Here is a 72,089-nt window from a genome sequence, read left to right as displayed (position 1 = left end):
GGAAAAGATTAGCAAAGACCAATGTGGGTCCATTCCAGGCAGAGACAGGAGAGTTTATAATGGGGAATAAGGAAATGGCAGAGAAACTAAACAATGTGTGTCTGTCTTCACTGAGGAAGATACAGAAATCGTCCCAAAACACTGGAGAACCGAGGAGCTCGTGATCACGAGGAACTGAAAGGAATTAGTCTGAGTGAAAAAGCAGTGCTGGAGAATTTAACAGGACTGGAAGTCAATAAATCCCCAAAACCTGATGCTCTACATCCCAGAGTGTTGAAAGAGGCGGCTGGAGAGATAGTGGACACATTGGTGATCACCTTTCAATATTCTGGACTTCCAGTGATGGTAATGTGCTGAGCGGACGCACATCAGGTGGCTCTCCTCCAAACCAGAACCAAACAGGCACCTTTAGGCATATTTTGCCCAGAAATCTGAAGGCAAATTAACCTCAACAGAGAAAAGAAAATCTGTCAAAATTCTCTAGATTCTGAATGGAGTAGGCCATTCAGCCCCTCCAGCCTGCTCCACTATTCAATAAGTTCCCAGCTGATCTAATTGTAACCTCAACTTCACACAGGCCCCTTAGAAAATAAATCTGGGAGATAGTTATGGGAATAAGGAGATGGCAAAGGAGTTAAATAGATATTTTACATCAGTGTTGATTATTCAATTAATGCTAAAAAATATGGGGGAGGAATTAAATATCACTACCAGAGATGTAATAAGAACAAAGAACACAAAAAAGTACAGCACAAGAACAGACCCTTCGGCCCTCCAACCCTCAGCACAGATCATGATGCCCTAACTTTAAAACAAACCTTCTGTCCTTACTCGGTCCGTATCCCTCTACTTCCTCCCTATTCATGGACCCATCCAGATGCCTCTTAAATGTTGCTAATGTGCTGCTTCCACCACATCCTCTGGCAGCGCGTTCCAGGCACCCACCAGTCTCTGTGTGAGAAACTTACTGCGCACATCTTCCTTAAACTTTCCCCCTCTCACCTTGAACCGGAGCCCCCTTGTAATTGACACTTCACCATTGGAAAAAGCCTCTGACTATCCAACCTGTCTATGCCTCTCATAATTTTGTCGACTGATGAAGGCAAGCATGCCATATGCCTTCTGAATCACCTTGGCCACCTGTGTTGCCACATTTAGGGAACTGTGGACCTGCACGCCCAGATCCCTCTATCTGTTAATGTTCTATTGATTCTGCCATTTACAGTATAATTCATACCTAGATTTGAACCTCCAAAATGCAGCACCTTGCATTATCCAGATTAAACTCCATCTGTCATTGCTGTGCCCAAGTCTCCAATCTATCTACATCCTGTTGTGTCCCTCGGCAATCCTCAGCACTATCAGCAACTCTGCCAATCTTCAATTCCTCAAACTTACTGATCAGACTACCCACATTTTCTCCAGAGCATTTATATATGCTACAAACAACAGAGATCCCAGCACTGATCCATGCAGAACACCACTAGCTACAGATCTCCATTCTGAAAGACACCCTTCCATCGCGATGCTCTGTTACTATAACCAAGCCAGTTCTGTATCCATCTAGCCAGCCCACCCCGAATCCCATGTGAATTTAGTTTAGTACCAGTCTGCCAAGAGGGGACCTTGTCAAATGCCTACTAAAGTCCATATAAACTGGATTCACAACCATCCCCGCATCAAATTACTTTGTCACCTCTTCAAAAAACTCAATTAAGTTGTTTTTTAAGACATGACTTTCCCCCGTACAAAACATGCTGCCTGTCACTAACTAGTCCATTTTCTTCCAAATGTGCATATATTCTATCCCTCAGTATCTTTTCCAAAAGCTTCCCCACCACTGATGGCAGGCTCACCGGTCTATAATTTTCTTAAAGAAGGGAACAGCATTGGCTATTCTCCAGTCATCTGGAACCTCCCCTGCAGTCAAAGAGGATGTGAAGATATCTGTTAAGGCCCCAAGCATTTCTCCCCTTGCCTCCCGCAGTAACCTGGGATAGATCCTACCCGGCCCTGGGGACTTGTCTACCTTAATGCAATTTAGGATACTCAAGAATTTCTCCTTTGATGTATTGACGTTCTCAAGAGCTGTCACACACCGATCCCTGACCTCAACATCCACCATGCCCTTCTCCCTGGTGAATACCAATACAAAATACTCCTTAAGGATTTCACCCACTTCCTGGGGGTCCACGCATAACTTTCCTCCATTGTCCTTGAGTGGGCCTACTCTTTCTCATGCTAACATCTTGCTCCTAATATATGCATAAAAAGTAATGGGATTCTCCTTAACCAGGTTTGCTAAAGACATTCCATGGCCCCTTTTAGCTCTCCTAATTCCACGTTTAAGTTCCTTCCAACTTTCACTGTACTTCAAGTGCTTTGTCAGTTTTTAGATGACTAGACCTATCGTATGCTTCTTTTTCCCTTTTGACTAAGCCACAATTTCCCTTGCCATCCATGGTTCCCAAATCCTGCCATTTCTATCCTTTATTTTTGTGGTGACATGCCTCTCCTGCACTTCAGTCAACTGGCCTGTCAAAGCCTTCCACATGTCAGATGTGGATGACCCTCAAATAGCTGCTCCCAATCCACATTCCCCAGTTCCTGTCTAATTTGGATGTAATTGGTCCTTGCTCAATGAAGCACCACTCGCTCCTTCGTAAAGTTGTTCTTTACATCACCCCAACCATCTCTAATCAAGCAATACAATTCTGTACCATACACACATTTGTAGTCCAGTAATATCGACATATACATGGCTCGCAGCTGCATTAAGATTTTCAGGTCCCTGTTCTCAGGACGGGACACAGCGAACATGAATTTGTTGACCAGGATGCATTCAGAAAATTAGGGGGTGTATATTAGGTAGAACAGAGTGAGAATGGAAGGAGAGTGTGTGGGATGGAGATTTGCAGCTTTTGGGGAATGAGAGAGGAAAGAATGTTCAATACAAACGAGAATTGTCTGTTGTGAATTTCTATTCTGTGCTGACACTGCCTTCAAAATATTCAAAGACTCTGCTTCCACTGCCCTTTGAGGAAGAGAGTTCCAAAGACTCACGACCTTCTGAGAGAAAAATGTTCTCCGCCTTAAATGAGCAAGTTATTACTTTTAAAGTGACTCCAATTTCTAGATTCTCCCACAAGAGGAAACATCCTTTCCACATCCACCCTGTCGAGGCCCCTCAGGATCTTATACGGTTCAATCAAGTCACCTAAACTCCATCGGACACAAGCCCAGCCTGTCCAATCATTCCTCATAAGACCAGCCTCCAATTCCAGGTATGAGTCCAGTAAACCTTCTCTGAACTGCTTCCAACACATTGACTTCATTCCTTAAATGAGAGCAATACTGTACACAGTGCTCCAGATGTGGTCTCACCAATGTCCTGTATAACTGAAGCATAACCTCCCGACTTTTGTATTCAATTCCCCTCACAACAAAAATAATATTCTATTAGCTTTCCTAATTATTTGCTGTACCTGTATACTCACCTTTTGTGATTCATGCTCTTGGGCACCCAGATCCTTCTGAGTCTCAGAGCTCTGCAATCTCTCACCATTTAGATTTATTTATTTATTTATTTTTATAAATTTAGAGTACCCAATTAATTTTTACCAATTAAGGGGCAACATAGCGTGGCCAATCCACCTAGCCTGCACATCTTTGGGTTGTGGGGGCAATACTCACGCAGACACGGGGAGAATGTGCAAACTCCACACGGACAGTGACCCAGAGCCGAGATCGAACCTGGGAGCTCGGCTCCGTGAGGCAGCAGGGCTAACCCACTGCGCCACCGTGCTGCCCCTCTCACCATTTAGATAATAAACTTTTGTATTCTTCTGGCCAACATGGACAGTTACACATTTTCCCACATTATTCTCCATTTGGCAGATCTTATTCCACTCATTTAACATGTAAACGTTTTAACCTCCTTATGTTCGCTTCACAATTTGCTTTCCTGACTATCTTTGATCATTGGAACATAGGAGCAGGAGTTGTCCATTCATCCCATCGAGCCTGCTCCACCATTCAATATGATCATGGCTGATCATCCACTTCAAGGTCTTTTTCCCCACACTATCCCCATATCCCTTTGTTATTGGGATTTAGAAATCTGTCAGTCTCTGTTTTAGACACACTCAATGAGTGAGCTCCCACAGCCCTCTGGGATGGAAAATTCCAAAGATTCACAACTTGTGGATCTCTGTAGATCAAACCATTGCCCTGTTCTATCCCCATATCCCTGTCAGTTTATTTCCCTCAAAAGCCCATCCAATTTCCTTTTGGAAACATTCCATCATCTCTGCTTCTAGCCCCCTCGTAGGAAGTGGCTTCCAGGTTTTTCACACTTTCTTCAAATGCAAACGAGTCTCAGAAAGAGGCCATCCTGCCCATCGTTCCCATGCTAGCTCTTTGAGTGAACTATCTGACTAGTTCCATCGGCCTGGTAAGTTTCTTTTCCCACAGAATCTGTCCAGTTCCCTTTTGAAAGTTGCTGTTGAATTGACTTCCTGCACCTTTGCCAGGCAGTGAATCCCAACAGCTTGTTCTGTTTTAAATCTAATAATTTCACAATACGCTGTGTTTGGATTTTCACTGGGGATTTGAAATGGAGAGAAAGACATGGTTGTTGCACAAAATCAAGACTCAGTCTTTATGAGTGATCTTCATGAATGGGCAGAGTGTGAAATACCCAGGTTTTTGGTGCCAAGGTGCCAGTCTGGCAGTGCCAAGATGCACATGTTCCAGGAGCTGGGCCGGGCGGGCGGGGGGGGGGGGGGGGCACCCTGCCCTATCCCTGACCACTCAGGGGCCTCCAATGGCCCGGGAACCCCTCAGGTACCATGACGCCAGGCCCATGTCTGTGTGGGCTAATACTAATCTGCATCCATGTGACCTACTGGGGAGTCGCTTCAATCAAGGGAGGCCTTTAGATAGGGGGTCCTTCCCGTTAATGGGCTGGAGATTGGCCTTAATCCAGCCAATGGGAATAGGCCGGTTAGATTGGAAACCGATTGGCGCTTGGTGCAGTGCCTGATTTCAGACTCTCCTGCGATCCAACTGCCGCACTTGGATTCACCATTTGTGCATCGTGGCCATTAGATCGTGCCCTGATTTTCATTTGCTGTAAAAATGTAAAAGCTTAATTGCTGTGTCTGTAAAGAATGCAATGAGGATAAATGTACTGGCAAGAGAGACCTTCAAGCTCTGATTAGCCTCAACATTTGAAACTGTCTGAATAAGGGATTGTATAGAATCAGATAAAGGGATAGTCTGAAACAGTTGTCTTGTATTTCTGTCTGAGATAATGAGAGAAGGTGGTGTCAGTAATTGGGGATCAAATTAAATTAATCCAATGATCAAACTGATAATTGTCATGTGACAACAGGCCCAACTCTGACGTGAGGTAATGGTCACTTTGGGGATAAAAGTAGAGATTCCAAAGGTCTTCCTTGCTGGCCAAGTACTGAAGATTCCCGAGGCCGAGTTCCAAGGAAATTACTGTCAAAGAAGGAGCCAGACTCCCGAGGCTGAATTCCACATAAATTACTGTCAAAGAAGGAGCCAGAGAGGGTTACACTTCCACAGACTGATCACCCACATGAAGTTGTAAAAGTCAATGTCTCAAAGTTGTTCAATAAACCTTTTTCATTTAATAAACGTATTTGTAAATTTACTATCCCGAAAATTCTGCCTTTGCGTTAATTGGTTAAAGTCTTGTCTGAACCAAAGTGAATTTATTGAATGGTAAATTGGGGGTGGCTGAAATCAATAAAGTTCCACATAACAAGATCAGATAACAGAAGTCTTCAATTTAAAAACTCTGCCCATCGTGCCCCTGCTAGCTCTTTGAAAGGTCTCTCTGATTCATTCAACTCCTCTGCTCTTTCCCACAGCCCTGCAAATTCTTCCCTTTCAAGTATTTACCCTTTGGAAAGATTCAATTGAATCAGCTTTCAGGCAGATCAGAATAACTCACTGTGTCAAAAAATAAAATAAAATCACATCTCCTTCTTTGGCTCCTTTTGCAATAACCTCAGAGGGACTCACTTTCTGTTAATGAGCCTGTCAACCCCCCTCACCCACTTTCCCTGAAGTGCATCAATCTAATCATGAAAAATCCAGCAAAATCAAATATTTTCACTGATAAAAGTTTATTAATGAAACAAAACATGGTTAAAAAAACACAAAATGACTTGACGATCAAAGACAACCAGAGTAAAAAGATGTTCACAATATTCTGGCTTGCTGCCATTAGAATTCACCACCCTGCTCTCAGGCTCACATTTTTGTCCTTGGCCTGCTGCAATGTTCCGGAGAAGCCCAACACAAGCTGGACAAACAGCCCCTCATCTTCCCATGAGGCACTTTACAGCCTTCTGGGCTCAATATTGAGTTCAGAAACTTCACACCCCGAACTCTCTCCATTTTGATTTGCTTTTTTGCCGAGTGTCAGTCTGCATCTTGTTTTCATGTTTTTTTGCTTCCAGACAGAGCTGTCCTTTATTCTGCCATTAACACTTACCTGAGTCTGGACCAATGCTTTGTTTCTTTACTACAACCATTACCTCTCCCTTTGCCTTTTGTTCCAGGACATTTTTGTCATTTAATCTCACTCACCCTCTAACTTTCTCTTTTGTTCTTTCTGACCCTCCCCCTTTCTCGCCAGCATCAAACCCATCACATTTCTCCCTCTCTTTAGTTCTGAAGTAGAGTTACATTGGACGTTAAATGTCTGTTTCTCTCACCACAGATGCTGCCAGACCTTTTTCCAATTCTGTCTGTATTTTAGATCTGCCTGAAATCAAGAAAAGACACTACTTATTTTGAAAGTTAGAATAAATGTACTTTTATCAGTTTTGTGGATCATATCAGGGGAAATGTGCTCTCCCAGGCTCAAAGAGCATCAGCCCACTGGAAGCAAAGTGGTGAGACCGGCCAGTCCAGCAGAAAGAAACCCTCCAATTCTCCCACTTCACCAAGTGGCAGAATGAACATGTTTCAGTCCTGGATGTGATTAACAGCAGCTAAAGGAATAGAATCCAAACTCTGTCATCATGAGTTAACTCGCTGGTGTCTCAGCAGATGGGATAACCGAGAGAATCCCTTTCCACACACTGTGCAGGTGAACGGCCTCGCCCCCATGTGAACTCGCTGGTGTTCCCGCAGGTTGGAGGACCTTTTAAACTTTTTTGTGTACTGAGAGCAGCTGAACGGTCTCTCCTCGGTGTGAATGTGCTGGTGGTACATCAGTTCTCGAGAGCTTTTGAAGCTGCTCCCACAGTCAGAGCATTTAAAGGGACTCTGATTGGTGTGAGTGACTTTGTGTCTCCGCTGGCTGGATAAATGAGTGAATCCCTTCCCACACACGGTGCAGGTGAATGGTTTCTCTCCAGTGTGAACTCGCTGGTGTGTCAGCAGTTGGGAAGAATTACTGAATCCATTCCCACACGTGGAACAGGTAAATGGTCCTTCCCCAGTGTGAATTCGCTGGTGTGCCTGCAGATGGTGTAACTGAGTTAATCTCTTTCCACACTGAAAGCCTCTCCCCAGTGTGAACTCGCTGGTGTGTCCGCAGGTTGGATGAATCACTGAATCCCTTCCCACACACAGAGCAGGTAAATGGCCTCTCTCCGGTGTGACAGCGTCGATGAATTTCCAGCTCAGATGGTGACCTGAATCCCTTCCTACAGTCCCCACATTTCCACCGTTTCTCCATGGTGCGGGTGTGCTTGTGAGGCTCCAGGTTTGACAAAAGTTGAAACCTCGTCCACACATAGAACACGTTTACGATCTCTCACCGCTGTGAGTGCTGCAATGTTGTTTTCAGGCTTGTAACTGGTTAAAGCTCTTTCCACAGTCAGTGCTCTGGAACACTCTGACTCGGGTGTGTGTGTCTCAGTGCTTTTCCAGTCACAGCGATGTTCAAAATCTTTTCCCACAGACTAAAAATTCTCTTTCTAGATTCACATCTCGATGATATTCAGATTCTGATGAATAGAGACTCTGTTAAATCTTGATGTGAAGTCTGATTTGCGTTTCCCATCTGTAAATCCTCCCTTTGTAATATCCTGGAAAATTAGTTTACAAAAATCATTGCTGTCAGTGACAGATATAAATTCAGATGAGCCAATTCTCGTTTCTATAGAATATTCTTTTCCTCCTTTTCCCTTAAAGTTGTAAATCTCCGTCTCGCACACTCGCCCTCCTCCCTGGGCTGAAATGCAAACCCATCTCACCATCTGCACCATTTCTTTCCTCCACTTAGTTTTCACCTTCCCTCTCCCTGGATTCAGTTTTCCAGCTCCTGTCTGCAGACTGACAATAAAATCAATGAGTCTAATTGAGAGGTTGGCGCCTCCAGCAAGTGTTTGTGAATCCTCCCCGCCCACCTCCCAGGATTTCCTTCCTTCCCAGAAATCAGAATCCTCATTGAGTTGAGTCCAGAGTGGAACCTCTGATTTATTTTCCTCCCCTCCCCCACCCGGAACAATGGGGACAGGGGGCGGGACTGGAGGACTGAGACAGGCATTTGGTCCTCCAACCAATCACAGTAAATAGGGGCGGGGCCTATTCTCGCTGTTTGATCACCTCCCCATCCTCCACTCACTTAACCAAGATGGCGGCCGTTAACCTGGGCCAAGTTTCAGGAGGGAGAAATTCCGAAGGTGCGAACCAGGGAGCTGACAATTTTCAATAGGGCTTTGCCGACCATAAAGTTTTTTCCAAACCTTCCCACCACCTTCTTAGTTTCCTCGTCTTCTGTAGGACGAACAGGCAAACAGTTCGACAACTGCGCTTGCTTGCTGGTGTCCCAGCCCGGGGAAACTGCGCATGTGCAGTGTCCCCCTCCCGCGCTTCATGCTGAAGACTTGACCAATGGGAATACTTGGCGGACCGGAAGGAGTCTGCACCTCCAGCCAATCAGAACACGGGCTTGTGTGGATAAGGATTGAGTTTAACGAAGACTGAAACCTCCTATCTCCAACATCTCTGAGTAAAACACTTTCTTTTCCCCCCTTTCCATTTCTTTTCTCATTCTCACCTTCAATTGGTCACTTGCAGCAACTGAAGGGAAAGGAAGTGAATCCAGGGAGGGTGCAGACTCTAGAAAGCTTGGCCCAGGTCTCTCTCTCTCTCTTAAAGACATTGACATCCTTTGCTCCCTCAGCTTGACACATTTATTTGTCTGGCTTAAAGGATCGTCTCTTTCCTAATGTTCACATTAAAAGGCTGGTTTGAGATGGCTGACATTTAAGGGGACACTAAATTAATATTGAACGGAGAAATATCTAGTGTTGTCATATGGTACAGATTAGATATATAATTTATGGTTATGTAAAGTACATTTATTATTATTTCTAGTTGTATATTGTATTTCCAGTCAGAGTCAAGATGGCACAGAAGCTGTCCATTGGACAACTTGAATCCATGCCGACTCTCTGTCAAGCAATTCTGTAATTCTCAGCATGCCTTCCTGTAACCCAGCAGTATCCATCCAATTTCCTTCACAAATTATCGTACTCGATTAACCTCATAGGCAACAAGTTCAATATTCTGATCAATCTACTCCGTCCATGAAACACGTTTCAGTCCCAGCCTGCATGTGTGTCCAGGACAGGAAGGAGTGAGCATAGATCTGTCAACCAGCCTCAATCAGCACCTTCAGGAGAATTGGGAGGGTGAATATTAGATACAGCAGAGTGAGAATGGAGTGAGAGTTTATGGGATGGAGATTTACAGATTTTGGGGAGTAAAAGAGGAACGAATGTTCCATAGAAACTAGAATTGTCCGTTCTGAATTTCTATCCTGTACTGACAGTGGTGTATTTTGTAAATTCCTTTTCCAGGATATTCGAAGATGTGGAATTATAGACGGAAATTTCAAACCTAACATTATATCAAAATCTGATAGTCACTCGATTCCACGGGTCTGGAATATTGCCAGTCTTTGAAACTAGAAGGAGAAATGTTTCTCTATTCTGTCTGTTTCAAAAGATTGTAAATACAAGTATGACTGGAAAAGCACCGAGATAATTGATATTTTTGACAAATAAAATCATAGCTTTAGTCAGAATGGAGTGGGGAACTTGGCCTTTAATCCAGGCTGAAAAAAAATCCACCTTTATCCACTGCAAAGGAGATTTACCAGGATGTTGCCTGGAATGGGGAGTAGGTCTTATGAGGAAAGGTTGAGGGTGCTCGGCCTTTACTCATTAGGACGGAGAAGGATGAGGGGCGACTTGATAGACGTTTATAAGATGATCAGAGGAATAGATAGAGTAGACAGTCAGAGACTTTGTCCCTGGGTGGAACAAACCATTACAAGGGGACATAAATTTAAGGTGAATGGTGGAAGATATAGGGGGATGTCAGAGGTAAGTTCTTTACCCAGAGACTAGTGGGAGCATGGAATGCACTGCCTGTGGAAGTAGTTGAGTCGGAAACATTGGGGACCTTCAAGCGGCTATTGGATAGGTACGTGGATTATTATAGAATGAGGGGGTGTAGATTAATTTGTTCTTAATCTAGGACAAAAGTTCGGCACAACATCGTGGGCTGAAGGGCCTGTTCTGTGCTGTATTTTTCTATGTTCTATATACACACACCCGAGTGAGAGTGTTCCAGAGCAGTGACTGTGGAAAGAGCTTTAACCAGTTACACAGCCTGAAAAAAACATCACACCATTCACAGCGGGGGGAGGCTGTACATGTCCTGTGTGAGAGTTCAACAGACAGCAGAACATCCAGCACCTTAGCAAAATGGTGGAAATGTGGAGACTGTGGGAAGAGATTCAGGTACCCATCTCATCTGGAAATTCGACACATTCACACTCGGAGTGAGACCATTCACTTGCTCTGTATGTGGGAAGGGCTTCAGTGGATCACCCACCTACAGAAACACCAGCGAATCCACATTAGGGAGAGACCATTCACCTGCTCTGACTGTGGGAATGGATTTAGTACTTCATTCATTCCAAATGATGAAACACCAACAAGTTCACACCGTGGAGACACCGCTGAACTGCTCTGCAGATGGGAAGGGATTTACTGAGTTACCCAACCTGCTGAGCCACGTCACAAACACTTAGGAGAGACCCTTTAAATGCTCTGACTGGGAGTGGCTTCAAGTGGTTTTAGGGACTGATGGAGCACCAGCGCATTCACACTGAGGAGAGACCGTTCAGCTGCTCTCACTGCACAAAGAGGTTTAGAATGTCATTCGCCCTGCAGAGACACCAGCGAGTTCACACTGGGGAGAGCCATTCACCTGCACTGTGTGTGCGAAGGGATTCAGCTAGTTAGGCCATCTGGGGAGACACCAGCGAGTTCATACGCAGTGCGGCGCATTTTTTTATATGGTAAAAAGGCTGCTCAGGGGCTTTGAGTCCCTCCACATTAATAAAATCCATCTCCGGGCTACTAGGGAGGCAAAGGCCAAGGCGTCGGCCTCTTTCGCCCCCTGAACTCCCGGGTCTTCTGCCACTCCAAAGATCGCTACCTCCGCACTCGGCACCACCCGGTGTTAAGCACCTTGGACATTGCCCTCGCGAACCCCTGCCAGAACTCTCTCAGCTCTGGGCATGCCCAAAACATGTGGACATGGTTTGCTGAGCTGCCCTTGCCTTTAATTCCAAAAACGTGCTCATTCTCGCTGCCGTCATGTGTGCCCGGTGGACCACCTTAAATTGAATTAGACTGAGCCAGGCACATGATGAGGAGGAATTAACCCTGTCCAGGACCTCTGTCCACAGACCCGCTTCCAACTCCTCACCTAGCTCCTCCTCCCACTTGCCCTTTGAGCTCCTCCACCGGGGTTTCCTGTAGTTCCTGGTAGATATCCGACAACCTCCCTTCCTCTACCCAGGTGCCTGAGACCACCCTGACCCGTATCCTCAGTGACGGCAGCGTCGGAAAGGCCACCACCTGTTTTTTCAGGAAGGATCGTACTTGCAGATATTTAAAGGCATTTCCTGGCGGCAGATTAAATTTGTCCTCTCGCGCCTTCAAACTGGGAAAGCTTCCTTTCATGAACAGATACCCCATCCTTCTCATGCCTGCCCTCTGCCGGCTCTGGAACCCACCATCCATCTTACCCGGGACAAACCTGTGATTGTTACATATCAAGGTCCAGACCGATGCGCCCTTCACCTTCTTGTACCTCCTCCACTGTCCCCAGATCCTCAGTGTCACCACCACCACCGGACTTGTGAAGTAACGGGTCGGCGAGAACAGCCGTTATCAAAGCGGCCCACCCCACCTACTCACCCACTTAAAAAAGGCCTTAGGGCTGTTGTGAAGACCCAGAGCTTTGTTTTAGGCCCCACAAGGCTGAAGAATGCTGTCCGCCTGCCTTTCACCACCTGTGGCGGGTGTGGGGCAGCCTGGGACATTGTTTTAGGCCCCTCCTGGGCTGAAGAACGCTGCCCCGCTCTTCTGTTGCCCTGCAGCACCTTCCCTTGTGGCACCTGCTGTTGTGATGCCACATCCATCCCCCCCTCCCCCCACCCTTTCCCTGCTTTCCCTGCTACCCTGGTCTTACATACACGACCGGACCGTACCAGGGGTGGACATGGCCAATACCCCAGGGGCATCCTCCACTCTGCCGGGGGCAGGGCTGCCAAGAACCTATGCGGGGCGGCAGCCCCTAGACCCTCCGCTGCCCCCTCACCTTTCTGCCTACTACCATGGCAACTTGGGGTCAAATGTTATGCCCATCCCCACCATGACCATCAAGGTGTGCACACGTGCAATGGCCGGGATCTTCGGCCCCTTGGCCATCATAGCTGCCTCCAGGGTGTACGGCAAGGTTGTGTTTTTCCTGCGGGCCGAGCAGGCAGTACCATGTCTACCATGTCCTGGAAATGGGGCTCACGGTGGGCAGGACACACATGGTGGTGGACCCGCTGGAGGCCACTGCGGAACGTGTGGTTCTTTCAAACGTGCCGCCCTACCTCCCCACTGGGCTCCTCCTTCCTCATTTCAACCTACTGGGGGAGGTCAGGTCATAGAACATAGAACATAGAACATAGAACAGTACAGCACAGAACAGGCCCTTCGGCCCTCAATGTTGTGCCGAGCCATGATCACCCTACTCAATCCCACGTATCCACCCTATACCCGTAACCCAACAACCCCCCTTAACCTTACTTTTATTAGGACACTACGGGCAATTTAGCAGGGCCAATCCACCTAACCCGCACATCTTTGGACTGTGGGAGGAAACCGGAGCACCCGGAGGAAACCCACGCACACAGGGGGAGGACGTGCAGACTCCGCACAGGCAGTGACCCAGCCGGGAATCGAACCTGGGACCCTGGAGCTGTGAAGCATTTATGCTAACCACCATGCTACCCTGCTGCCCCAAAGGTCAGGGGTGGCACCGCTGACACGTGGCCTGCGGGACCTCTCCCTCCGCCATGTATACCCCTTCCGGTGTCAGGTTTTTGGCTGCCTGACCCGGGAGGAGGTCACGGAGGGAGGTTTCGTGGTCTCCCACCAAGGGGAGGACTATAAAGTGTTTTGGTCTGCGGATGGCATGTGGTGCCATGCCCACAGAGGGCTGGGGCATATTCGCCGGAATTGCCCCACCCTAACGGCCGCCACCAACACCACCTCAGGGTCTCGGACAATAATAGTGGAGCTGGGGCCCAGAGGATAAACAGCAAAGGATTCACTCACTTTGAGAGTGGCAAACACAGTGTCTGTTGCAATAATAAGTCAGGCTGCAGTGAAGAAGTGAACACATCATTGAATCCAATGAAGGGCAGGATCTGCAGTTCCATATGATCCCACTCCCACCTCAGGCACAGGGGTGGGAGGTCAGAGGGCAGCAGATGTGGGGACCGGGAGGGGAAGAGACAGGAACAATCAGCCAGTCAGCCTGAGCCAATGACCTCTCTCACCATCTGTAACCGTCACAATGTCCGGGTGATTGACGGCAGGTCCTGACCAATAGGAAGAAAAGGCGGGACTGGAGGACCAGGTGAGGGCGGCTGGTCCTCCAACCAATCGGAGTGAATGAGGGGCGGGGCCTGCTGTGATTGAAACATGCGCAGTGTGGATAATAGCGAAGGAGAAGGCCGTTTTTTCAGATCGGAAATTGGTAAGAGGCGTTTAACAAAATGAGGGAGCGAGAGATCGCGGGGATGGGCGGAAACGTTGTGTAAAGCTGTTGTGAGCCGCAAACCGCGACAAAAATTCCGGGACCCAGTTTGTACCGAGCAGAACTGCAACTCCTCATGTTCGGCTCGGGTTAACGGCCGCCATCTTTATTGGTAGCCATGATGTGGAGATGCCGGCGTTGGACTGGGGTGAGCACAGTAAGAAGTCTTACAACACCAGGTTAAAGTCCAACAGGTTTGTTTCAAACACGAGCTTTCGGAGCACGGCTCCTTCTTCAGGTGAATGGAAAGGCTTGTTCCAGAAATGTTTATATAGACACAGTCAGAGATGCCCCGGAATGCAAGCACCTGCAGGCAATCAAATCATCAAAGATGCAGAGAGAGAGGTAACTCCAGGTTAAAGAGGTGTGAATTGTCCCAAGCCAGTTCAGTCGGTAGGCCTCTGCAAGTCCAGGCTTGTTGGTGGGGGCCGAATGTAATGCGACATGAATCCCAGATCCCGGTTGAGTCCGCATTCATGCGTGTGGAACTTAGCTATAAGTTTTTGCTCAGCAATTTTGCGTTGTCGCGTCTCCTGAAGGCCTCCTTGTAGAATGCTGACCCGGAGATCAGAGGCTGAATGTCCTTGACTGCTGAAGTGTTCCCCAACTGGAAGGGAACGGTCCTGCCTGTTGATAGTCGCACGATGCCCGTTTATTCGTTGTCGAATTCGTTGTCGGGCATCGTGCGACTATCAACAGGCAGGACTGTTCCCTTCCAGTTGGGGAACACTTCAGCAGTCAAGGACATTCAGCCTCTGATCTCCGGGTCAGCATTCTACAAGGAGGCCTTCAGGAGACGCGACAACGCAAAATTGCTGAGCAAAAACTTATAGCTAAGTTCCACACGCATGAATGCGGACTCAAACGGGATCTGGGATTCATGTCGCATTACATTCGGCCCCCACCAACAAGCCTGGACTTGCAGAGGCCTACCGACTGAACTGGCTTGGGACAATTCACACCTCTTTAACCTGGAGTTACCTCTCTCTCTGCATCTTTGATGATTTGATTGCCTGCAGGTGCTCGCATTCCGGGGCATCTCTGACTGTGTCTATATAAACATTTCTGGAACAAGCCTTTCCATTCACCTGAAGAAGGAGCCGTGCTCCGAAAGCTCGTGTTTGAAACAAACCTGTTGGACTTTAACCTGGTGTTGTAAGACTTCTTACTGTGCCATCTTTATTGGATGTGCATCAGGGCGCATGCGCGTTTGCCTCTCGGGGGCGATGTTTCAATGAGTGGGAGGAGCTTGTTCCCCATTGTTCAGAATGGAGACAACTTGTCCATCAAACTGGATTAGTCTCTGAGACCCAATGTCTTATTGATGATGCAAAGCGGTGGCAGAGATGGAAAGAAAAGGAAACAAATCCTGCTCTCCGGATTTCACTGCCTCATTGGACATCTTGCCCCATGTGTCGAAAGCTCTGCGGCTCTGTTCAGTCACATGAAGACCCAGAGCAGAAACTTGCAACCCTAAATCAACATCACCCTCAAATCAGGGGACTGCTGATGACAACGAGGGTCAGTGTGCAGAGGGGAGCATGAGTGGTCATCGTGGACCCGGGAGCAGGAGGAGAGAATGTAGTGGATTTCTTTTCTGGTCTGACAGTGATTGTGGGCAGCACGGTAGCAAAGTGGATAGCACAATTGCTTCACAGCTTCAGGGTCCCAGGTTCGATTCCAGCTTGGGTCACTGTCTGAGTCTGCACACCCTCCCCGTGTGTGTGTGGGTTTCCTCCCACAGTTCAATGATGTGCAGGTTAGGTGGATTGGCCATGCTAAATTGCCCTTCGTGTCCAAAATTGCCCTTAGTGTTGGGTGGCGTTACTGGGTTATGGGGTTAGGGTGGAGGTGTGGACCTTGGGTAGGGTGCTGTTTCCAAGAGCCGGTGCAGACTCGATGGGTCGAATGGCCTCCTTCTGCACTGTAAATTCTATGATCTATGATTAATTTTGGAAACTTCTTTTATAGGGGATCAGTAGGGGAGGATTTACACACACAGCAAATTCAAACCAGGAGAAATATTTATCTTTCCTGAATTACATTTCTGGACTGACAGTGATGCCTGTGTAAACTTCTTTCACGGGGGATTAGAAAGGGATTCGCAGACGGGAAACTTACAACCAAACATCACATTAAATTCTGACACCACCATTCGAGTTATCAGGACTTTGAGATTATCAACCTTTGTGTGTAAGCATTGAGTTCCAGATCTGTATAAAATGACTGCCTCCTATCTCCCCTGTAGATCTTGTTCACAACCTTAAATCTGTGTCCCATAATCCTTTTATAATCTGCTGATGGGAACAGTTTTTAAAAATCTTTTGCTGGGTTTGCCATTGTCGTTTCTGGTGCCTGGGTCGATGTTGGATGGTCTGGAATGGATCCCAACAATTTTTTCACAAATGCCACATAATTGCCACATTCTTTATTATTAACACTGCAATTAAGGTATTGTGAAAATCCCCAGGTCACTTATTCCAGCGCCTGTTCAGGTACACTGAGGGAGAATTCAGAATGTTCAAATTACCTAACAGCACGTCTTTTGGAACTGCGGGAGGAAACCGGGACACCCGGAAGAAACCCACGCTGACACGGAGAGAACGTGTAAACTCCGCACAGACTGTGACCCAAGCCGGGAATTGAACCTGGGTCCCTGGCGCTGTGAAGCAACAGTGCTAACCACTGGGCTACCGTGCCACCCATCATCCCAGTTAGGGGCATAGACATTCACCAGCACCACCAATGTACCTGCCAACGACTCACTGATAACCATGTATCTCCCATTAGTGTCTGCAACGAGCCCAGTGACCGAAAGAGGAATCTGTTTATTGATTAGAATTGCAGCAGCTCGAGCCCTTCGTCAAAGCCCGAGTGAAACACTTGGCTCACCCCTCCACAGTCTGGTCTGATCTCCATTCTTTTTTCTATATGTTTAGAGTACCCGATTATTTTTTTTCCAATTAAGGGGCAAATTCACGTGGCCAATCCACTAACCTGCACAGCTTTGGGTTGTGGGGCAAAGCCCATGCAGACATGGGGAGAATGAGCACATTCCAAGCAGCCAATGACGCAGGGCCAGGATCGAACCTGGGACCTTGGTGCCGTGAGGCAGCAGTGCTAGCCACTGCGCCACCATGCCACCCTGGTCTGATCTCCTTGATTGCAAGTGAGTCTCCTGCAAGAGCACCACACCAGCATTTAGATTCTTTCAGTGAGCGAAAACACTCGACCTCTTCACTGTTCGACCCAATCCCCTTACATTCTAGATGACCAGCCAAATACGGGGTCTCCCACCCCCACTTCCCCATCATGGAATCAGCCATTTCCACCGTGAGGGATGATCGAGTAAATCTTCAAAAAGTACAGGACAAGGGTCCACACAAGATGGCTGCCACAGGCACCCTGAGAGTAAAACAAAAACAATTCTATAATCATCACCAGCAAGCTAACCCCTCTGTCCCACCCCCATTTCCTGCCAATGCCCCACCCAGATATACATAGTCATCACCAGCAAGTTAACCCCTCTGTCCCACCCCCATTTCCTGCCAACGCCCCACCCAGATACACAAATTGAAACCAAACCCCGCCCCGCCCCCCCATCTCTGACCCAGACAAAACAAGCCAAAACTGGTTCAACAACTGCAGCTTCCATATCACTCATTCACTAGCTTACTTCTGGCGGGGCAACCCCTCTCAGAACAAAAAGGAAAAGAACAATGATATTGCCCATCTCGAGGATAAATCCTCACTGGGATAACTGAGTGAATCCCTTTCCACATTCAGAACAGGTGAATGGTTTGTCGCTGGTATGATTATGGTGATCAGTCTCCAGCTCACATGGGGATCTGAATCCCTTCCCACAGTCCCCATATTTCCATAGTTTCAGCATGCTGCTGGTGCCCTTGTCGCTTTCCACGTTTGACGATTAGTTGAAGTCTTGTCCCCATAGAGAGCACATGTACGGCCTCTCCCCGCTGTGAATGGTGTGATGTTTTTTCAGACTGTGTAACTGGTGAAAGTTCTTTCCACAGTCAGTTCACTGGAACACTCTCACTCGAGTCATGTGTGTGTGTATAGGGGTTTTTCTCAGTCACACTGATCTTGAAAATCTTTTCCTGCAGACAGAACAGACAAACATTTCTTCTTCCACATTCACAGGCCAATGATATTCAAGTCCTGATGAATGGAGTGACTCTGTTAAGTCTTGATGTGAAGTTTAATTTGAGTTTCTATCTGTAAATCCTCCCCTTGTAATATCCAGTAAAAGGAGTTCACAAAAGTCAACACTATAGGGGCAGGTACGGTGGCACAGTGGTTAACCGAGGACCTGGGTTTGATACCGGGCCACTGTCATATGGAGTTTGCATGTTCTCCCCGTGTCTGTGTGGGTCTGGCCCCCACAATCCAATAAGATGTGCGGGTAGGTAAATTGGCCATGTTAAAATTACTCCTTAATCGGGGGGAAAAAAGAATTGGGTAGTCTAAATTTAATTTTTTTTGTAATTTAAAAAAAAAGTCATCACTGTCAATCCACGATAGAAATTCTGAACAGACAATTCTGGTTTCTCTGGGGAGGTGCGTGGCACAGTTGTTAGCACGGCTGCCTGTGACGCTGAAGACCCGAGTTCGAATCCCAGCCCTGGGTCACTGTCTGTGTGGAGTTTTCACATTCTCCCCGTGTCTGCGTGGGTCTCACCCCAAAGATGTGCAGGGTAGGTGGATTGGTCACGCTAAATTGCCCCTTAATTGAAAAAAAAAATTGGTTACTCGAAATTTATTTCAAAAAAGGATTGCCTCTTTCCTAATGTTCACAATTAAAGGAGTGAGTTCCCCAGGAGATGGCTGACATTTCAGGGCAATTAAATTATTAATGGATAGAGATATGTCCAGTGTTGTTACATGGTACAGGTTAGATATATTATTTACCATTCTGTAATAAAGTAAATGTATTATTATTTCTCGTAATTTAAGACTGTAGCTACGTTATATATTTCCAGTCATCTCTTCCCTCAGAGGGTTGTTAGTCTTTGGATTTCTCTTCCACAGGGACCAGTTGTATCTGGGAGCCATTGAATATATTGAAGCACAAGTTTAACATATTTTATTGACAATGGAGTTAAGGGTTATGGGGAACAGGCAGGAAAATAGAGTGAAAGCTGAGATGAGGAGGGATCTCGTCACTCGAGGATGTGGTGAAGCTTTGGAATTCTCTACCCCAGAGGAATGTGGAGCCTCAGTCATCAAGTATGTTCAAGACAGATATTGATGCTGTTTCGTGCAGGGGCACTGGCTTAGCAGCCCTGGCCATGGTGCCTCTGCCGCCTCCGCCAGCACGGTACTCCACAAGCCGATAGTGGTGGCGGCTCTTTGGTCTGGGGCCAGTGGAGGAGGCATTGAGGGGAGGTAAGAGCATCAGTGTGGACCCCAATCTGCGACAACCACCGATTTGCCCCGGGGAACATGGACGGGGGTATCGACTGTGGTGGAGGGCAGGGATTGTGAGGATGGGGATCTGTGAGGATGGGGATTGTGAGGATCTGTTCCTGGAAGGGAGCTTTCCGGGCATGAGGATGCTGGAGGAGAAGTTTGGGCTGGCGAGAGGGAACGACTTATGTTCCCTGGCGAGAGGGAACGAGGGATACTTCCAGGTGCGAGGTTTCGTACGCAGACTGGTGCCGTCCTTCCAACGTCTCCCACCAAAGGGGAGGCAGGACAGGGTAGTTTCTAGGGGAGAGGTGGGAGAGGGTAGAGTCTCGGACGTCTTCAAGGAACTAATGGGAGAGTAGAGTAGGGGGATATTGAGGGATGTCCTTTCGTGAACAGAGCCATGGTTTGCACTATGTTTAATTTGTGTCTTTACTTCTTTTTTTGTACTATACAATGTCACTTTTTCTATATGCCTAAAATACCTCAATAAAATTGTTTGTTAAAAAATAAGACAGATATTGATAGGTTTCTAGATATAGAATATATCAAGGGATATTGGGATCGTGTGGGAAATTGGGGCTGAGGTAGATCGGTCAAGGATCTCATTGAATGGTTGAGCAGACTCGGTAGGCCAAATGGCCGACTCTTACTCCTGTTCTAATGGCTCTGCTGGTCAGGAAGCAGTGAGCTGAGCTTGGATCTGTCAATTAACATGAACCAGCACCATCAGGAGAATTGGGAGGGTGAATATTAGATACAGCAGAGTGAGAATGGAGGGAGATTGTGTGGGATGGAGATTTACAGCATTTAGAGAACAAGAGAGGAAAGAATGGTCCAGAGGAACTAGAACTGTCTGTTCTGAATTTCTATCCTGTACTAACAATAGTGACTTTTGTCAATTGTTTTTAAAGAATATTGGAAGAGGAGGAATTATAGACAGAAATCTCAAACATCACGTCTCGATGTGACATACTCACTTGATTCCTTCTGATCTGAATATCACCGGGCTCTGAATATCGTCGGCGAGAAGGAGAAATGTTTGTCCGATCTGCCGGTTTGAAAAGATTTTAAACGTGAGTGTGACTGTTAAAGCACCGAGACCCACACATCACACACCCGAGTGAGTGTTCCAGTGAACGGACTGTGGAAAGAGCTTTAACCAGTTACACGGTCTGAAAAAACATCGCACCATTCACAGTGAGGAGAGAGAGTGCACATGTTCTGTGTGTAGACAAGGCTTCCACTGATTGTCCAATCTGGAGAGACAAGAGGAGACACAAAACATGGAGAAACCGTGGAAATGTGGGGACTGTGGAAAGAGATACAGAGTCCCATCTCAGCTGGAGATTCATCGCCGCATTCACACTGGGGAGAAGCCATTCACCTGCTCTCAGTGTGAGAAGGAATTTGCTCAGTTATCCCACCTGCAGACACACCAGCGAGTTCACACTGGGGAGAAGCCATTCACCTGCTCTCAGTGTGAGAAGGAATTTGCTCAGTTATCCCACCTGCAGACACACCAGCGAGTTCACACTGGGGAGAGGCCATTCACCTGCTCTCAGTGTGGGAAAGGATTCATTAATTCATCCGCCCTGCGGAGACACCAGCGAGTTCACACTGGGGAGAGGCCATTTATCTGCTCTCAGTGTGGGAAGGGATTCACTTGGTTATCCAACCTGCAGACACACCAGCGAGTTCACTCTGGGGAGAGGCCATTCAGCTGCTCTCAGTGTAGGAAGGGATTTATTGATTTATCCACCCTGCTGAGACACCAGCGAGTTCACACTGGGGAGAAGCCATTCACCTGCTCTCAGTGTGGGAAGGGATTCAGTCAGTTATCCAGCTTGCAGACACACCTGCGAATTCACACAGAGGAGAGGCCATTCACCTGCTCTCAGTGTGGGAAGGGATTCAAAGATTCATCTACACTGCGGGTACACCAGCGAGTTCACACTGGGGAGAGGCCGTTCACCTGCTCTCAGTGTGGGAAGGGATTCAAAGATTCATCCAACCTGCGGACACATCAGCGAGTTCACACAGGGGAGAGGCCATTCACCTGCTCTCAGTGTGGGAAGGGATTCGCTCAGTTATCCAACCTGCAGAGTCACCAGCGAGTTCACACTGGGGAGAGACCATTCACCTGCTCTTAGTGTGGGAAGGGATTACATGGAACCATCGAAAATAGGAGCAGGAAGAGGCCATTCGGCCTTCGCACCTGCTCTGCCATTCATTATGATCATGGCTTATCATCCAACTCCGTAGCTTAATCCCGCTTTCCCCTCCATATCCTTTGATCCCCTTCACCCTAAGTGCTATATCTAACTGTTTCTTGAAAGCATACAATGTATTAGCCTCAACTATTTCCTGTGGTAACAAATTCCACAGACTCACCACTCTCTGTTTGAAGAAATTACTACTGTACTCTCTGTCCTAAATGGTCTACCCCATATCGTCAGATTGCGACCTCTGGTTCTTTACACCCCCACCATCGGGAAAATCTTTCCCACATCTACCCTGTCAGGTCTAGTTACAATATTTTAGGTTTTTATGAGATCCCCTATTCTTCTGAACTCCAGCGAATACAATCCTAACTGATTCAATCTCTCATACTTCAGTCCCACCATCCCAGGAATCAGTCTGGTAAACCTTCGCCGCACTCCCTCTAGAGCAAGAACATCCTTCCTCAGATAAGGAGACCAAAACTGCACACAACATTCCAGGTCTAGTCTCGCCAAGGCCCTGTATAATTGCAGCAAGATATCCCTGCTCCTGTACTCGAATCCGCTCGCAATGAAGGCTAACATACCATTTACTTTCTTTACCGCCTGCTGTATCTGAATACATACCTTCAGTGACTAGTGTACAAGGATACCCAGGTCTCGTTGCACATTCTCTTCTCCTAATTTATGGCCATTCAGCTAATAGTCTGCCTTCTCGTTTTGAGTCCGTGTGGAGACAAGTTCTCCCCGTGTCTGAGTGAGTCTCACCCCCATAACCCAAAGATGTGCAGGGTAGGTGAATTGGCCACGATAAATTGCCAGTTAATTGGAAAAAAATTGGGTAATTTAAATTTAAAAAAAAATCATTAATACATCTTGTGAATATCTGGGGTCCTAGCACCGATCCCTGCGGTACCCCATTAGTCACTGCCTGCTAATTTGAAAAAGACCTATTGATCCCTACTCTTTGTTTCCTGTCTGCCAACCAATTTTCTACCTATCTCAACACACCACCCCAATCTCATGTGCTTTAATTTTGCATGCTAATCTCTTATGTGGGACTTTGTCAAAAGCCATCTGAAAGTCCAAATATACTACATCCACTGGCTCGCCCTCGTCAACTCTACCAGTTACACCCTCGAAGAATTCCAGTAGATTTGTCAAGCATGATTTCTCCTTCATAAATCCATGCTGACTGCCCGATGTTGCCACTGTTTTCTTAGTGCTTTGCTTTAAGATCTTTGATAATGGATTCTAGAATTTTGCCGATGTCAGGCTTACTGGTCTATAATTCCCTTTTTTCTCTGTCTCGCTTTTTAAATAGTGGAGTTACATAAGCCACCCTCCAATTTGCAGGAACTGTTCCAGAGTCTATAGAATCCTGGAAGATGACCACCAATGCATCCACTATTTCTAGAGCCATTTGTTTAAGCCCTTTGGGATGCAGAGTATCAGGCCCTGGGGATTTATCACCCTTCAATCCCATCAATTTCCCCAACACCATTTCTCTACTAATATTGATCTCCTTCAGTTCCTCCCTCTCACTAAATCCCGCGTTCCCCAACATTTCTGGTGTCTGATTTGTGCCCTCGTTTGTGAAGACAGAACCAAAATATGTATTTATTTGCTCAGCCATTTCTTTGTCCCCAATTATCCATTCTCCTGTTTCTGACTGTAAGGAACCTACATTTATCTTCACCAACCTTTTTCTCTTCACATCCCTATAGAAACTTTTGCAGTCAGCCGAATTTCCTGTTTTAGGCCATTCCCAACATCACCACTCCAGTTTGGGCATCTATATACGATGCCCATGAATTTCCGTGCCCCTTGGTGTTTCTCAGCTGTACCCAGACAGATTCCACATTGTTGGAGCTAATATCCTTCCCCACTATTGCATTAATTTCCTCTGCCACTCCACTGCCTTTTCCTTTTTGTCTGTCCTTCCTGAATACTGAATATATTCAGTTCCAATCCCTGGTCACCCTTGGGCCATGTCTCCACAATCCCGATTATCTCACACCCGTTTATGTCTGTTTGCGTGATTCACTCGGTTATGCCGTCTGCAGTCACAACAGGGAGTTTATACCGGGGAGAGGCCATTCACCTGCCCTCAATGTGTGAAGGGGTTTTGTAATTCATCGCACTTTTTTAAATATAGAAATTTAGAGAACGCAATTCATTTTTTCCAATTAAGGGGCAATTTAGCGTGGCCAATCCACCTACCCTGCACATCTTTAGGTAGTGGGGGCAAAACCCACGCAAACACAGGGAGAAGTTGTCTCCACACGGAGACAATGTGCAAACTCCAGAGTCGGGATCGAACCTGGGACATCGGTGCCGTGTGGCAGCAATGCTAACCACTGCGCCACCATGCTGCCCACTTCAGTGCACTTTCTGAGACACCAACAAGTTCACAACTGATTACAGGGATTGGATTCTGCTGTTATTGTTTCTGTTGTCAATTATATCCAGGACTGCATTTGTTTCATTCTGTTGGTCAATGGGGATGGTCAGAGGGTTTCCTTCTGCTGGACTGACCAGTCTTACGACTTTGCCTCCAGTGGGCTGATTCTCTCTGAGCCTTCTTGTGAATATCTGGTTTTGCATTTCACAAGGATCAAAGAGTGAAAGGGTGTTTGGAGATTAGAAGATGTTGCATTACTATTTCTGTTTGGAAACCCCAAAAATCATGCCACATTGCCTTGAAGATGGGCTATGGTGGTTTCATGGTTCTTTTGTTTAATTTATCTTGGTGCTTCTCACAGAAGGAAACTATCCGGGTATGAGGGGCATGTTGTCTGAGGGGCACTGGGAAACTACATTAAATAGTATGGTGTGAGACAGACAATCAGAAATATTTAAGCAATTATTACAGATTTACACAGGGATGGGTTAGCTCAGTTGGCTGGAAGGCTGGTTTGTGCTGAGTGACACCAACAGCACAAGTTAAATTCCCATACTGGCTGAGGTTAGCCATGGTCTGTGTCAGTATTTATGCTCCACATGATCCTCCACCTACCCCTCTACATCTCCCCCATCAGCATGTCCTTCCATTCCTTTCTCCCTCATGTATGTATCTGGCTTCCTCTTCAATGGATTCATGCTGTTCACCTGAACCACTCGCTGTGGTAGCAAGTTGCACATTCTCACCACTCGCTTTGTAAAGCGGTTTCCGATGAAATTCCTGTTGAATTATTGAATCCCTTCACAATCTGAAAGATTTCCATCAGGTCACCCATCAGTCTTCTCTTTTCCAGAAAAAAGCAGCCCCAGCCTCTCCTGAGTGTTAAGTGCTCTCAGTTCTGTATATTATGAATCTTTGTTGCACCTTCTCCAGTGCCTCTATTTCCTTTTCCTAAATGGAGATGACAAATGTTGACAGTGCTCCCAGTGTAGTCTAACCCTGGCTCTAAACAAGTTGAACATAACCTCCCTGCTTTTCAATTCTATCCCTCTGGAATGGAACCTTATATATGGGGCCCACGCTTTAGGAAAGATGTGAAGTTCTTAGATTGTAGAGGACATTTACAATAATGATCTTTATTACTGTCACAAGTAGGCTTACATTAACACTGCAGTGAAGTTACTGTGGAAATTTACAAGAATGGCACCAGGGATAAGGGACTCCAGTTAGTTGGAGTGACTGGAGCAGCTGAATTTCTCTCCTGAGATCACAGCATCTGGACGGTGGGGAATGGGCCATTCAGCCCTTTGAGACCATGTTGGTTCTCTGTGGAGCAAATCAGTTTGTCCATTGCCTCGTTCTGTCCTGAATCCCTGTAGGTTTATTTCTCTCAGTGCCCATCCAATGTTCTGTTGAAATCCTTCCCTCATTTCTGCATCTCCCACCTTTGTAGGCAGTAGGTTCCAGGTCATTACCACTCGTTTTACATGTACACAAGGCTCCTTCAGCACAGAGGAGTCTATTTGGCCCATTTTCCCTATGCCAGCTCTTTGTGTAGCGATCCATTTAATCCCATTATTCAACTTTTTTTTCAGAATGCATCAAATTCCCTTTTGGAAGTTACAGTGCAATGGGATTTCAGCACTATTTATAAACAGTGCATTCCAAGTCACAACAACACGTTGTGTATATGATGTGTCTGGGGTTTCACAGAGTATCAAAATGGTGTCAATGATGTTATTACACAAAATTAAGACTCAATCTTTATCAATGATTTTGGTGAGGACACCGAGTGTAATATATCCTGGATTGCGGACAATTGGAACAAGTGTACATTTCTATAAAACCTCTCACTACCACTGGACCTCCAAAAGTGTTTTAAAGCCAATGGCGTACTTTTGAAATATATTCACTGTTGTAATGCAAGAAGCTGTAAGTGCGCATGTATAATCGCATTTAGTTTCAAAATTGTTATTTTTATAGTGTATTCACTGTCATTAGTAACAAGGTCAAGGCAGCCCTTTTATACCTCTAACACGTGGCTTCCTGCAGCCATTTCACCTTCTGTACCTTTTCTATATTTATTGATTTCATAGCAAAAAGCAATAAATAAATTAATGATTATTCAGCAGTGAACATTGATTATTATTAGTGAATTGGTGTATTAGTTAATTATTTTGTAGAGACTTTATTTTAGAAAATAACACCATCGACAAAAATGTTTCCAGAAACTGTAGAGCTATCAGAATTTATTTGAAAAAATAAATTACTTTATAATTTTGAGAATTTACAAGACATCATATTCTGCCAAGACTATGTGGGCTAGGCAGTGGTGAAATGGTATTGTTACTGGCCGAGTAATCCAGAGACCCAGGTTAATGCTCTGGGGATCTGAAATCGAATCTGGCTACGACAGATATTGAAATTGAATAAAAGCCTCAAATTAAGTCTAATGTTGACATTGGCGATTGTTGTAAAAAGCCGTCTGGTTCATTCATGTTCTTTAGGAAATCGGCTCTCCTTATGTGGCCTGGCCTACACGTGACTCCAGATCCACAGCAATGTTGTGGTTGACATGTAAGTGCCTTCTGAATTAGCCTCACAAGACACGCAGTTCAAGGGCAATTGGAATGAGCAGTAAACGCTGGCCCAGCCAGTGATGCCCACCTCTCATGAATGAATCATTTTTAAGAAGGCTCATTGTTCAATTTGAAGACTAGTAAGAAACTGGCTCTTTGATTGGATTTGATTTATTGTCACGTGTATTGAGGTACAGCGAAAAGTATTGTACTGCGTGCAGTCCAGACAGATTGCTCCATACATGATAAAACAGGACATTCGATAAATACACAATGTAAATACATAGACACAGACACCGGCTGAAGCATACGGAGTGTAGTACTACTCAGTAGAGAACCAGTGTATCTTCCATTAATCAAATGTATTAATTAAATATGATATTAATTAGCTATAAGTCTGTAACAGATGATGAAATACCTGGTGATCCTTAATTAAGTTACAATTAATGAAACAGTAATGAATCAGTAATTATAGTAAAAGCCTGAGTTTTATTTGTTGTAAAAATGTAAAAGCTTAATTGTATGTATAAAGAATGTGCAATGAGGATAAATGTACTGGCAAGAGAGACCTTCAAGCTCTGATTAGCCTCAACATTTGAAACTAAGAATAAGGAATTACAGTAACTGTATGAAACAGTTAAATTGTATTCCTGCCTAAGATGTGGAGATGCCGACGTTGGACTGAGGTGAGCACAGTAAGAAGTCTTACAACACCAGGTTAAAGTCCAACAGGTTTGTTTCAAACACGAGCTTTTGGATCACTGCTCCTTCCTCAGGTGAATCTGAGGAAGCACAACCTCTTCACCAAGGAAAACTGGGAAGACTGTGTGAGGTGGGCAAGGAGATACCTTGGGAAGGTTCAAAGAAAGTGAATCTACCAATAGTAAAATGGACTCTTGTTGACAAGAGCACTGGGACTCTCGAGCAAGCTGAACTTTCAAACCTCATTGTCACATTGGGTTAGTTTTGTTCAGGGTTAAGCTTCTAGTATTGCCAAGGTGATATGTTTCATTGTAAAATGGGACAAAGAGAAACCATTATCTGAACAATGTGTAATAAGGTCCTTGTTACAGTGTTTATAATGTTGACATGTGTTGTCGCATGAAAGGATTCTGAAAACATGCTTACTTCAGAAGCTTTATTCCTTGGGGATGGGAGGGCATGTGATGACCCAGGTACTTTGGGAAAATACCTTTAATAATTTAATAGTAAGATTAATAATTATTATTAGTATTGTTTTATTATTATTTTGGGAAAATACTTTTTTGTGCAATGAACCCTTTAAGACCCAAAGTGAAACTGGAGATTCTTCTGAAGGAGAGAATTGATTTCCTGGTTCTGAGGTCATCAGTTCCAAGAAATGACCATGTGACCTGAGGTTGCTCTGGGAACGTAAAGGTGAAGAAGCCAAGACTGAATAGACAGATAATCGTATATTCAATTACACTTTCCGTCCCACTGAAGCAGGTGCGGTTGCTGGGGGTAAAGAACAGACACAATTAATAAGGAAACCTGCAGTTCAAAACAGAGCGTGGAGCTTCCAACCGCTCTGGGTGTTGAAGCAGTGCACTGAGAATACAGCAGGGACTGTGTTACATCGTGTGTTACACAGTCGGAAAGGACAGCTTGCTGAAGGCTAGGAGAGCAGGGGGTTGTGGATCGGAAAACACCACTTGCTTCTATTTCAGTTATGCGAAATCCAACCATACAGTTTAAAGAGACCCAAATATTGAGTCTCTGAGGACATAAGAGCGTCACAACCCGAAAGAGAGAGCATTTACAGACGTGCACTTTGTTGGTGTTCACAATCTTCACGGACCTTGGCTAGAATTTGGCTGTTGGTGGAAGTGACTCAAAGGCCAAGTCCATTGGGTTGGAAGTGAGGGATCCGACATTGCAGAGGGAGATTGGGAAGACTGAGATCGTCCATGGTGCAACATTTCCACAGGAAGTAATGTGAGGGCTCAGAACAATGTGGGATATATCTCTGTTGTACTGACTATTAAAGTGAAATTTATCTTGTTCTGTGAAATATCCAGTCCCTGTTAATTCAGGTTTGTGTCGATTTTAGTTGGTTTGTTGAGTGAAAGTTTGAAAATGTGAAATTTTGTCCATTGGTTTTCTTTCCATTGGAGATTCCTTTCATTTAATAAGTTATCAATCTCTACAGAGATGGTAACAATAGACAGAGAGGCATTAGGGCAGTGGAGGAATCCATTCTACTCATCGGGTCCAAGCTAACCCCTGTGTAAATTATCCATTCAGTCCCATTCGCGCCTTCAATCCCCTTACCCCTGTGAGTCTATTGCCCTCAAGTCCTCATCCAATTTCCTTTTGATATCTGGGAAAGATGGGAGGAACTAAAGGAAATCCAGTTTAATCTGGCACATCCGCTGTTTATTATTAAGACCTGGAAGATAATAAGGTGTTTAGTTAATAAACAAGTCGAACCTGGATCAGGTCAATAAAATGGGGACATCCAATAGGGTTGATGTGTATCTGAGATGCTGAAGCTCTATGTTAACACGTTAAAATATTTGAGATAGACAGACAAACATTAGAACTGGTCCCAATCCCCATTAAAACACATTTACTGGAAGTTTAGTAAGGGGATCTCCTCTGCCACTCATTCAGCTCCTGGCTGATCTACACCTCGACTCCATGCTCCCGTCTTTGCTGCTCTTTGCACAGGGTTGGGTTGATGAAGGACGGAAGCTGGCGAGGTGAGACTAGGGAAGGGGACCCTGGGCAGACTCGTTCACTGGAGCTCCACAGTGAATCTATCCAACAGCCACAGCGACCTCTAACGTTGGAACATGGATGCTGCCGTTAAAGGATGCTGTGAAAATTCCCTTGTTGCCACACACCGGTGCCTGTTCAGGTACACTGAGGGAGAATTCAGAGTGTCCAATTCACCTAACAGCACAACTTTCAGGACTTGCGAGAGGAAACTGGAGCACCCGAAGGAAACCCACGCAGACAGAGGGAGAATGTGCAGACTCCTCACAGACAGTGACCCAAGCCGGGAATCAAACCTTGGTCCCTGGCGATGTGAAGCAAAGGTGCTAACCACTGTGTTACTGTGTCGCTTGTAGATGCGACACACTGCTGCCACTGGGTATCAGTGGTGGAGATGGTGAATGGGGTGCTGATCATGTGCCTGCTTTGTCCTGTATAAAACAAACTCTCCGATTTGAATAAGACTGTCTGATAATTAAGCACTTTAAAGAATTGATTAAAACCTGATACATTTAAATAATCCAGTCCATTTGAAAGGAAAGAGCTGCTCTTCAAAGACATATTGGTACAAATCACATGAGATCTTTGTAGTTGAATTGAATGTCTTGACTCCTCACACAGACACCTGGCTGACAAGAGGCACTGATTGGACAATAGCTGGAAACAATGAGCTGAAATGTTTTTCTGGGAGTGAAACTGTTTCTCTTTAACCCGGAATCGACTGTGTGAGAGTTAAAGGCAATACCAGGCTAAATTACATTGAATATACAGCACAGAAACAGCCCAACCAATCCAAGCCAGTGTTTATACTTCACTTGAGCTTCCTCTCATGCTTTCCCATCTGACTCGATCAGTGTATCCATCTGTTCATTTTACCCTCATGTGTTCATCCAGCCTCCCCATAAATATATCGATGTTATTCACCTCCACCAATCACTGGTAGCGAGTTCCACATTCCCACCACTCTCTGGGGAAGAAGCTTCTGAATTCCTGATTAGATTATCTCACATTCATAGCTTCTAGTTTTTGTCTTGCCATTACAAGTGAAAACATTCTTCATATGTATCAAAACCTTTCATAATTTACAGCCCTCCATTAGCCCCTCGGCCTTGTATTTTGATGAGAGCAGTGACCCGGCCTATTCACCGTCTCCTGATTGGTTTAACCTCTCACACTAAAAATCTGCAGACAAAAATGCTTCGTTCACACTTGAGCTCAGCACAGTGAGGGCAGTGATGGAGTTACAAGGGAGCCTGAGAACAGCAGATTCACTGAGATTGGGTGGGCTGGTCGGATCTGTGTGAATAAACTGGTTAATCAGACTGTCCATGATCAGGGACTTAGTGTTCTGGGTAGTGGAGGAGCCCAAGTGACAGCCTTCAGTAACAGATTAATTTGCATTTATACAGCACATTTAATGTAATTAAACATCCCAAGGTGTTTCACAGGGACATTGTAAATCCAGGTTTCACAAATGATTTGATAAAATTATCCAAGCTCATGATCATGTGACAGAAAATACTGCTGCTTTCTGTCTCTGCCTCCACACACTCATTCCCTATTGATTGTAACACTAATTCATCTCACTATCCTTCTGCTTTTCCCCCAATTCTCCTCCCCTGAAGGTGCTGACTCTCGGGTTCAGCTTCACACTCAGCTGTTGATCTCCCCAATATGTCACCCAGGTGTCTCAAGTTAACAAACTGTTTTCTACGGGGGATGTCAGAATCAAACCCAGTGACACATGTACTTTGTGTCTGGAATGGGGTCACTTCCCCCCACTCCCACTTTCATCCCAGTCCCAGGGGTTTGGTGACTGGTTTGGAGATGGTTAATGGCGGCTGAATCTCCCATACTCCCCATCGCCGGGGAAATCGCTCTATCCACCGGGCGCGGGGCTATCCAGGACTGCGCATGTCCAAATGAGAGGAAACCATGCGCAGTGGTGGATATTTCTGTTGGAGTCAAAAGGGCATCCATAACCACGTGACATCCGTTGCCCATTTTTTTCTTTCGGCCAGCAACCAATGGGAAGAGTGGGACGACCGGAATACTCTGGTCCTCCAGCCAGTCCAAAGCGCGCTGGCTTTGCGTTAATGACGTTTCAGCTTCATATAGACTGAAAAATTCTGCTGTCTCCAACATCTGTGAGTAAAACACTTACTTTTCTCCCCCTTTCCATTTCTTTTCTCATTCTGACCTTCAATTGGTCACTTGCAGCAACTGAAGGGAAAGGAAGCGAATCCAGGGAGGGAGCAGACTCTGGAAAGCTTGGCCCAGGTCTCTCTCTCTCTCTTAAAGACATTGACATCCTTTGCTCCCTCACCTTGACACATTTATTTGGCTAAAAGGATTCATAGAATTTACAGTGCAGAAGGAGGCCAATTGGCCCATTGATCTGCACCGGCCTTTGGAAAGAGCACTCTACTTAAGCCCACCTCATCGCCGTAACCCAGTAATCTCACCTAAACTTTTTGCACACAAAGGGCAATTTATCATGGCCAATCCACCCAACTTGCACATTTTTGCACTGTAGGAGGAAACCGGAGCACCCGGAGGAAACCCATGCAGACATGGGGAGAACATGCTGACTCCGCGCAGGCAGTGAACCAAGCCGGGAATCGAAACTGGGACCCTGGAGCTGTGAAGCAACTGGGCTAACAACTGTGCTACCTTGCTGCCCCTGATGGTCTCTTTTCTAGCCCAGCAGGTTTGTTTCAAACACGAGCTTTCGGAGCACTGCTCCTTCCTCAGGTGAATTCATCTGAGGAAGGAGCAGTGCTCCGAAAGCTCGTGTTTGAAACAAACCTGTTGGACTTTAACCTGGTGTTGTAAGACTTCTTACTGTGCTCACCACAGTGCAACGCCGGCATCTCCACATCATGACTCTTTTCTAGCGTTCACAATTAAAGGGCTGGTTTCCCCAGGAGATGGCTGACATGTAAGGGGACAGTAAATTAATGGAGGATTGAAATAAGTGTAGTGTTGTTATATTGGACAGATTAGATATATTATTGGCTCTGTAATAAAGCACATGTATTATTATTTCTAGTTGTGTAATATCGTACTGTAGCTACATTATATATTTCCAGAAGAGAAAATGCTGGAAAATCTCAGCTGGTCTGGCAGTACCTGTGAGGAGAGAAAAGAGCTATTGTTTTTGAGTCCAGATGACCCTTTGTCAAAGCTAAAAATGATAGAAAGTGGGAGACATTTATACCATAGGGCAAGGGAAAGAAAGATCAGTCATAACTACAGAAACAAAGGAGAAAGAAGGGCAACACAGGGTAGCACAATGGTTAGCATTGTGGTTTCACAGCGCAGGGTCCCGGGTTCAATTCCCGGCTTGGGTCACTGTGTGGAGTCTGCACGTGTTCCCCGTGTCTGTGTGGATTTTCTCCGGTTCCTTCCCAAAAGTCCTGAAAGATGTGCTATTAGGTAATTTGGACATTCTGAATTCTCCCTCTGTGTACCCGAACACGTGCCGGAATGTGGCGACGAGGGGCTTTTCAAAGTAACTTAATTGCAGTGTTAATGTAATTCTACCTGTGACAATAAAGATTATTTAAAAAATAAAGATTATAATGGCAGTCCCTAGAGAGAATAAAAGGTGAGAAAGACCAAACAGCAGTGAAACTAAAATCAGAGGGTAAGGTGTGACAGATGAAGATGTGGGGGGAGGGGGCCATGATGGGAGAGAGGTACAATGAGAAAAAGGAGGAATGCGGGAAGCAAAGGGTAAAGAAAGGGGGGATAAGATGGGAAAGAGTGAGGGGCAAATATACATATATATGAAGAAAGACAAGAAAGAAATAACAGGTAATAGACAGTTAAAATGAAATGGAAAGAAAACAAAGAGGTTGAGGTGGGGTAGAGCTAATCATCTGAAGTTGTTGAATCCGATATTGAGACCGGAAGGCTGTAGCGTGCCTAACTGGAAGATGATATGCTGTTCCTCCCATTTGCGTTGAGCGTCACTGGGACATTGCAACAAGCCAAGGACAGGCAAGGGAGCAAGGTCTTGTGTTAAAATGGCAAGCAGGGACAGGACGGTGGCACAGTGGTTAATCACTGCTGCCTCACGGCGCCGAGGTCCCAGGTTCGATCCCGGCTCTGGGTCACTGTCCATGTGGTGTATGCACATTTTTCCCGTGTCTGCTTGGAGATGTCCCCTACAACCCAAAGATGTGCAGTGTAGGAAGATCGGCACGGTAAAACTGTCCCTTAATTGGAAAAAATTAATTCTGTACTCCAAATAAATAAATAAAATGGCAAGCAACGGGAAGGTCAGGGTCCTGAATGCGCACAGACCGAAGGTGCTCAGCAAAGCGACCATTGCCATCTAGAAGGACAAGAGCAGCAGATACCTGGGAACCCCACCACCTGGAGGTTCCCTTCCAAGTCACTCACCAGACTGACTTGGAAATATATCGCCGTTCCTTCACTGTCGCTGGGGCAACATCCTGGAACTCCCTCGCTAACAGCACAGTGGGTGTGCAAGGAGGCCACTTAACACCACTTTCTGAAGGGGAACTCGGGATGGGCAACAAATACTGGCCTAACCAGCGACGCCCAAATCCCGTAAATTAATTTTTTATTTTTTTTAATAAATGTTTTTTATTGAGCTTTCATATTTTATATATCACAAATTACAAATTATTAGAGAGAAAAAAAGAAAAAACAAAAAATTAACATGTATATTTACAGGTAAGCATCTTCATAACAACAATTGTGGCTGCCCCCTTTAGCCAGCATACATATTTTACATTCCCCAATATGGCCGAGGCACATGTTTATAGGCATTTATTTATAGTTTGGTTTTGGGCCTTAGCTTGCCATCAAACCCCCATAACGAACCCGTAACCCCCCCCCCCCCCCCCCCCCTCCGATTCCCGTCCATTTTCCCCTGATTCTTGGCCACCCGACTATTCTTCCTCTTGTATGTTGGCCACAAACAGGTCCCGGAACAATTGCATGAATCGCTCCCACGTTCTATGGAAGCCGTCATCTGACCCTCGGATGGCGAATTTGATTTTCTCCATTTGGAGAGATTCCGAGAGGTCGGACAGCCAGTCTGCAGCTCTGGGCGATGCTGCTGACCGCCAGCCAAACAGGATTCTACGGCGGGCGATCAGGGAGGCAAAGGCAAGGGCGTCCGCCCTCCTCCCCAGGAATAGATCTGGCTGGTCTGAAACCCCGAAGACCGCCACTATCGGGCATGGCTCCACCCTCACCCCCACCACTTTGGACATAGCCTCGAAGAAGGCTGTCCAGTACTCCACAAGTCTGGGGCAAGACCAGAACATGTGGGCGTGGTTGGCCGGGCCTCTTTGGCACCGTTCACATCTGTCCTCCACCTCCAGGAAGAACCTACTCATACGGTTTCTCGTTAAGTGGGCTCTATGTACCACTTTTAGTTGCGTCAGGCTGAGCCTTGCGCACGTGGAGGTGGAGTTGACCCTATGCAGTGCTTCGCTCCAGAGTCCCCACCCTATCTCCATCCCCAGGTCGTCCTCCCATTTCCTTCTTGTTGCGTCCAGTACGGTGTCGTCCCTTTCTACCATTCGGTCATACATGTCGCTACAGTTCCCTTTCTCTAGGATACTTGCGTCCAGTAGGTCTTCCAGTAGTGTCTGTCGTGGCGGTTGTGGGTATGTCCTTGTCTCCTTTCGTAGGAAGTTTTTGAGCTGCAGGTACCGTAGCTCGTTCCCCCCAGCTAGCTGAAATTTCTCTGTCAATTCGTCCAGTGTTGCGATCCTGTCGTCCGTGTATAGGTCCCTGACTGTCAGTGTCCCCCCGTCCTGCCTCCACCTTTTGAAGGTGGCGTCAGTCAGTGCTGGTGTGAACCTATGGTTGTTGCAGATGGGAGCCTTGTCCGACATTTTGGTCAGGCCAAATTGCTGCCGCAGTTGGTTCCAGGATTGGAGGGTGGCTGTCACCACTGGGCTGCTGGAGTGTATTTTGGGTGGGGATGGGAGTGCTGCCGTGGCGAGGGCCCGGAGGGAGGTCCCCATGCAGGAGGCCTCCTCCGCATGCACCCACTCGGCTTCTGGCTCCTGGATCCATCCCCTTACTCGCTCGGCTGTTGCCGCCCAGTGGTAGAATTGTAGATTCGGGAGGGCTAGCCCCCCACTGGATTTTGTTTTTTGTAGGACCTTCTTTGGGATCCTAGCATTTTTACCCCCCCATACGAACACCATGATAAGTTTGTCCAGCGCTTTGAAAAAGGCCTTGGGTATGTAGATCGGAATGGATCTAAACAGGAAGAGGAACCTGGGCAGTACGTTCATTTTGATCGTCTGGACTCTCCCCGTGAGGGAGAGCGGGAGTGTGTTCCATCTTTGCAGGTCCTTTTTAACTTCCTCCGTCAGGCTGGTGAGGTTCCATTTGTGGATCCCTTTCCAGTCATGAGCTATTTGGATCCCCAGGTAGCGGATTTTGTGTCGGGCTTGTTTGAACGGCAGCCCCTTTAGTGCTGCCCCCCCCGCGGGTGTACTGGGAAGATCTCACTTTTGCTCATGTTGAGTTTGTAGCCCGAGAAGGCTCCAAACTCTTTCAGGAGCACGATGATTCCGTCCATGCTGCTTTGTGGGTCCGAGATATAGAGGAGCAGATCATCCGCATAGAGTGAGACTCTGTGCTCTCTACCTCCCCTTCGGATCCCCGTCCAATTTTTTGCTGCCCTGAGCGCGATTGCTAGCGGTTCGATTGCTAGTGCGAACAGCAGCGGGGACAGTGGGCATCCTTGAATCAATTTATTTTAAAAAAAAATTTAGAAGACTCAATTCTTCTTTCCAATTAAGAGGCAATTTAGCATGGTCAATTCATCAACCCTGCACATCGTTTTACGTTGTGGCGGTGAGACCCATACGGACATGGGGAGAATGTGCAGACTCCTCATGGACAGTGACAAGGGGCCGGGATCTTCAATGAATTTAAAGACAATGTGGTGAAGCTTTGGAATTCTCTACCCCTGAGGATTGTGGAGCCTCAGTCATCAAGTATTTTCAAGACAGAGATTGACATGTTTCTAGATATTGAAGATAGTGAGGGAGATGGGGGATAGTGTGGGAAAGTGGTGCTGAGGTAGATCGGCCAATGATCCCGTTGAATGGTTGGGCAGGCTCGATGGGCTGAATGGCTGACTGCAGCTCCTATTTATTATGATCTCTGTGTCCAGGACAGGAAGCAGTAAGCCGGGATCTGTCAATCAGCCTGAATCAGCACCTTCAGGAGAATTGGGAGGGTGAATATTAGATACAGCAGAGTGAGAATGGAGGGAGAGTGTGTGGGATGGAGATTTAAGCTTTTGGGGAACAAGAGAGGAAAGAATGTTCCAGAGAATTTAAAATAATCTGTTCTGAATTTCTATCCTGTACTGACTGTCATATCTTTTGTAAACTCCTTTTACAGGATGTTAAAAGGGTGGGATTTACAGACAGAAATCTCAACTGTCACGTCTCGTTCTGACAGTCACTCAATTCATCGGCCATTATCTAGAAGGAGTAATGTTTGCCCAACGTGTTGGCTTCAAAAGATTTTAACCATCAGTGTGACTGGAAAAGCACCGAGACACACACACCCGAATGAGAGTGTTCCAGAGCACTGACTGTGGAAAGAACTTTAACCAGTTACACAGCCTGAAAACACATCACACCATTCACAGCGGGGAGAGACCGTACACGTGTTCTGTGTGTGGTCAAGGCTTCAACTGATTGTCCAACCTGGAGAGACACGAGGAAACCCAAAACATGGAGAAACGATGGAAATGTGGGGACTGTGGGAAGGGATGCAGATCTCCATCAGAGCTGGAAGCTCATCGACGCAGTCACACTGGGGAGAGGCCATTCACCTGCTCTCAGTGTGGGAAGGGATTCACTGAGTTATCCAGCCTGAAGAAACACCGGCGAATTCACACTGGGGAGAAGCCATTTACCTGCTCTCAGTGTGGTAAGGGATTCCCTTCCTTATTCCACCTGCAGACACACCAGCGAGTTCACACTGGGGAGAGGCTGTTCACCTGCTCTCAGTGTGAGAAGGAATTCACTGAGTTATCCAGCCTGAAGAAACACCAGCGAGTTCACACTGGGGAGAGGCCGTTTACCTGCTCTCAGTGTGGGAAGGGATTCTGTGTTTCCTCTTCACTGCTGAGACACCAACAAGTTCACAATTGATCACAGTGATGGATTCTGCGGTTATTGTTTCTGCTTCAATTACGTCCAGGGCTGCATTTCGTTCTCTCTTCTCTTTCACTCTCAGGGATTCTGAGACAGGAAAAGTGATGCAAAGGTGGCGAACAAGAAATATTAAAAATTCATTCGATCAAAGGAGGAGGCTCATAAAGTGGCCCAAATAGTAGCAAGCCGGAGGATTGGGAACTTGTTTAGAATTCAACAAAGGAGGACCAATAAACTGATCAAGAGAAAAGAGAATATGAGAGCAAACTAGCGAGAAACATAAAAACCGACTGGAAAAGCTTCTATAGGAATGTGAAAAGAGAAAGATTAGCAAAGACCAATGTGGGTCCATTCCAGGCAGAGACAGGAGAGTTTATAATGGGGAATAAGGAAATGGCAGAGAAACTAAACAATGTGTGTCTGTCTTCATGGAGGAAGATACAGAAATTGTCCCCAAAACATGAGAGAACCAAGGGACCAGTGAGCACGAGGAACTGAAAGAGATTAGTATTAGTGAAAAAGTAGCACTGGAGAAATTAATGTGGTTGAAAGTTAATAAATCCCCAAAAGCTGATGCTCTACATCCCAGAGTGTTGAAAGAGGCGGCTGGAGAGATAGTGGATACATTGGCGATCATCTTTCAAAATTCTATAGATTCTGGAATGGTTCCTGCAGATTGGAAGGTGGTAAATGTAACCCCACTATTTAAGGAGGGAGAGAGAAAACAGGGAACCACAGACCCATTAGCCTGACATCAGTAGGAGGGAAAATGCTGCAATCTATTATAAAGGATGTGATAACATATGAATTAGGAGCAGGAGTAGGAGTCACGAAGTAGGCCACTCGGCCCCTCGAGCCTACTCCACCATTCAATAAGGTCACGGCTGATCTGATTATAACCTCAAAACCACATTTCCACTGACCCCCGATAACCTTTCACCTTCTTGGCAAGAATTTATCCAGCTCTGCCTTAAAAATACTCACACACTGTTTCCACTGCCCTTTGAGGAAGAGAGTTCCAAAGACTCGTGACCCTCAGAGTGAAAAAGTTCTCCTCTGCCTTAAATGGACAACTTGTTACTTTTAAAGTGACTCCAATTTCTAGATTCTCCCACAAGAGGAAACATCCTTCCCACATCCACCCTGTCGAGGCCCCTCAGGATCTTATACAGTTCAATCAAGTCACCTAAACTCCATCGGACACAAGCCCAGCCTGTCCAATCATTCCTCATAAGGCCAGCCTCCAATTCCAGGTATGAGTCCAGTAAACCTTCTCTGAACTGCTTCCAACACATTGACATCATTCCTTAAATGAGAGCAATACTGTACACAGTGCTCCAGATGTGGTCTCACCAATGTCCTGTATAACTGAAGCATAACCTCCCTACTTTTGTATTCAATTCCCCTCACAATAAACAATAACATTCTATTAGCTTTCCTAATTACTTGCTGTACCTGTATACTCGCCTTTTGTGATTCATGCTCTCGGACACCCAGATCCCTCTGAATTTCAGAGCTCTGCAATCTCTCACCATTTCGATAATAAGCTTTTTTATTCTTTGTGCCAAAATGGACAATGTCACATTTTGCCACATAATACTAGATTTTACAGATCTTTTCCCACTCACGTAACCTATCTATAATCCCTTTGTAACCTCCTTATGTCCTCTTCACAATTTTCTTTCCTACCTATCTTTGTATCATTGGAACATAGGAGCAGGAATTGGCCATTCAGCCCATCGAGCCTGCTCCACCATTCAACACGATCATGGCTGATCATCGACTTCAATGCTTTTCCCCCACACTATCCCCATATCCCTTTGTGTTATTGTTATTTAGAAATCTGTCAGCCTCTGCTTTAAACACACTCAATGACTGAGCTCCCACAGCCCTCTGGGGTAGAGAATTCCAAAGATTCACAACTTGTCGATTTCTATTGATCAAATAATTGCCCTGTTCTATTCCCGTATCCGTATCGGTTTATTTCCCTCAAAAGCCCATCCAATTTCCTTTTTGGAAACATTCCATCATCTCCGCTTCTACCCCCCGGTAGGAAGTGGGTTTCAGGAATTTCCCAAATACTGCCAAACTCTGGTTCAAGTCTAAGATTTTCTTCAAATGTAAATGAGAATCAATGGGCAAAGAAGGAGGCCATTAAGCCCACCATTCCCATGCTAGCTCTTTGAATGAACAATCTCATTGGTCCCATCACCCTGCAAGTTTATTTTCCTGCAGAACCTGTCCAGTTCCCTTTTGAAAGTTACAGTAGAATTTACTTCCTGCACCATTGTCAGGCAGTGAATCCCAAATCACAACAAGTTATTCTGTTTTAAACCAAATAGTTTCATGAGATACTGTGTTTGGATTTTCACAGGGGATTTGAAATGAAGTGAAAGACATGGTTGTTACATAAAATCAAGTCTCAGTCTTCATGAGTGATCTTTGTGAGTGGACCGAGTGTGATATATCCAAGTTTAGGGACTAGTTCTAAAAATAAATTACATTTATTTGAGCGGCACAATGGCATAGTAGAATGTGGGGAATATTACCCCGTTTCCCTGAGTTTCTGTGGCTATAACTCATGTTTCATTCTCACTTCCACAGTATAAATATTCCCCACTTTCTCTGACTGTTGACTTTGACTTTCAAGAGTCATTGAACTTGAAACGTTGGCTCTTTTCTCTTACTACAGATGCTGCCAGACCTGCTGAGATTTTCCAGCATTTTCTCTTCCGTTACGGGTGAGTGGATATGGGTAGAGTGCTCTTTGGAAGAATCGGTGCCGACTCGATGGGCTGAATGGCCTCCTTCTGCACTCAAGGGATTCTATATCTATTTCTATAACACCTTTCATGACCACACAATCTCCTCAAGCTTTTTACAGCCTTTGAAGTATTTTTGAAGTGTAGTCACTGTTGTAATGCTGGAAATTCTGGGTCTGCCTCATTAATAATATTTCGTTCTAAAAATCAATCACTCATCATCTTCACTGTTATAAGTAACAAGGTTAAGGAAGCCATGTTAAACTCTGAAATGTGACTGGACCTTTATTTTAAAAATTCATTCTGTATAAACCAAACTGTTTCTAGAAACTGATGAATAAGGCAAAATTGTTTAACAAATTGTTCCAGAAGTTTGTAAAGCTGCAGGGTATCATCCTGCCAAAGTCTGGCTCAAGTCTAAGACTCATTGTTCAATCCAATCAAAGTTAGTAAGAAAGAAAGTGATTGACTTCCATAAAACAAACTTTTTCAACCAGTGGATATTGTATTAACCAAATGTATTAATTAAAGATGACTGTATTAATTAGCTGCCAGTCAGTAACAGATGACTGATTAAGTAATGAGCCTTAATTGAGTGACAATTAAATAATCGATAATGAATCAGTAGTTATAGTAAGAGACTTAGTTTTATTTGCTGCAAAAATGTAAAAGCTTAATTGCTGTGTCTGTAAAGAATGTGCAATGAGGATAAATGTACTGGCAAGAGAGACCTTCAAACTCTGATTAGCCTCAACATTTGAAACTGTATGAATAAGGGATTGTATAGAATCAGATAACGGGATAGTATGAAACAGTTCTATTGTATTCCTGTCTGAGATAATGAGAGAAGGGGTGTCAGTAATTGGGGATCCAATTAAATTAATCCAGTGACCAAATTGACCAATTGTCATGTTACAACAGACCCAACTCTGATGTGAGGTAATGGTTACTTTGGGGGATAAAAGTAGAGGTTCTGAAGGTCTTCCTTGCTGGCCAAGTACTGATGACTACCGAGGCCGAGTTCCAAGGAAATTACTGTCAAAGAAGGAGCCAGACTCCCGACGCTGAATTCTACAAGAATTACTGTCAAAGAAGGAGCCAGAGAGGGTTACGCTGCTACAGACTGATCACCCACATGAAGTTGGAAAAGTCAATGTCTTAAAGTTTCTTTGAATAAACCTTTTTAATTTAATGTCAAGCGAATTCTGTCTTTGTCTTAATTGCCTTGTCTGAACCAAAGTGAATTTATTAAATGGTAAGTTGGGGGTGGATGAAATCAATAAAGTTCCAAATAACAAGTTCAGAAAACATAAATCTTCAATTTAAAAACTTGTATTTCTGTAGCACCTTTCACAACCACAGGACGTCCCAAAGTGCTTTACAGCCAATGAAGTACTTTTGAAGTGTAGTCACTGTTGTAATGTAGGAAACGCAGCAGCCAATTTACACACAGCAAGATCCCACACACAGCAATGTGTTAATGAGCAGATGATCTGTTTTTAGTGATGTTGACTGAGGGATAAATATTGACCAGGACACCGGGGATAACTCCCCTGCTCTTCTTCAAAATAGTGGCTGTGGGAACTTTTACACCCACCTGATCGGGACAGACAGGGCCTCAGTTTCACATCTTATTTGAAAGAAGGCTGTTCTGACAGTGCAGCACTCCCTCAGTGCTGGGACCAGGAATGTTGGATGTCATTTTTGTCCTCAGGTCCCTGGACTGGGATTTGAATCCACAACCTTCTGATTCAGAGGTGAGAGAGCTGCCCACTGAGCCACGGCTGACACTATAGACAATACAAAGTTAGAAATGGAAATTTACCCGTTAAAACTCCCACCCTTTGTCTTCCCTCTCACCCACTTTCCCTAAAGTACATCAATGTAACATGAAAAGGGGTGGCACGGTAATAATAGAAACCCCAGTATAAATAACCTGGATTTGACTGACAAATGTTGAGTCTTGGTTTAGAGCCACAAGTTTTGGCTTCCCATTTGAGCCTCGGGCACCTTTCTGTCTCTGTTGCTGGTGTCAATGAGAGCCAGGAGACAGAGCTGAGGCTGAATTTAGCTGAGAATAACGGGGCCTGTGACCCAGTTGGGAAACTGCCATGGGCGTCGCACTAATAGAGAGACAGGAAGGTGCTGGAGGACTGACTGGGAAATGGGTTCCAACCAATTGTTATATCGGTCACTCAGAGCTAAAGAGAAACCCGTCTCTTTAAATACATATTTAGGGAAGAGGCTGCAATGAAATCTGTTCCTTTTAACCTGCACAAAAGCAGGAGCCTCAGATGCACAGACTGCTGAAGGAGTCCATTCGGCCCATCATGTCCCTGCTATCTCTTTAAAAGACACTCGGATTCATCCAAGTGCTCTGCTCTTTCCGCACAACCCTGCAAATTCTTCCCTTTCAAGTATTTACCCTTTGGAAAGATACAATTTAAGCTGTTTTCAAGCAGATCAGAACAACTCACTGTGTCAAAAAATAAAATTAAATCTCATCTTTCCCTCGGGCTGCTTTGCCAATTACCTTAGAGGGACTTACTTTCTGTTACAGAGTCTGTCAACCCCTTTCACCCACTTTCCCTGAAGGACATCAATCTAATAATGAAAAGTGAAGAAAAATCAAACATTTTTACTGATAAACATTCATTCATGAAACTGAACATGGTTAAAACAACAGAGATGTTTTCTCTTTAATTCATCTGTAGCCTGTTCCCTGCTCTCTTTGTGGAACACCTCCGCTCAGTCCACAAGCCTGACCCTGACCTTCCGCTTGCTGCCATTAGAATTCACCACCTTGCTCTCAGGCTTACATTTCTGTCCTTGGCCTGCTGCAATGTTCCGGAGAAGCCCAACACAAGGTGGACAAATAGCCCCTTATCTGTGGCTGGTTTAGCATAGTGGGCTAAGAAGCTGGATTGTAATGCAGAACAAGAGAGCCACGTGCGTTCAATTCCCGTACCAGCCTCCCGGAATAGGCGCCGGAATGTGGCGACTAGGGGCTTTTCACAGTCACTTCACTGAAGCCTACTTGTGACAATAAGCTATTATTATCTTCCGATGAGGCACTTTACAGCCTTCTGGACTCAACATAGAAAGAGCAAGAGGGCGGCATGGTGGTGCAGTGGTTAGCACTGCTGCCTCATGGCACTGAGGCCCCGAGTTCGATCCCGCCCTGGGTCACTGTCCGTGTGAAGTTTGCACATTCTCCCCGTGTCTGCATGGGTCTCACCCCCACAACACAAAAGGATGTGCAGGGTAAGTGAATTGGCCACGCTAAATTGGCCCTTAATTGGAAAAAGCAATTGGATACTCTAAATTTAAAAAAAATACAAGAGCAAGAATGTACTGTTGAGGCTATATAAAGCTCTCATCGGACCCCATTTGGAATATTGTGAGCAGTTTTGGGCTCCATATCTGAGGAAGAATGTGCAGGCCTCGGAGAGGGTGCAGAGGAGGTTCACAAGAATGATCCCCGGAATGAAGGAGATATGAGGAGCGTTGAGGACCCTAGGTCTGTACTTGATGCAGTTTAGAAGGATAAGGGGGGATCTCATCGAAACTTAACTGAGACGCTGTTATTACTGCATTATTAACCAATTATTACTGAATTGTTATTGTACTTTATAATCACTTTTTGAATAAAATACTTTCAGAATGCATGTAATGCTTGCAAAGCTATGCCCGCTCCATTGTTAAAGGCTGTTCTCAACTATTAAAGGCAATGTGAATGAGTTCCTCTCCGCGCTTACTTCTATCCTGTCACATTCCTTTCTTCTATTCATTATTTTGATTCATCTTATTAATCTTTCAAAGAATCAAAAGGGGAGACTGATCGAAATCAGTGTTTTGTTCCCTGTGTGGTAGGTAACATGTGCTCCTCAATCCTTGTTTAGTGATGACGTATTCTGAATCCCGATGAAGAAGATTCGAACTCTTCCAGTAATAACAAAAGGTTTATTGAGTAGCTACAACAGTATTTACATGAGTTCTTTACTTTAACTTTGATACTAGTGATAAGGTTAACAAGGTCTAACTATGGTACCTATACATAACTCCACTGGCCATCTAAACTAGTCTGCTGTTGCTATGATCACAGTGCACCCAAGAGAGAGAGAGATCCCCAATGTGGCTGCCTTTTATACCCCTGTTGGTCCGGCCCTCTAGTGATCATGTGGTGCTACTGATGACACATTAACCCCTTGTGTACATGCACACATAGAGATCACCACAATCAGATGTTCTGGTTAGCTATAGACGAGGTAGATAGGGGGTTTAAATAAGAAATCATAGGGAGTAATTGACTGAATCATATTAACCGTGAGAGTAAGAGAAGCTGACTAACTGGGAATTAATCACATAAGACTTAAAATGTTCATATTTTGCAAGTTGTGTAAACTGCTAGAGACTGCAATGTCAAATCACAGAAAGACCCTTTGTGTTAAAACCCGGGTTCGATCCCCGGGTTACTCTTGTGTGGAGTTTGCACATTCTCCCCGTGTCTGCGTGGGTCTCACCCCCACAACCAAAAGATGTGCAGGTTTGGTGGATTGGCAATGCTAAATTGGAAATAACTATTTGGGTACTCTAAAATGTAAAAACAACATTACCCTTCCCTTTGCCTTTTGTTCCAGCACAATTTTTATCATTTAATCTCACCCACCCTCTAACCAATCCGACTTTCCCTTTTGTTCTACCTGACCCCCTTTCTCACCAGCATCAAACCCATCACATTTCTCCCTCTCTTTAGTTCAGAAGTAGAGTTACATTGGACGTGAAACATTAACTCTGTTTCTCTCTCCACAGATGCTGCCAGACCTGCTGCGTTTTTCCAGTTCTTTCTGTGTTTATTTCAGATCTGCCTGTAGTGGGGCAAAATCACTATTTACCATCCAGGAAAAAATAAATGTCCTTCATCATCTTTTGTGGATCATTTCAGCGGAAATGTGCTCTCCCAGGCTCAAAGAGCATCAGCCCACTGGAAGCAAGGTTGTGAGACCGGCCAGTCCAGCAGAATGAAACCCTCCGACCCTCCCACTTCATCAAGTGTCACAATGAACATGGTTCAGTTCCTGGGTGTGATTAACAGCAGCAATAACAGCAGAATCCAACCCCTGTCATCACTTGTGAACTCGCTGGTGTGTCCGCAGTGTGGATGATGTTCGAAACCTCTTAGCACAGTGAGAGCAGCTGAACGGTTTCTCCTCAGTGTGAATGCGCTGGTGGATCAGGCTCGGAGAAGTAGTGGTGTTGACCCTGGTGCGTGACCCATAAACGAGCCGGGAACAGCAGACCAAACTTCATGTGCTTCTTGAACAGCACATCCTTGACATTCTTAAAGGCTGCTCGCCGCCGAGCCACCTCCTGGCTTAGGTCCTGGTAAATGCACAGGACACTGTTGTTCCATGCGCTGCTCCTGGCGCTCTTTGCCCACCGCAGCAGCCGCTCCTTGTCCACGAACCTGTGGAACCTAATCACCATCGGGCGGGGGGGTCCGCCCAGCCGCCCCTGCACTCTGTGTGCCCCCTCCAGCTCCGGCGGTCACGGAAAGGCTTCGGCCCCCATCAGCTGCATCAATAGGTCTGCTACAAACGCTGCCGCATCAGCTCCCTCAGCCCCCTCCGGGAGGCCGACCATCCTCAGGTTGTTCCTGCGGACTCTATTCTCCAGCTCCTCCACTCTGTCTAGCAGTCTTCTCTGCCGCTCCTTCAGCCCGTCAACGTCTAGCGCCGCAACCATCTGCGCATCCGCCTGTTCCTCCACCGCCTCTACCAGCTCCTTAACTTTTAACATCTTGCGCATCCAGCCTCTGGTTCAGCTGACCACTGCCTTCTGGATTGGGTCTAACCTGTCCCGCTTCAGCGCTTCAAAACTGGATTTCATTACCTGGAGCATGTTATCCAGCGCCTGCTGGATTGCTGAGTCCGGGGTCCGTGTGTCCGCCATCTTAGGTTCCAGGTAAGTTTCTTCAGCTCCTTGTCTCTGTCCCTTTTTCTCTCTCTTCTTCTGCCTCGTGGACTCCCGCTGTTCCATGTGCTGCAGCCCGCTCCTCCGCACTTTCACTGCCGCCTTCCTTCAGCTCCGTGGTCCCGCTATCGCGGGGAATCAGCCCCTAAACGCCCACCGGAGTGAGAGTCCGCTGAATGTGCGGCTCACTCGGACATCGCCGCAACCGGATGTCCCCAGATTTCCTTTCCTTAAGTACATTCGTGAACCAGGTGAGTTTTTACAACAGTTAAATCCAGCCCCTTTCTCCACAGTCATAGCAATAGTTTAAACATCTAACTCACCCACAAAACTGGCCAACTTGATAATGTTATTCCCAGGCTTCTTTCAGTAAACACAGAAAAAATGATTTATTGTAAAATAATCTTTTTTACAATCTAGTTATAAAACTGGTGAACATACAAGTTGTAGTTTCAAAGTGTAACAATTAACCCCTTTTTCTAAAAATACAGATACTCGAACACTGCCAGACACTCTTGTTCTGGGCCAGGGTTTAGAGAACACCAAAGTATGTCATGGAGTTTACCTGACCTGCAACGTTTAATAGATTTTGGTTATGAGGAGCACAAGGGCCCACTTTCCAGGTGTTATGCAACAGAGGTTTTAAGTATTTTTAAACAAAACAATGTTTGTTCTATGAATTCAGTTAACATTTTCTAAACACACAGTAAACATTTCATCAACTACCAACACAACTACCTCAAAAGGATCTTGGTGCTGTTGATCTGACAAAATTCTGTCAGGTTAAAGTTGGAAGTTCTATTTATGGTGAAACAGTCGTTGATGACTTTTATTTATCATGCCTTTACAGGCTTTCATAAAATAGATGAGTTATTCTGATGAGACATTTCGGATGAAAGATGAACTCACTCGAAACCGAATGTAACACAAAGGTGGGAGGAAGAGAGAGACTTTATCTTGCTGCCGGCTGCCGAGGTGCACACACTCTGTCCCCTGAGAGTTTTAAATAATAAAAATGCTCACAGAATATTTCTCTCAGGCCTGGTGTTTGTTAACCAATCAGGAAGAGTCATTAGCCCGGCAACAGCGGTTCTTTGTTAACTTGGATATACAAAGTTTCTCTTCGCTGTTCACTGGACCCGTGTTGATGGGTTTATTGACCTGCGCTTTATGAAGAACGCCACCTTCCCAGCCTCGGGTTAATCTCACTTCAGGAGGGAGAATGTCCCCCACTCAAGTTCTATCAAAGACGGGTTCCTCACAAAACTCAGTCCAAAGTTTAAAAATGTAACCTTTAAAAGAGTTTTCCTGATAATACCATCGCTTCACAATGCAACATTTTAATTATTTTTTAAAAACATTTTCCCTTCACTCCACCCAATGGCACCAGCTTGAAGATCACCTGGTGCATTAAAATATTTCCAATTATGTATTGAACAATAAAATGCCATAACTTCTCCTGAAATAAATACACATTTAAATACATTTTCTTGCTGTGAAGATTCGAAGTAATTAGGAAAGCTAACAGAATATTGTTGTTTATTGCGAGGAGACTGGATTACAAGAGTAGGGAGGTTATGGTTCAGTTATACAGGGCACTGGTGAGACCACATCTGGAGCACTGTGTACAGTATCAGTCTCCTTATTTAAGGAAAGATGTAAATGGTTTACAAGCAATTCAGAGAAGGTTTACTGAACTATGACAAAGAATTGATGGGTTATCTCATGAGGAAAGGTTGGACAGGTTACGATTGTATCCACTGGAATCTAGAAAAGTAAGAGGTGAGTTGATCAAACATTGATCCTGAGGGGTTTTCATCGGTGGATGTGGACTGTTTAAAAATAAGTTATCGCTCATTTAAGACAGAGATGAGGAGAACCTTTTTCTCTCAGAGGGTTGTGAGTCTTTGGAACTCTTTCCTCAAACGGCAGTAGAAGCAGAGTCTTTGAATATTTTGAAGGCAGAGCCGGATAAATTCTTGATAAGCAAGGGGACGAACAAGGGCAACAGGAATGTGGAGTTGAGTTTAAAATCAGATTAGATGAATGGTGGCCAAACTCCTAGTTTGTATGTTTATTTTTATTCAATCATAGGATTGGGCATCACTGGCTATGCCAGCATTTATTGCTCATCCCTAATTACCCTTGAACTGAGTGGCTTTCTGGGTCATTTCAGAGGACATTTTAAGAGTCAATCACATTGCTGTGGGTATGGATTCACATGTAGGCCAGACCTGGTAAGGACGGCAGATTTCCTTCCCTGAAGGACATTAGTAAACCAGGTGGGGTTTTTACAACAACTGACAATGATTTCATGGTCATCATTCGACTTTTAATTCCACACTTTTTTATTGCAATCAAATTTGCTTATCTGCTGTGGATTTGAATCCGAGTCCCCGGGGCATTATCTGGGCCTCTGGATTACCTGTCCAGTGACAATACCAATATGCCACTGCCTCCCCTCTATTACATATGTTCCACTGCCTTCTTGGACAGACTGACTGCTTCCCCTGTCGGATCCTGCAGCTGCTTCACAACTCTTTCCAAGCTCACTGTTCAAGCTGACCGCCTTCGGCTCACTGTCTTTCATTGTGGGGACCATCAAAGGTTTCGAGCTCCAAGCTAGGAAAATCATCCAGCCTCTTCTTCTCTGGCACAAACTCCAAATGAACTATCCGAATCCCCACAGCCCATTTCCATGCCAATGTGGCACAATTGGGAAGTTCCAAACATAAAAGTACAGTCAATATATTCTGTCTTCAAAATATCTCTTGATTCGGTGATCCATGTGACACATGACGCTACTTTTTGCTGCAAATTGCAAAGAACATCAGACCAGTTGAAGCAAAGTTGTGAGACTGATCAGTCCAGCTGAAATAAACCCTCTGACTCTTCCAATTCACTAACTGTCAGAATGAACATGGTTCAATCCTGGACGCAATTAACATTATAATCGAACACCTGTAATCACTTGTGAACTCGTTGGTGTTTCTGCAGGCATATTAACTGAGTGAATCCCTTCCCACACTCCAGGCAGGTGAATGGCCTCTCCCCGGTGTGAAGTCGCCGATGTGTCAGTAGGTTTGAGAACTGAGTGAATCCCTTCCCACACTGAGAGCAAATGAATGGCCTCTCGCCAGTGTGAACTCGCTGGTGTGCCAGCAGATGTGATGAATCACAGAATCCCTTCCCACACTTGGAGCAGGTGAAAGGCTTCTCCCCTGTGTGAACTCGCTGGTGCTTCCACAGGTTGGATGGATCAGTGAATCCCTTCCCACATGCAGAACAGGAGAACAGCCTCTCCCCGGAGTGAACTCGCCGGTGTACCTGCAGGCTGGACAACCGACTGAAGCCCTTCCCACACTCAGAACAGGTGAATGGCCTCTCGCCAGTGTGAACTCGCTGGTGTGTCTGCAGGTTCCATGAATGAGTGAATCCTTTCCCACAGTCAAGGCAGGTGAATGGCCGCTCTCTGCTGTGAACTCGCTGGTGCGTCTGCAAGATGGATGACTTACTGAACCCCTTCGCACACACAGAGCAGATGAACGGCCTCTCCCCAGTGTGGCTGCGTCGATGAATCTCTAGATCAGAGGGAGCACAAAATCCCTTCCCACAATCACCACATTTCCACGGTTTCTCCATGGTGCAGGTATCCTTGTGATTTTTCAAGTTTCACATTCAGTTGAAGCCTTGTCCACACAGAGAACATGGGTATGGTCTCTCCCCACTAAATGGTGTGATGATATTTCAGCTTGTGTAACTGGTGAAAGCTCTTCCCACAGTCAGCAGACAGAACAGACAAACTTTTCTCCTTCTAGATTCAAAGGCTGAAGATATTCAGGGCCTGATGAATCAAATGACTCTGTCATACACTCATGTGACATTTGTTTGGAGAATTGGGTCTGCGTAATATCCAACTTCTAGTATACTGTGAAAGGAGTTTACAAAAGTCATCACTGTCAGTAAAGGATAGAAATTCACAACAGACAATTCAAGTTTCTATGGAACATTCTTTCCTCTCATTCCCCAAAAGCTGTAAATCTCCGTCCCAATAATCCCTCCATTCTCACTATGCTGTATCCAATATTCATCCTCCCAATTCTCTTGAAGGTGCTGATTCAAACTGATTGACAGATTCATGGTCACTGAGTCCTGTTTCAGTTGCTGAAGGTACAGGGATTTGTGAGAAATATATCTACTTAGGCAGCGATTTATTTGACTTTGAACTTGCTGCCTATGAGAGAAACATTTAGAGATGATCAATAATTTCAAAATAAAATTGCATATGCACTGCAAGGAAATGCACTTGCAGGGTTACATAACAAACAAATTTGAGCTGTACTGTAATGAATCTATGACTGGAAATAAATAGGTTACAATACTATATTATAAGACTAGAAATACTAATAAATGTACATTATCCATAACCATAAATAATATATCTCATATATCCAAAGATGTGCAGGATCGGCCATACTAAATTGCCCCTTAGTGTCCAATGGTTGTATGGGATTATGGGGAGTGGGTGGGGGACTGGGCCTCAGTGGGGTGCTCTTTGGGAGGGACGGTGCAAACTTGATGGACTGAATGTCCCCCTTCTGCACTTTAGGGATTCTACGAATGTGTACCATATATCAACATCACATATCTCTCTGTCTATATTAAATGTCAGCCATCTCCTGGGGAAACCAGCCCTTTAATTGTGAACATTGGGAAAGAGACCATCCTTTAAGCCAGACAAATAAATGTGTCAAGCTGAGGGAGCAAAGGATGTCAATGTCTTTAAGAGAGAGAGACCTGGGCCAAGCTTTGCAGAGTCTGCACCCTCCCTGGATTCACTTCCTTTCCCTTCAGTTGCTGCCAGTCACAAATTAAAGGTGAGAATGAGAAAAGAAATGGAAAGGGGAGAAAATAAAGTGTTTTACTCACAGATGTTGGAGACAGGATGAAGTTTCCGTCTATCTGAACTTCAACCTTCAATTACACAGAACCCATGCTCTGATTGGCTGCTGGGCCAGAATCCTTCCGGTACCCCTCTCTTCCCAGTGGTCAATACCTCAGCAGAAAGGTCAGGGGGTGGGCGTTCCCCCGCGCATGCGCAACGCCTCTTCCTTAGACATGCGCAGACCCGTGCGGCTTCCCACTCTGGCCGTCAGCTGGTTGCCTGGAAGCCTTATCTCGTGGAGATGTCCAGGGAAGGGTAACAACGGGTGGGGGCGGGGCTACCGTGTCCGCGAGTCGGGCCAGGGCACTGGAACCCGGAGACGTCACCGAGGAACAGAGTGATTCCTATTGGCTGCTTCAGGTAGTGCTCCATTGTGACGTTTCAATGAGCTGAAGGCTGAAACTCTGTGAAACATCTGGGAGGAAATCAATGGAGGAGATGGCTGATATTTAAATGGGCATTTTGCTACCTTGGGACATTGATGTGTGTTATATTGTACTTTTTATTCATGGTTCTCCTCGGAGCTTTATTTTGTTCTTTAGGAATGTGCTGTATTTTTAATCATAGAATCCCTTTGTGCAGAAGGAAGCCATTTGGCCCATCACATCTGCACCGACCCTCTGAAACCCCACCCAATCCCCGTAACTCCTCCTAGCCTTTGGACATTAAGGGACAATTTAGCATGGCCAATCGACCTAACTGACACATCTTTGGACTGTGTCACCCAAGGCTGGAATTGAACCTGGGAACCTGGCATTGTCAGGCAGCAGCACCAATCACTGTGCTAGCCATTCTTTACTCCTTTCCATTCCGTTTCTCATTCTACCTTTCAATTTATTTCCAAGCATAGAGGCATTTAGACATAGGAGTCCCTTTGGTAACTCGCATCTGTACCAAAGGGGAGCAACCCAGTCAGTCCCATTCACCTTCTATATCCCCATTTCCCTGCAGTATATTTCCTTCAATCATCTATCCAATTTCACTTGAAACTCATTGATCATCTTCACATTTTTAACCTTCGGCAGTAAGTTCCGAGGCATGATTATGTTCTGCCCAAAGAAGGTTCTTGCTCTCCTCACTCTTGTGTCACGTAATTCAGTATTGTACATTGTATTAAATTTTCTGTAGGCATGGATCTGTTGATCAGTATGAATTAGCACATTGAGGAGAATTGGAAGGGTGTATACAAGCTGCAGCAGAGTGAGAACTGAATGGGGCGGGATGAGTTTTTGGGATGGAGATGGTCAACTTTTGGGGAACGAAAGAAGAAAGAAAGTTCCATAGGAAATAGAATTGTCTGTTTGGAATTTCTATCCTGTACTGACAGTGATAACATTTGTAAACTCTTTTTGCAGGGTAGTGGAAGCAGATGATTTGCAGACACAAGTCTCAATAAACGTTACGTCAAGATCTTGTAGAGTTGCGCAATTCTGCGGGACATGAATGTCATTGGCAAAGGGCTGGCAGGGGACTGAGGTGTTTGAACTTTGCTGCAGTGTTCACGTTAAATATCCCTTTTGTTTTTGCACTAGATTGGTGATGCCTTCTGTATCGATCCTGGAGCCACCGCGTATTTTTGTAAATTAAAGTTAGCATTTGTACTGGTTGGGATGGAGGTGCGAATTTTCAGTGTGGGGTCTTTCTTGACTTTTTGTTTCTTTCGGTTAACTGGGCTGGGAATGGTTTTTCTCTTGCATATGTGTGTCCGAGCAGGGGAAGGGGGGAGGGGGGAACAATAGGTGGGAAAATGTTTGTCGCCATGTGCTGGTGCTGCCCAGCTAGCTGGGCAGGCTGGCTCACGGAAGCGCAGTGGGGGGTGAGCAGAATTTATGCTTGTTGAAGGGGACTGTTTTTACTGTGCTGTTACTGTGGGGGGGGGGGGTGGGAATTGCTCTGCTGACGAGGGAGGGACTGTTGCTGGGGGGACAAAAGGGAGGTCGCAGACGGAGGCTGCCTGGGGGCGGGCCTGTGTGTGCGCGGGGTGCAAGCTGGACACTGGCCTAAGAAAGGTGATGTCTGATCGGCGGCAGGAGGGGGGACTGTTGGGGGGGCCTCGACCAGTCTGATCATGTGGAACGTTAGAGGGCTAAATGGGCCGGTTAAGAGGGCACACGTGTTTGCGCACTTGAAGGGATTGAAGGCGGATGTGGCAATGTTACAGGAGACGCATCTTAGGGTAATCAATCAGGCTAGACTAAGGAAGGGGTGGGGCGGGCAGGTATTTCATTCGGGGCTGGACTGTAAGACTAGAGGTGTCGTGATCCAGATTAATAAGCGAGTGTTATTCGAGGCGGGAAGAATAGTTGCGGATGTGGGAGGTTGGTACATCATGGTTAATGGGAAGCTGGAAGGGCTGCCGGTGATACTCGTGAATGTCTACGCGCCAAACTAGGATGATGTGGAGTTTATAAGGAGGATGTTGGGGAAGATCCCGGACCTGGACTCGCATAATCTGGTCATGGGGGGGGCGACTTCAACACAGTCATTGACCCAAGGATAGACCGGTCGAGCTCAAGGACAGGTAGGGTGTCAGCAATGGCAAAGGAGCTCGAGGGGTTTATGGAGCAGATGGGGAGAATGGACCCATGGAGATTTGGGTGGCCGAGAGTGAACAAGTTCACTTTCTACACATAAAGTGTACTCCCGGATCGACTTTTTCATTTTGAAGAGGGCTAAGGGGATAGTGGACACTAGTACTCAGTGATCACGGTCTCGGATCATGCCCCACACTGGCTGGACGTACAGGTGAGCAAGGAGTGTGGCCAGCGCCCACATTGGAGATTGGATGTCGAACTGTTAGCGGATGAGGAAGTGTGCGGGTGAGTGAGGACATGCATCCAAAACTATCTGGAAGTTAATGACATGGGGGAAGTCTCGGCAGCAACGATCTGGGAGGCGCTGAAGGCGGTGGTCAGAGGGGAGCTGATTTCGATATGGGCCCACAGGGAGAAGGTAGCTAGAGCAGAGACGGATCGACTGATAGGGTAAATACTTCAGGTCGACAGGAGATATGCGGAGACCCCAGAGGCAGGGCTTTTAAGGGAACAACGGAGGCTACAGGTGGAGATTGGCTTGTTAACTACAGGGAAGGCGGTGGAGCAGCAGAGGAAGGCGAGGGGGCGATATATGAATATGGAGAGAAGACCAGCAGAATGCTTGCGCAGCAACTCAGAAAGAGGGAGGCAGCCAGGGAGATTGGGAAAGTGAAGGACAGAGACCGGAACTTGGTCGGAGATTCAGCAGGGGTTAACAGGGCATTCAAGGAGTTTTATAGCAGGTGATATGAGTCGGAACCCCCCGCTGGGCTGGAAGGGATGAGGCAATTCTTAGGAGGGCTGAGGTTCCTGAAGGTGGAGGAAGTGCTGGGGGCCCCAATCTGGATTGAAGAAATAGCAGAAGGGCTGAAGGCCATGCAGTCGGGTAAAGCCCCAGGACCAGACCGGTACCCAGTGGAGTTTTACAAAAGGTTCTCTGGGATGCTGGGGTCGCTGCTGATTAGGTCATTTAATGAGGCCAGGGAGCGATGGGGACTTCCTCCGATGATGGCACAGTCACTATCTCACTGATCTTGAAGCGGGAGAAGGACCCGGAGCTATGCAGGTCCTACAGATCGATCTCCTTATTAATTGTTGACGCCAAACTGTAGGCCAAAATCTTGTCCTCAAGGATCAAAGACTGCTTTCCGGATGTGATTAGGGAGGACCAGGCGGGATTTGTTAAGGACAGGCTGTTGGCGGCCAACGTTAGAAGACTGCTGAAAGTGATCATGATGCCCCCAGAGGGTTGAGGGAATGAGTTCAGGTACCTGCAGGTGCAGGACTTCCTACACAGGCAGGTCTCAACCTTCCCGATCCTGCCACCAAGGAGGATACAGGACAGGGTAGTTTCTCGAGTATGGGTGGGAGAGGGGAGGGTTTTGGACATTTACAAGGAATTTATGGGGTCAGAGGAAACACAGACCGAGGAGCTGAAACACAAATGGGAAGAGGCGTTAGGAGGAGAGATAGAGGATGGTCTCTGGACAGATGCATTGAGTAGAGTCAATGCGTCCACATCATGTGCCAGGCTCAGCCTGATACAATTTAAGGTCATTCATCAGGCTCACATGATAGTGGCCCGGATGAGCAGGTTCTTTGGGGTAGAAGATGGGTGCGCAAAGTGTGCGGCAGGACCAGCGAACCATGTCCATATGTTCTGGGTATGCCCGAAGCTTAGGGGATTCTGGCAGGGGTTTGCGGATGTCATGTCCAAGGTGTTAAAAACAAGGGTGGCACTGAGTCCAGAGGTGGCGATTTTCGGAGTGTCGGAGGATCCAGGAGTGCAGGAGGAGAAAGAGGAAGATGTTCTGGCCTTTGCCTCCCTGGTAGCCCGGAGACGGATACTATTATCTTGGAGGGACTCAAAGCCCCAACATCAGAGACCTGGCTCACTGACATGGCTAGCTTTCTCTGTCTGGAGAAAATCAAGTTCGCCCTGAGAGGGTCAATGTCAGGGTTCGTCCGGAGGTGGCAGCCGTTCATCAACTTCTTCAGAGAAAATTAACTGTTGGCAGAGAAGGAGATGGGGGTGAGGCGGTTTAGCTTAGATTAGTGTGTAAGAAAGGTGGGACCTGTGAGGAGGAAGACGGCCTTTGCACTATGTTTATATTTGTATGTACACTGTTTCTTCTGTTATTGTTACAAAATCACAAATACCTCAATAAAATGTTTTATATAAAAAAAGAGAGAGAGACCTGGGCCAAGCTTCCCAGAGTCTGCACCTTCCCTTAACTTCCTTTTACTTTAGTTGGTGAAAGTGACCAATTGAAGGTGAGAATGAGAAAAGAAATGGAAAGGGGGAGAAAAGAAAGTGTTTTACTCGCAGATGTTGGAGACCTGAGGAGGTTTCAGTCTGTGTGAAGCTCAATAGCCATTCACCCAAATCCCGTGCTCTGATTGGCTGGCCCTCTCGGTTTCCCATTGGTCAACATCTCATCAGGCAGGTCAAGGCGGGTGGGCTACCCCTGCACACGCGCACTTTCCCCTCGCTCTTGGACATGCGCAGTGCCGGACAAGGGGATCACGGAGCAGCTTCCCATCCTATCCCCATAACCCCAGCTAACCTTTTTTGGCAACGAAGGCGCAATTTATCATGGGCAATCCACCTAATATGCACATTTTTGGATGTCGAGGTTCGTCTGTCTCCACCTATCGCCACCAACAACAGCATAAATCTGACCCCATTTCCAACTCTCTCTAACTTTGAGAAAAAGTAATCGAGACTCGAAACATCAGTTCCCGTTTCTGTCAGACCTGCTGAGATTTTCTGTTTTGCTATACATTAAACACACATATCTGTCTGGCAGCCTGCATGATGATTTGCATGTCTCTGTGTCCAGGACAGGAAGCAGTGAGCATGGACCTGTCAATCAGCCTGAATCAGCACCTTCAGGTGAATTGGGAGGGTGAATATTAGATACAGCAGAGTGAGAATGGAGGGAATGTGTGTGGGATGGAGATTTTTGAGGAATGAGAGAGGAAAGAACGTTCCATGGAAACTCAAATTGTCTGTTCTAAGTTTGTATCCTGTACTGACAGTGATAACTTTTCGTCATCTCCTTTTTACAGGATATCCAAAGATCAGGATTTACAGACAGTAATCTCAAACCCAAATTCACATCAAAATCTGACTGTCACTCAATTCATCGGGTGCTGAATATTATTTGTCTTTCAATCTAGACGGACAAATGATTGTTTGTTCTGTTTACTTCAGAATGCTTGAACCATCAGTGTGAGTGGGAAAGCATCGAGACGCACAAACATACCTGAGTGAGGCTGTCCTCGTGCACTGACTGTGGAAGGAGCTTTAATCGGTTACACAGCCTGAAAACACATTGCACCATTCACAGCAGTGAGAAACTGTCCTGTGTAAGGCTTCAACTGATTGTCTAGCCTTCAGAGACACCCACACCATGGAGAAACGGTGGAAATGTGGGGACTGTGGGAAGGGATTTAGGTACCCATCTGCACTGGAAACGCATCGACGCATTCATGCCGGGACGAGGCCATTCAGCTGCTTAAAGTGTGGAAAAGAATTCAGTGGTTCATCCAGCCTCTGGAGACATCAGCGAATTCACACAGGTGAGAAGCCATTCAGATGCTCTGTGTGTGGGAAGAGTTTCATTCAGTCATCCACCCTGCAGGCACACCAGCGAATTCACACTGGGGAGAAGCCTTTCACCTGCTCTGTGTGTGGGAAGGGATTCACTTACTTATTCGCACTGCAGAGACACCAGCGAGTTCACACCGGGGAGAGGCCTTTCACCTGCTCTGTGTGTGGAAAGGGATTCACTCAGTCGTCCAATTTGCTCAGACACAATGTCACTCACACCAATGAGAGACCCTTTAAATGCTCTGTTTGTGGGAGGGGTTTCAAAAGCTCTCACGTACTGATGATCCACCAGCGCATTCACACTGAGGAGAGACCGTTCAGCTGCTCTCACTGCGCTAAGCGGTTTCGAACATCATCCACACTGCGGACACACCAGCGAGTTCACAAGTGATGACAGGGGTTGGATTCTGCTGTTATTGCTGCTGTTAATCACACCCAGGAACTGAACCATGTTCATTGTGACACTTGATGAAATGGGAGGGTCGGAGGGTTTCATTCTGCTGGACTGGCCGGTCTCACAACCTTGCTTCCAGTGGGGTGATGCTCTTTGAGCCTGGGAGAGCACATTTCCGCAGAAATGATCCACAAAAGATGATGAAGGACATTTACTTTTTCCTGGATGGTAAATAGTGATTTTGCCCCACTGCAGGCCGATCTGAAATAAACACAGAAAGAACTGAGGGGCCTCACGGTCGCATGGTGGTTAGCATCAATGCTTCACAGCTCCAGGGTCCCAGGTTCGATTCCTGGCTGGGTCACTGTCTGTGTGGAGTCTGCACATCCTCCCTGTGTGTGCGTGGGTTTCCTCCGGGTGCTCCGGTTTCCTCCCACAGTCCAAAGATGTGCGGGTTAGGTGGATTGGCCATGCTAAATTGCCCGTAGTGTAAGGTTAATGGGGGGATTGTTGGGATACGGGTTACGTGGGTTTAAGTAGGGTGATCATTGCTCGGCACAACATCGAGGGCCGAAGGGCCTGTTCTGTGCTGTACTGTTCTATGTTCTATGTTCTAACTGGAAAAACACAACAGGTCTGGCAGCATCTGAGAGAGAAACAGAGTTAACGTTTCACGCCCAATGTAACTCTACTTCTGAACTAAAGAGAGGGAGAAATGCGATGGGTTTGATGCTGGTGAGAAAGGGGGTCAGGTAGAACAAAAGGGAAAGTCGGATTGGTTAGAGGGTGGGTGAGATTAAATGATAAAAATTGTGCTGGAACAAAAGGCAAAGGGAAGGGTAATGTTGTTTTTACATTTTAGAGTACCCAAATAGTTATTTCCAATTTAGCATTGCCAATCCACCAAACCTGCATATCTTTTGGTTGTGGAGGTGAGACCCATGCAGACACGGGGAGAATGTGCAAACTCCACACAAGAGTAACCCGGGGATCGAACCCAGGTTTTAACACAAAGGGTCTTTCTGTGATTTGACATTGCAGTCTCTAGCAGTTTACACAACTTGCAAAATATGAACATTTTAAGTCTTATGTGATTAATTCCCAGTTAGTCAGCTTCTCTTACTCTCAAGGTTAATATGATTCAGTCAATTACTCCCAATGATTTCTTATTTAAACCCCCTATCTACCTCGTCTATAGCTAACCAGAAAATCTGATTGTGATCTCTATGTGTGCATGTACAAGATGCACACATCTTGTGCATCTAGAGCTTTATAAGGGGTTAATGTGTCATCAGTAGCACCACATGATCACTCGAGGGCCGGACCAACAGGGGTATAAAAGGCAGCCACATTGGGGCTCTCTCTCTCTCTTGGGTGCACGGTGATCATAGCAACAGCAGACTAGTTTAGATGGCCAGTGGAGTTATGTATAGGTACCATAGTTAGATCTTGTTAACCTTATCACTGGTATCAAAGTTAAAGTAAAGAACTCATGTAAATATTGTTGTAGCTACTCAATAAACCTTTTGTTATTACTGGAAGAGTTCGAATCTTCTTCATCGGGATTCAGAATACGTCATCACTAAACAAGGATTGAGGAGCACATGTTACCTACCACACAGGGAACAAAACACTGATTTCGATCAGTCTCCCCTTTTGATTCTTTGAAAGATTAATAAGATGAATCAAAATAATGAATAGAAGAAAGGAATGTGACAGGATAGAAGTAAGCGCGGAGAGGAACTCATTCACATTGCCTTTAATAGTTGAGAACAGCCTTTAACAATGGAGCGGGCAAAGCTTTGCAAGCATTACAAGCATTCTGAAAGTATTTTATTCAAAAAGTGATTATAAAGTACAAGAACAAATCAGTAATAATTGAAGTTGATTATATGATTCAGTAATAATTGGTTAATAATGCAGTAATAACAGCGTCTCAGTTAAGTTTCGATGAGATCCCCCTTATCCTTCTAAACTGCATCAAGTACAGACCTAGGGTCCTCAACGCTCCTCATATCTCCTTCATTCCGGGGATCATTCTTGTGAACCCCCTCTGCACCCTCTCCGAGGCCTGCACATTCTTCCTCAGATACGGAGCCCAAAACTGCTCACAATATTCCAAATGGGGTCCAATGAGAGCTTTATATAGCCTCAACAGTACATCCCTGCTCTTGTATTTTTTTTAAATTTAGAGTGTCCAGTTGCTTTTTCCAATTAAGGGCCAATTTAGCGTGGTCAATTCACCTACCCTGCACATTCTTTTGGGTTGTGGGGGTGAGACCTATGCAGACACGGGGAGAATGTGCAAACTTCACACGGACAGTGACCCAGGGCGGGATCGAACTCGGGGCCTCAGTGCCATGAGGCAGCAGTGCTAACCACTGCATCACCATGCCGCCCTCTTGCTCTTTCTCTGTTGAGTCCAGAAGGCTGTAAAGTGCCTCATCGGAAGATAATAATAGCTTATTGTCACAAGTAGGCTTCAGGGAAGTGACTGTGAAAAGCCCCTAGTCGTCACATTCCGGCGCCTGTTCCGGGAGGCTGGTACGGGAATTGAACGCACGCGGCTCTCTTGTTCTGCATTACAACCCAGCTGCTTAGCCCACTGTGCTAAACCAGCCCCAGATAAGGGGCTGTTTGTCCAGCTTGTGTTGGGCTTCTCCGGAACATTGCAGCAGGCCGAGGACAGAAATGTGAGCCTGAGAGCAAGGTGGTGAATTCTAATAGCAGCAAGCGGAAGGTCAGGGTCAGGCTTGTGGACTGAGCGGAGGTGTTCCACAAAGAGGGCAGCGAACAGGCTACAGATGAATTAAAGAGAAAACATCTCTGTTTTGTTTTAACCATGTTCAGTTTCATGAATGAATGTTTATCAGTAAAAATGTTTGATTTTTCTTCACTTTTCATTATTAGATTGATGTACTTCAGGGAAAGTGGGTGAGAGGGACTAACAGGCTCTGTAACAGAAAGTAAGTCCCTCTAAGGTAATTGGCAAAGCAGCCAGAGGGAGAGATGAGATTTAATTTTATTTTTTGACAGAGTTGTTCTGATCTGCTTGAAAACAGCTTAAATTGTATCTTTCTAAAGGGTAAATACTTGAAAGGGAAGAATTTGCAGGGTTGTGCAGAAAGAGCAGAGCAGTTGGATGAATCCGAGTGTCTTTTAAAGAGATAGCAGGGACATGATGGGCCGAATGGACTCCTTCAGCAGTCTGTGCATCTGAGGCTCCTGCTTTTGTGCAGGTTAAAAGGAACAGATTTCATTGCAGCCTCTTCCCTAAATATGTATTTAAAGAGACGGGTTTCTCTTTAGCTCTGAGTGACCAATATAACAATTGGTTGGAACCCATTTCCCAGTCAGTCCTCCAGCACCTTCCTGTCTCTCTATTAGTGCAATGCCCATGGCAGTTTCTCAACTGGGGCACAGGCCCCGATATTTTCAACTAAATTCAGCCTCAGCTCTGTCTCCTGGCTGTCATTGACACCAGCAACAGAGACAGAAAGGTGCCCGAGGCTCAAATGGGAAGCCAAAACTTGTGGCTCTAAACCGAGACTCAACATTTGTCAACCAATCCATGTTATTGATACTGGGGTTCCTATTATTACCGTGCCACCCCTTTTCATGTTTCATTGATGTACTTTAGGGAAAGTGGGTGAGAGGGAAGACAAAGGGTGGGAGTTTTAACGGGTAAATTTCCATTTCTAACTTTGCATTGTCGATAGTGTCAGCCGTGGCTCAGTGGGCAGCTCCCTCACCTCTGAGTCAGAAGGTTGTGGATTCAAATCCCAGTCCAGGGACCCGAGGTCAAGAATCACGTCCAACATTCCTGGTCCCAGCACTGAGGGAGTGCTGCACTGTCAGAACAGCCTTCTTTCAAATAAGATGTTAAACTCAGGCCCTGTCTGTCCCTATCAGGTGGGTGTAAAAGTTCCCACAGCCACTATTTTGAAGAAGAGCAGGGGAGTTATCCCCGGTGTCCTGGTGAATATTTATCCCTCAGTCAACATCACTAAAAACACATCATCTGCTCATTATCACATTGCTGTGTGTGGGATCTTGCTGTGTGTAAATTGGCTGCTGCGTTTCTACATTACAACAGTGACTACACTTCAAAAGTACTTCATTGGCTGTAAAGCACTTTGGGATGTCCTGTGGTTGTGAAAGGCGCTACAGAAATACAAGTTTTTAAATTGAAGATTTATGTTTTCTGAACTTGCTATTTGGAACTTTATTGATTTCAGCCACCCCCAACTTACCATTTAATAAATTCACTTTGGTTCAGACAAGGCAATTAAGACAAAGACAGAATTAGTTTGACATTAAATTAAAAAGGTTTATTCAAAGAAACTTTAAGACATTGACTTTTCCAACTTCATGTGGGTGATCAGTCTGTAGTAGCGTAACCCTCTCTGGCTCCTTCTTTGACAGTAATTCTTGTGGAATTCAGCCTCGGGAGTCTGGCTCATTTTTTGACAGTAATTTCCTTGGAACTCGGCCAGCAAGGAAGACCTTCAGAACCTCTACTTTTATCCCCAAAGTGACCATTACTCACGTCAGAGTTGGGCCTGTTGTCACATGACCATTGGTCAATTTGGTCACTGGATTAATTTAATTGGATCCCCAATTGCTGACACCACCTTCTCTCATTATCTCAGACAGGAATACAACAGAATTGTTTCATACTATCCCTTTATCTGATTCTATACAATCCCTTATTCATATAGTTTCAAATGTTGAGGCTAATCAGAGTTTGAAGGTCTCTCTTGCCAGTACATTTATCCTCATTGCACATTCTTTACATACACAACAATTAAGCTTTTACATTTTTGCAGCAAATAAAACTCAGTCTCTTACTATAACTACTGATTCATTATTGATTATTTAATTGTCACTCAATTAAGGCTCATTACTGAATCAGTCATCTGTTACTGACTGGCAGCTAATTAATACAGTCATCTTTAATTAATACATTTGGTTAATACAATATCCACTGGTTTTATGGAAGTCAATCACTTTCTTTCTCACTAACTTTGATTGGATTGAATAATGAGTCTTAGGTTTGAGCCAGACTTTAGCAGGATATGATACCCTGTAGCTTTACAAACTTCTGGAACAATTTGTTAAACAATTTTGCCTTATTCATCAGTTTCTAGAAACAGTTTGGTTTATACAGAATTAATTTTTAAAATAAAGGTCCAGTCACATTTCAGAGTTTAACATGGCTTCCTTAACCTTGTTACTTATAACAGTGAAGATCGACGAGTGATTGATTTTTAGAGCAAAATATTATTAATGAGGCAGACCCAGAATTTCCGACATTACAACAGTGACTACACTTCAAAAGTACTTCAAAGGCTGTAAAAAGCTTTAGGAGATTGTGTGGTCATGAAAGGTGTTATAGAAATAGATATAGAATCCCTTGAGTGCAGAAGGAGGCCATTCAGCCCATCGAGTCGGCACCGATTCTTCCAAAGAGCACTCTACCCATATCCACTCACCCGTAACGAAAGAGAAAATGCTGGAAAATCTCAGCAGGTCTGGCAGCATCTGTAGTAAGAGAAAAGAGCCAACGTTTCGAGTTCAATGACTCTTTGTCAAAGTCAACAGTCAGAGAATGTGGGGAATATTTATACTGTGGAAGTGAGAATGAAACATGAGTTATAGCCACAGAAACTCAGGGAAACGGAGTGAGAGATTGCAGAGCTCTGAGATTCAGAGGGATCTGGGTGTCCAAGAGCATGAATCACAAAAGGCAAGTATACAGGTACAGCAAGTAATTAGGAAAGCTAATAGAATGTTATTGTTTATTGTGAGGGGAATTGAATACAAAAGTAGGGAGGTTATGCTTCAGTTACACAGAACAATGGTGAGACCACATCTGGCGCACTGTGTCCAGTATTTCTCTCATTTAAGGAATGAAGTCAATGTGTTGGAAGCAGTTCAGAGAAGGTTTACTGGACTCATACCTGGAATTGGAGGCTGATCTTTTGAGGAATGATTGGACAGGCTGGGCTTGTGTCCGATGGAGTTTAGGTGACTTGATTGAACCGTATAAGATGCTGAGGGGCCTCGACAGGGTGGATGTGGAAAGGATGTTTCCTCTTGTGGGAGAATCTAGAAATTGGAGTCACTTTAAAAGTAAGAACTTGCCCATTTCAGGCAGAGGAGAACTTTTTCACTCGGAGGGTCACGGGTCTTTGGAACTCTCTTCCTCAAAGGGCAGTGGAAGCAGAGTCTGTGAATATTTTTAAGGCAGTGCTGGATAAATTCTTGCCAAGAAGGTGAAAGGTTATCGGGGGGTCAGCGGGAATGTGGTTTTGAGGTTATAATCAGATCAGCTTTGAACTTATTGAATGGTTGAGCAGGCTCGAGGGGCCGAGTGGCCTACTCCTGATCCATATGTTATCACATCCTTTATAATAGATTGTGGCATTTCCCCTCCTACTGATGTCAGGCTAATGGGTCTGTAGTTCCCCGTTTTCTCTCTCCCTCCTTAAATAGTGGGGTTACATTTACCACCTTCCAATCTGCAGGAACCATTCCAGAATCAATAGAATTTTGAAAGATGATCACCAATGTATCCACTATCTCTACAGCCGCCTCTTTCAACACTCTGGGATGTAGAGCAGCAGCTTTTGGGGATTTATTAACTTTCAACCACATTAATTTCTCCAGTACTGCTTTTTCACTAATACGAATCTCAGTTCCTCGTGCTCACTGGTCCCTTGGTTCTCTCATGTTTTGGGGACAATTTCTGTATCTTCCTCCGTGAAGACAGACACACATTGTTTAGTTTCTCTGTCATTTCCTTATTCCCCATTATAAACTCTCCTGTCTCTGCCTGGAATGGACCCACATTGGTCTTTGCTAATCTTTCCCTTTTCACATTCCAATAGGAGCTTTCCCAGTCGGTTTTTATGTTTCTCGCTAGTTTGCTCTCATATTCCCTTTTCTCTTGATCAGTTTATTGCTCCTCCTTTGCTGAATTCTAAACCAATTCCCAATCCTCGGGCTTGCTACTTTTTGGGCCACTTTATGAGCCTCTTCCTTCGATCTAATTAATTTTTAATATTTCTTGTTCGCTACGTTTGCATCACTTTTCCTGTCTCAGAATCCCCGAGACGGAAAAAGAGAGAATGAAATGCAGCCCTGGATGTAATTGAAGCAGAAACAATAACAGCAGAATCCATCACTGTGATCAATTGTGAACTTGTTGGTGTCTCAGCAGGGACGAGGAAACACAGTATCCCTTCCCACACTGAGAGCAGGTGAATGGCCTCTCCCCTGTGTGAACTCGCTGGTGTGTCTGCAGGGTGGATAAGTAAGTGAATCCCTTACCACACTGAGAGCAGGTGAATGGCTTCTCCCTAATGTGAACTCGCTGGTGTCTCTTCAGGCTGGATAACTGAGTGAATCCCTTCTCACACTGAGAGCAGGTGAACAGCCTCTCCCCTGTGTGAACTCGCTGGTGTTTCTTCAGGCTGGATAACTCAGTGAATCCCTTGTCACACTGAGAGCAGGTGAACGGCCTCTCCCTGGTGTGAATTTGCTGGTGTTTCTTCAGATTGAATAACTGAGTGAATCCCTTACCACACTGAGAGCAGGTGAATGGCCTCTCCCCAGTGTGAACTCGCTGGTGCCTCCGCAGAAAGGATAACCGAGCAAATGTCTTCTCACACTGAGAGCAGGCGAATGGCCTCTCCCCAGTGTGAATTCGCTGGTGTTTCTTCAGGCTGGATGACTCAGTGAATCCCTTCCTACACTGAGAGCAGGTGAATGGCCTCTCCCCAGTGTGACTGCGCCGATGAGCTTCCAGCTGAGATGGAGCCCCGAATCCTTTCCCACAGTCCCCACATTTCCACCGTTTCTCCAGGATCCGGGTGTCGTCGTGTCTCTCCAGGTTTGTCGATCAGTTGAAGCCTCGTCCACACACACAACACGTGTAGGGTCTCTCCCCGCTGTGAATGGTGTGATGTTTTTCTGGCTGTGTAACTGGTGAAAGCTCTTTCCACAGTCAGTGCTCTGGAACACTCTCACTCGGGTGTGTGTGTCTCGGTGCTTTTCCAGTCACACTGATGTTTAAAATCTTTTGAAGCCAACAGGTTGGGCAAACATTATTCCTTCTAGATAATGGCCGATGAAACGAGTGACTGTCAGACTGCGACGTGATGTTTGAGATTTCTGTCTGTAAATCCTCTCCTTTTAACATCCTGTAAAAAGGAGTTTACAAAAGACATGACAGTCAGTACAGGATAGAAATTCAGAACAGATTACTTTAATTTCTCAGCAACATTCTTTCCTCTCTCATTCCCAAAAGCTGTAAATCTCCATCCCACACACTCTCCCTCCATTCTCACTCTGCTGTATCTAATATTCACCCTCCCAATTCTCCTGAAGGTGCTGATTCAGGCTGATTGACAGATTGTTGGGTTACGGGTATAGGGTGGATATGTGGGTTTGAGTAGGGTGATTATTGCTCGGCACAACTTCGAGGGCCGAAGGGCCTGTTCTGTGCTGTACTGTTCTATGTCAATCTATGTCTTGAAAATAGTTGATGACTGAGGCTCCACAGTCCTCTGGGGTAGAGAATTCCAAAGCTTCACCACATTGTCTTTAAATTCATTGAAGATCCCGGCCCCGTGTCACTGTCCGTGTGGTGTCTGCACATTCTCCCCGTGTCTGCATGGGTCTCACCCTCACAACGTAAAACGATGTGCAGGGTCGGGGAATTGGCCATGCTAAATTGCCCCTTAATTAGAAAAAAAGAATTGGGTCTTCTAAATTTTTTTAAAAATAAATTCATTTACGGGATTTGGGCGTCGCTGGTTAGGCCAGTATTTGTTGCCCATCCCTAGTTCCCCTTCAGAAAGTGGAGGTACGTGGCCTCCTTGCACACCCACTGTGCTGTTAGGGAGGGAGTTCCAGGATGTTGCCCCAGTGACAGTGAAGGACGGCGATATATTTCCAAGTCGGTCTGGTGAGTGACTTGGAAGGGAACCTCCAGGTGGTGGGGTTCCCAGGTATCTGCTGCTCTTGTCCTTCTAGATGGCAGTGGTCGCTTTGCTGAGTACCTTCGGTCTGTGCGCATTCAGGACCCTGACCTTCCCATTGCTTGCCATTTTATTTATTTATATAAATTTGGAGTACCCAATTCATTTTTTCCAATTAAGGGACTATTTTACCGTGCCAATCCTCCTACACTGCACATCTTTGGGTTGTAGGGGCCAACGCCAAGCAGACACGGGGAAAATATGCAGACTCCACATGGTCATTGACTCAGAGCCGGGATTGAACCTGGCACCTTGGCGCCGTGAGGCAACAGAGATTAACCACTGTGCCACCCTGCTGGCCATTTTAACACAAGACCCTGCTTCTATGCCTGCCCTTGGCTTATTGCAATGTCCCAGTGACGCTCAACACAAACAGGAGAAACAGTAAATGTTCCGGTTAGGCACACTACAGCCTTCCGGTCTCAATATCGAATTCAACAACTTCAAATGATTAGCTTTACCCCACCTCAACCTCTTTGTTTTCTTTCCATTTCATTTGAACTGTTCATTACGTGTTATTTCTTTCTTGTCTTTCTTCATATATATATTTCCCCCTCACGCTTTCCCCCTATCTTATCCCCCCTTTCTTTACCCTTTGTCTACTTTGCTTCCCACTTCCCTCCTTTTTCTCATTTTACCTCTCTCCCAACCATGCCCCCCTCCCCCCACATCTACATCTGTCACAGCTTACCTTCTGATTTTAGTTTCTCTGCTGTTTAGTATTTCTCACTTTTTATTCTCTCTGGGGACTGCCATTATAATCTTTATTTTTTAATAATCTTTACAGTCACAGGTAGAATTACATTAACACTGCAATTAAGTTACTGTGAAAAGCCCCTAGTCGCCACATTCCGGCACGTGTTCGGGTACACAGAGGGAGAATTCAGAATGTCCAAATGACCTAACAGCACATCTTTCGGGACTTTTGGGAAGGAACCAGAGAACTCGGAGAAAAGCCACACAGACACGGGGAAAACGTGCAGACTCCACACAGTGACCCAAGCCGGGAATTAAACCCGAGTCCCCGCGCTGTGAAACCACATTGCTAACCACTTTGCTGCCCTTCTTTTTCCTTTGTTTCTGTAGTTATGACTGATCTTTCTTTCCCTCGCCCGATGGTATAAATGTCTCCCACTTTCTGCCCTTTTTAGCTTTGACAAAGGGTCATCTGGACTCAAAAACAATAGCTCTTTTCTCTCCTCACAGATGCTGCCAGACCGGCTGAGATTTTCCAGCATTTTCTCTTCTGGAAATATATAATGTAGCTCTACAGTATGATATTACACAACTAGAAATAATAATAAATGTACTTTATTACAGAACCAATAATATATCTAATCTGTACAATATAACAACACTGCACTTATTTCAATTAATTTACTGTCCCCTTACATGTCAGCCATCTCCTGGGGAAACCAGCCCTTTAATTGTGAACACGAGAAAAGAGACCATAAGGGGCAGCAAGGCAGCACAGTGGTTAGCCCAGTTGCTTCACAGCTCCAGGGTCGATTTGCAGTTTGGTTCACTGCCTGTGTGGAGTCAGCATGTTCTCCCTGTGTCTGTGTGGGTTTCCTCTGGGTGCTCCAGAGAACATTACAGAGCAGTACAGGCCCTTCGACCCTCGATGTTGCGCCGACCTGTGAAATCACTCTAAAGCCCATCGACACTATTCCCTTATCATCCATATGTTCATCCAATGACCATTTGGGCATTCCACGCCCTTAGTACTCTCCGAGTAAAGAACCCCTCGTGCTCGACATTACCATCCGAGGAAAAAGGCTCTCACTGTCCTCCAGTTTCCTCTTACGGTCCAAAGATGTGCAAGTTAGGTGGATTGGCCATGATAAATTGCCCTTTGTGTGCAAAAAGTTTAGGTGAGATTACTGGGTTAGGGGATGGGGGGGGCTTAAGTAGAGTGCTCTTTCCAAGGGCTGGTGCAGACTCAATGGGCCAATTGGCCTCCTTCTGCACTGTAAATTCTATGCATCCTTTTAGCCAGACAAATAAATGTGTCAAGCTGAGGGCACAAAGGATGTCAATGTCTTTAAAAGAGAGAGTGAGAGACCTGGGCCAAGCTTTCCAGAGTCTGCACCCTCCCTGGATTCAATTCCTTTCCCTACAGTTGCTGCAAGTGACCAATTGAAGGTGAGAATGAGAAAAGAAATGGGAAGGGGGAGAAAAGAAAGTGTTTTACTCACAGATGTTGGAGACAGCAGGATTTTTCAGTCTGTATGAAGCTGAAACGTGGTTAACACAAAGTCCGCGCTCTGACTAGCTGGAGGACCAGAGTCCTTCCGGCCCTCCAACTCTTGCTATTGGTTGCTGGCCGACTGAAAAAAATGGGCAACGGATGTAACGTGATCATGGATGCCCTTTTGACCTCCATGGGAATAACTGCCACTGCTCATGCGCATAGCTGCCTCTCCTTTGGACATGCGCACTCCCGACCCGCCCCACGCCCGGTGGATAGAGCGGTTTCCCAGGCGAGAGGGATTATGGGAGATTCGGCCGCCATTAACCATCGCCAAACCAGGCTCCAAACCCCTGGGACTGGGATGAAAGTCGGAGTAGGGAGCAGTGACCCCATTCTGGACACAAAGTATATGTCACTGGGTTTGATTCTGACATCCCCGGAGAAAACAGTTTGTTAACTTCACACACCTGAGTGACATATTTGGGAGGGCAATAGCTGAGAGTGAAGCTGAACCCGAGAGTCAGCACCTTCAGGGGAGCAGAATTGGGGGAAAAGCAGGGGGAGGATAGTGAGATAAATTAGTGTTACAATCAACAGGGAAGGTGTGTGTGGAGGCAGAGACTGAAAGAAGCAGTATTTTCTGTCACATGATCTGAGCTTGAACAATTTTATCAAATTATTTGTGAAACCTGGATTTACAATGTCCCTGTGAAAAACCTTGGGATGTTTAATTACATTAAATGTGCTGTATAAATGCAAATTAATCTGCTGTTGAAGGCTGTCACTTGGGCTCCCCCACTACCCAGAACATCAAGTCCCTGATCATGGACAGTCTGATTAACCAGTTTATTCACACAGATCCGACCAGCCCACCCAATCTCAGTGAATCTGCTGTTTTCAGGCTCCCTTGTAACTCTATCCCTGTGCTGAACTCAAGTGTGAACAAAGCATTTTTGTCTTCAGATTTTTCGTGTGAGAGGTTAAACCTATCAGGAGGCGATGAATAGGCCAGTCACTGCTCTTATCAAAATACAAGGCTTAGGGGCTAATGGAGGTCTGTAAATTATGAAATGTTTTGATACACATGAAGAATGTTTTCCCTTGTGATGGTAAGACAAAAACTAGAAGCGATGAATGTGAAATAATCTAATCAGGAATTCAGGAGAAACATCTTCCTCAGTGAGTGGTGGGAATGTGGAACTCGCTACCACAGGGATTGGTGGAGGTGAATGACATTGATATATTTATGGGAAAGCTGGATGAAACATGAGGGAGAAATGAACAGAGGGATACACTGATCGAGTCAGATGGGAAAACATGAGAGGAGGCTCAAGTGAAGTATAAACACTGGCATGGATTGGTTGGGCTGTTTCTGTGCTGTATATTCAATGTAATTTAGCCTGGTATTGCCTTTAACTCTCTCATAGTCGATTCCAGGTTAAAGAGAAACAGTTTCACTTCCAGAAAAACATTTCAGCTCATTGTTTCCAGCTATTGTCCAATCAATGGCTCTTGTCAGCCAGGTGTCCGTGTGAAAATATTCAACTACAAAGATCTCATGTAATTTGCACCAATATATCTTTGAAGAGCAGCTCTTTCTTTTCAAATGGACTGGATTATTTAAATTTATCAGGTTTTAATCAATTATTTGAAATGCGGACTTCCGGTTGCGGCTATGACTAGCTAAGCCGCACATTTGGAAGCTCCTGCAACAAAGGTGTTTTTGGGCCAATTGGAGGGCCCCAACGGCGCTGAAAAAACGAATCCCGGTGGGGGAAGGTCCCCTGAGGAGAACTAGACCGATTTTATGGTCGGTACCCGGAGTGGAGCGGCAAGAAAAACGGCAGCAGCTCCCCAAAAAAAGCGGGGGAAGAAAATCAAAATGGCGGCCGGCGGTGCACCGGAGGAGTGGAAGAAATGGGCGGAGGAGCAGCAGGCCGCTCTCCTCCGTTTTTTCACGGAGATGAAAGTGGAACTCTTAGAGTCCATGAACGCGACGGCCACCAGGTTGGTGGGAGCCCAGGCGATCCAAGAGGCGTCGATTAAAGATCTGCAGCAGGAGATGGCCGCGAGGGAGGAGGAGGCCACAGTCATCGGGGCAAAGGTGGAGGTGCACGAGGCACTCCACACGAAGTGGCAGAGCCGCTTCGAGGAGCTGGACACTCGGATGAGGAGGAAAAATTTGAGGATCCTGGGCCTGGAAGAAGGCCTGGAGGGGTCGGATCTCCCGGGATATGTGGCGGAGATGTTGAGCTCCCTGATGGGGGAAGGGGCCGGTCCGGCGCCCCTGGAATTGGAAGAGGCATACCGGGTCATGGCCAGGAGGCCTAGGGCAAACGAGCCCCCGAGGGCGGTGCTGGTGCGGTTCCAGCGGCTAAGTGATCGAGAGAAAGTCCTGAGGTGGGCTAAAAGGGAGAAAAGCAGCAAGTGGCAGAACTCGACGGTAAGGGTGTACCAGGACTGGAGTGCGGAGGTGGCAAAGCGGCGGGCCCGGTACAACCGGACAAAGGCGGTGCTACACGCGAAAAAGATCAAATTTGGAATGTTGCAACCGGCGCGCTTGTGGGTCACCTACAAGGACCAACATCATTATTTCGAGTCCCCAGAGGAGGCCTGGACCTTTGTACAAGAGGAAAAGTTGGACACGAACTAAAACCTGGGAGCACCGGCGGTCGTAGCCGCCGGGGGACTCTTGATTGTGCAAGTGGCCCTTTTCTTTTTCAGGCCAGGTCGGAACTGGGTAACAGTTTTGTGGAGTGTTTGGGGTGTTTTTTCTCGAACGGTTGACTTTTCTGAATATTTTGAAGGTTTCGAGTTGTTGGGTGTTTCTGTATATTTGTACTGTTGAAATCTCTATTGTGGGTCGTTGGCTTCTTATGGGGTGTTTTTTCCCGTTTCCAATTT

At 45.8% G+C, this 72,089-nt stretch overlaps 1 protein-coding gene, 1 long non-coding RNA gene and 2 pseudogenes across 5 annotated transcripts; 3 read left to right on the top strand and 1 right to left on the bottom strand.

The window, feature by feature from the left end:
• Positions 1-20,885: 20,885 nt before the first annotated feature.
• On the top strand, positions 20,886-38,098 carry LOC119951601 (annotated as a pseudogene).
• An 8,745-nt stretch (positions 38,099-46,843) lies between these two features.
• LOC119951263 lies at positions 46,844-51,567 on the bottom strand. Its single transcript, XR_005457560.1, has 2 exons — positions 51,385-51,567; positions 46,844-50,689 (listed from the first exon to the last, which is right to left on the bottom strand). It is a non-coding gene; the product is annotated as an uncharacterized LOC119951263 (long non-coding RNA).
• A 42-nt stretch (positions 51,568-51,609) lies between these two features.
• Positions 51,610-58,275, top strand: LOC119951249 (zinc finger protein 239-like). 4 transcript variants are annotated; one of them, XM_038774308.1, is made up of 2 exons: positions 51,610-51,760; positions 57,152-58,275. In XM_038774308.1, the coding sequence occupies exon 2, from the start codon at positions 57,351-57,353 to the stop codon at positions 57,939-57,941; it is 591 nt and encodes a 196-aa protein (XP_038630236.1). In that variant the 5' UTR covers positions 51,610-51,760; positions 57,152-57,350; the 3' UTR covers positions 57,942-58,275. The 4 variants fall into 4 exon arrangements, with proteins under 4 accessions (XP_038630236.1, XP_038630233.1, XP_038630235.1 ...); XM_038774305.1 differs by having other exon boundaries at positions 57,007-58,275; XM_038774307.1 differs by lacking the exon at positions 51,610-51,760 and adding an exon at positions 56,384-56,570 and having other exon boundaries at positions 57,007-58,275.
• Positions 58,276-70,269: 11,994 nt separating this feature from the next.
• Positions 70,270-72,089, top strand: part of LOC119951600 — a 12,794-nt pseudogene continuing 10,974 nt past the window's right edge.

Source organism: Scyliorhinus canicula, chromosome 17 (genome assembly GCF_902713615.1).
Source record: "Scyliorhinus canicula chromosome 17, sScyCan1.1, whole genome shotgun sequence".
Taxonomy (NCBI): Eukaryota; Metazoa; Chordata; class Chondrichthyes; order Carcharhiniformes; family Scyliorhinidae; genus Scyliorhinus; species Scyliorhinus canicula.
This window is presented reverse-complemented; position numbering and strand designations above follow the sequence as displayed.

Excerpts from the sequence above, each read along its gene's own strand:
- LOC119951249 (XM_038774308.1), top strand. The coding sequence starts at position 57,351 with ATGGAGAAACGGTGGAAATGTGGGGACTGTGGGAAGGGATTTAGGTAC.